Genomic DNA, 72,089 nt, shown 5'->3' on the forward strand with positions numbered 1-72,089 from the left:
CTGCTTGCTCAAAAACAAGCTCATCTCTGGGTTTGCCTCACCAGGACACCCCATCCACATATATACATCCTTGGGGTGAACAGAAAAACCTGAAATTAGCATGCACCCTTAAAATATCTGTCATTAAATGAATTGTGTGGGGTTGTTTTTAGAGTAACAGCTATCTTTTTAATTAACGAAGTTGCAAATGCATCCTGTTCATCAAGTATGAAGCCGCACATTCCGTTCACCCAAAATAGGCCAGGCACTTCCTCCCGCCTGCAGTGAGACACAGACAGCAAGGTGAAGCCACCAGGTATTGGAAAGTGACTGGCTTAACGTTACAGTGTGATGTGCTAATTATAGAGGAACAGCTCCTGTTCCAGCTTCCAATTAGGGGCTGGACAACCTCATCAGTACTTTTCGCAGTTGTTAGCATGTCTAATTATTTATCTCCTAGTGTAATTTCTGTGAAAGCTAGTATTCCGGTGAATGGTGTGGTGGGTGGACTCCCATTGACGTGGGGCCTGGTGGTAATACTCTAGGAAACAAAAATCTAGATGAATGGTCAGCAAAGTTTTCCAAAATGGAAGGGCAAGCCCCGGAAGAGGTCCCATTGGCGGAAGAATAGTCATTTGTTCTTCCCCTCAATAAGCATAAAGCTTCGGCAAACCTCCAAGCCCCATTCTCTAGAGGAGACAGAATCATCCACCACACCTTCAAAAGTACCCGAAAGAATGTTTGCCTTCACTGCAGGGATGGTTTAAGAGAAATGTGCAGATCAGGCATAGGCACAGCAACCAACCCAACCAAAGACAGAATGGGACCTGCTTCTTCTGTCACCTTCCAAAGTCCAACCAGGTACTCATGAAAGTGTAAAGACCTAACCCATAAATTATTGAGAATACAACTGGCAATGATTCACATTATTCAACAGTTCTTACTGCTGTCAAGAAGTATTTGCAGTCAGGTCAGTATAATTCTTACTATGTGTGTTATTTTTATGTTGTGGCTGCTCTCTCTTAACCAAGTCACATTTGTGTGTACTGGGGTGTCAATGACTAGAAGACATATTTGTCATCTGTGATCACATCTTAAAGGCATTGCTACCAAACTCAAAGATAAAATTCAGCCCAATGAGATTGTATGAGGATATTTACAAACACACAAAGGTGTTAAGTAACTGGTTGGAATCAGGTGTGAGGGTGAAGTGGTTTGCAAGTGGTACCCATCTTAGGTTCAACAGAGACATTCTGAATTAAGACCATCCAGCCCACCAGCAATATCACAATCAGAATCCCTTCTCTCTGCAAAGACTTAATCACTCTTCATTTCTTTTGCCATCTGATCCTTATCAGGTGCCTAGGAGAGAAACAGGCAAGTCACTCCCTCTCTGATGTTGGATGAGGGGATATTGGTACAGGAAGGGGTTGAGGTTGAACAAAGCTTGTGGGTGTAGGAATAGTGAGCTGGTTAATGACAAGAAGTAGGTAAAGGAGTGAGGAATGGAGAGGGGCCAGCACTGACTCCCCAAGGCCCTGGGATCAGTTTCCTTGTGAGAATTAAACTACTATCAGCACAGCACAACCAGAGGCTGACAAAACAATATCCCATCCAAAAATTCGTGGTTGTGCCTTCATGTCCAACAAGAATTAACACCCCCACTAAACACATTACTGGGTGGAGAGAGAGAACCTTTGGAATTGTAAGAAGTAGGTCTGAAATAGAAGCACGGGAAAGGGTAGTCACATAAACAAAGTGTCACAAAACTCATCTAAGTACAGATCTTAGGAGCAGGTCCACTGTCACCTGGACAAAGTGCCCACTCTGCCTAACAGGTGTGTCACATTATGAAGCTGGGCATTAGGACAATCATACCTGGTGCTCTTGGTCTGACTGCCCATCCCCCGGGCACGCCTCTGAGTGTCTGACTTCCCAAGAAACTTGCCTTCAGGGAGAGAACGTGTCGGTCAGGATGAAGCGAACATCTGGTCTACCTGACAGTTATATTACTCACTGTAAATTAATGAACTGGCACTCTGGTTTCCTATGTCAGTCTCCAGTGAGATGTGTTAACATGAGTCAGCGTTCTTGAACTCTGGGACCCTGAAAAAATCCGAGCCTGCACAAGAGGGACGAACCTGAGCCAGGCCAGAAGACCATTTTGTAAGGTTTCCAACGGTCTCAGTTAAATTAAAATGTCATCCCCAAAGATTAACACCTAAACAATCATTTTTTCAATCAAAAGTTGGCCTTAGAATTTGGAGACAGTATGATGTAATCCAGAGACACTGGGTCAGCAGTTGGGCTAAGTCAAGACCAGGCAGTAATCAATGTGGGTGCCATGGACAAAATGATGGAGAAGGACCAGGTGACCACTAAGACCTCAGGGGCCTTAAACTGCTACATCAAGGCAGGAAATGGGCTGGAGATATTTTAATATTGGGGAATGACCTTGTAAGTATTAAGGGTCAGGAATCTATGTAAAGGGAAACCTCTTGAAAGAATTTTGAAATATTTACAGAGCTCTTCCCCAAATGACATTTCTTATGTGATCATGATGGCAACATGACAATAACATACTTGTTGTCATAAAAGAACAACACAGACCTTGACTGTTTCTCTCCAATGAAGCCACTGTTTGCTTAATAAAAAGAGAAAGAAGATAAATAGGAAGCAGAATACTGTTACTGTGGCCCTAAATAGAGTCCCTTGCAGGCCGTCTGTGGTGTGTTACAGCCCACAGCCCACAGCGTGGGTGCAGGTACATACACAAGTCTCTACAACACCCAATCACACGAAAAGAGCCGACTGAAAGTGGAGCCGGGCAGGCTCTCCTGGGTCTCTAACACCTCTGTGACGCAGTGGATATGCAGAGGGCTGTCCGGATGTTGTAGTGCCTGGTGAGCTCTCCAGGGAGTGCAATTCCAGGGCATCATGATGAAAGACAGCCCTGGGAACTGTGCGAAGTGGCAGCCCAAGGCCCAAGAATGGTCAGGACAGCACCTTTCCCAGACACATCTGCTGAATTACAGAGTGAGCCACATAGCACGGAAACCAAGGACACCATGCAGCCCTCCATTCCTATGGCTCCGTTTCCCATTTTCACATCCATTACCTTCCCCGCACTGAGGCATTCCGATTCTGACAAATCTCAGAAAAATTGCAGGCGGGGTTCTCTCTGACTGTCGGGGGATGGCTCACTGTGCTATTTAGTTTCCCGCAGTCAGGTCACACACTCCGAATGGCATGCATTGCCTTCATTAGGAGTAAGTCCATGAATAATGACCGCCCTGCTGTTCTGTTCGGGGGAGTGTGGACCGTTAGGGTGCTGGCCGCATCCAGCATCGTTCAGACAGTTGTCTGTTCGGGAGCGGGGAGGTAGATCACATGGCAGATAATAGCACAGTAGGGACAGAGCCCGGGGGAGGAAAATCGAATAATACCTGAGCCATTTCCTGTGCTATTTGCAGGAATAGAATATTTGGAAATTTCAAAGACATTTGATAATTCTAAACAGCTCGTTAAATTGCCCAGCTCACTCGGAAAGAGAGAGCTTCCAAATCTGCATTCAGATGGCTGAGGGGGGCGTCGGGAATGACTCCTGCACAGATTTTTGGCGAGCATCGAGCATCGGGCACGTTTTTTTCCTGAAGACATTCTCTCTATTGCCTGCTGCTCGCTGCTTCATAACACTTGACAAATTCATGGTTCTTAAAAGCCCCCGTAAATGTTTTGTCAATGGCTCCATTTTATCAGGGAGTTCTCAGAGCTGGTCCCGATAGCCAGCAAGTCCTCCTTCCCCATTCCTTCTTTATCTTTATCTGCATGCATTTTCCAACATAAAAAGGCTGTTATTATCACTATGAGAGTCCTCGTTATGGTTATCATGATGGGAACCACAGCAAAGAGTCGCCATCAGCACTCTGGACATTCCCACGGCCTTCAGATTCTCACCACTCCTGAGAAACCAATAAAAATAAATAAATAAAGCCAGGGAAAGCCCAACGCGGAGGCATCTTAAGTTGTCAGGCTGCTTCAGGAAAGACACGCATGCCCGCGTCCACGTCCACGCCTCATAAGAATGTGTAAGCTAAGCAGAGAGCAGGGCGGGACCCCTCCTCAGAAATGGAGGAATTCTTCATAGGATGCATCCGGGCAGGAGGAGGATTGGAGGGCATGTGGCTGGGAGAGAGGCAGCAGAGAGCCCCGAGGCGATGATGGACATGGCAGAGAGGGAGTCGGGAGGAAGGGGGAGAGGATGTGAGTGAGATTGCACTGGGGACGGAAAATTATGGACCTGTTAGGAATATGAATCCCCACAGCTGCGGAGGAGGCCCGCCGATGGAAACTTGTTGGGAATACTTTCCTGGACAAGTTCTATTAAAAATGAGATAGTGAACTGTAAATACAGGGTCATGTGCTCAGTATTTTGTCAGGACTCCAGCCTGCTCCGCTCCCAACAGCACAATCTGCAGGATATTACACCAGGACCGTGAGAAACAGCCACACATGTTGCCATCGCTCAGGACAGCTACCTTTTTAAACACCCGCATGTAAATGAAATACTTCCCGGCTGGGTCACCCCCGGCCTGGTACCCAGTTGACCACAGTGGGGTGGGCAGGATGGGATGCAGCTCCCCTCCAGGCCTGGGGAGGCCCGGGCAGCCCAACAGCAGCCACATTAAAAGAAAAAGAAATCCAACTGGAAACCAATTTTCCTTGAACAGCTGTTCATTGATGTTTAATTTCTGCCTGGAAGTCCACTTTTCAGAGACGGTGTAATCACGCCGCAGAGCTGGGGCTCGGCAGTCATACATAAATAATACTCGCCCTTCTCCTCCAATCCTGAGCCAGAGCTCACAGTGATCACTGAGATATTTCACAACACTTCCGAGAGCGCCCGGGCTGTTAGGGGGTTCGTGAGGAGTGTGCGAAGATATTCTTCCCCAAATGACTCCAAGCGGGGCCCTCTGCTAGCAGCTCTCATCTGGGGCCGCCCGGGAAATCTTGGAGCTGTTCTCCGAATTCCTCATTCATTTCCGGGATGGCCCGTCTGACGATAGTGGCATTAGCATTAAATCACAGCAGGGACACTAAATCACACCCTCAGAGGGGGCGAAGCCCGTGTGACTGGGATGGAATAGTGTCCTGGGCTCCCCGGGCAGGTGCATTGCCAGTGCCTGCAGGGCGGAGCGCAGTTAATACAGGGAACAGGTGACACCAGCCCTGCCCACTCCATCTTTAACTGAAGGACTTGACCTGATGACTCGGACAGATAGCAGGTGGAGCTGACATAACACCCGGGGCTGCTGGGTCGGGCTAGCCTCCCGTCTCCCCTCTCCTGGCAAGCTGAGGGGAGGGGGTGAAGGAGAGGTGATTTCAACAAAGGAGTGAAGTGTTCGCATTGAGGGTGGGAGTGTGGGGGAAGGGGACACTGAGAGCCCGGGCTCCTCAGGTGAGAGGACTCAGGATGGTTCCAGAAAATAGCATGTGGCAAAACAAACTAGAAAGATAACCTGGAAGGTGAGATAAAGGTACTAAATTCCCCCCTTACCTACTTTACAGATTGCCTTAGGATTGGCCTTGGCCCACTGGACACAGAACATACACAGATCCACACGCCAGTGTGTGATCTCCCTGTGGGGAGGCCTTCATCTCCACGCCCACCTCTCCCGGTAGTTGTTCCTCCTCAGAAACCCCGGTGACCCTTGCCCTCTGGCTGTCAGAGTGCTCTCACAGCAGAGGTGGCATTGGGGCAGGACCTAGTGGGGATCACAGGCGTCGGCCGTCACTGGGCCTGGTTCATATCCTGTGTGAGCCCCATGGACATGCCACTGAGTTATTACCAGGCTGTAAATCCAGGACTTTAACATTTATAAAGCCCAGAGAACTGCTAAACCCAAATGCGGTTTCAGAAAGTGACACCAATGAAGCTGTTGGAAAGGGACTTATTTCCTATAAGTTAACAGGTGGGGTGGGGGTGGGGGACCTACAGCCCAAAGTGGTCAGGGCTGTGCAGTTTCCTCTCAGTGACCAGGAACAGACTGAGCATTTTTCAAAATTCAATTACCACCTTCAGGGGATTGAATAGTGATCCCCAAAGAGATACATCCATGTCCCAACCCCCAGATTATACATGTGGAAAACAGCCCTTATTTGGGAAAAGGAGTTATTCCCCAATTCCTCCTCCTTGACCCCTAAAACCACCAATCTGCTTTCTGTATCTATATATTTACCTATTCTGGATATTTCATAGAAATGGAATCATACATTATGTAACTTCTTATGCCAGTTTTCTTTCACTTAGAACAATGTGTTTGAGGTTCATATATTCTGTAGCATGTATCTGAACTCCATTCCTTTTTCTGGCTGAGTGATATTCCATCCTGTGGAGAGAATATCTTTGTTCATCCTTCCTCTTGTTGAAGGATAGTTAGTTCATTGTTTCTACTTTGGGGCTACTGTGCCATTCTGTGGCTATTTGAATAGCACTGCTTTGAACACATATGTTCATTTATCTGTTTGAACCCTTTTTTCAATTTGTCAGAATCTATTCCTGGGAGTAGAATTGCTGGGTCGAATGGCAGGTTCATTTTTAATTTTTTGAGGAAGCTCCATACTGCTTTCCACAGTGACTACACCAGTGTGCATTGCCATCAACAGCGCACAAGGGTTCCCTTTTCTCCACGTCCTTGCCAACAGTTGTCATTTGTGTATTTATTGATGACTAGAGGCCCAATGCACGAAGATTTGTGCAAGAATGGGACTTCCTTCCCCTGGCTGCTGGCACCGCCTTCGCTCCGGACGGAGCTGACTTTCTGTCTTCCCATGCTGTCCAGAGGCCCAGAGCGGCTGGGGCAGTGCGGAACACCTGCATCGTTGCCATGGCTGGTAGGCATCGCGAAGGTACAGTCAATTTGCATCTTACTCTTTTATTAGTGTAGATAGCCATTCTGAAGGGTGTGAGGTGATATCTCATTGTGGTTTTAATTTGCATCTCTCTGATGAGTAATGACATTGAGCATCTTTTCATATGTCTATTGGCCATCTGTATGTCCTCTTTGGAGAAGTGTCTATTCAGATCCTTTGCCCGTTTTTTAATTGGATTGTTTGGGGGGGGGGGGGTTGGTGTTGAGTAGTATAAGTTCTTTATAATTTTTTTATCTTAACCCCTTTTCAATGTGATATTTCCCCCTTTGAGGAGGTGTAAGGGCAAGAATATCTCCTCTGTTGTCTTCAATGAAGACCCCATCAGAGATGCTGAGGTGCTGGCCTCATTTTGCAACCTAAGCAAGCTTGTGGTGGGGTCTGACTGGGTGGCTGCATCAGGGCAAAGACAGCTCACGTCTCCCTGACCTCAGAACAGACACACATCCCTCGACTTTCCCACCCAGGGTTGATATCCTTGGACTGGCCAGGCTAAGTAACAACATGATCATTTAAATTATTCCATTCACATGAAATTCTTGAATTAAGCTATTAGGAAATATTCTATTGAAGGATAGTCCAATCTTCTCATGCCATAAATTGATGCAAAGAATGCTTGATTATCTATTTACTGTGCTCAGATCCCAAAAGTTAGAGAGAAAGAGAATGAAAATGAGGGAGTGTCTTAGAGAAATATATACAGATAAGCCAACAATACTCTAGAGGTGATATGTTTGAAGAGCTATTGTGAATGTATTAAAAGAAAGAAAAATCAATCAATCCGGCAATGATCCCAGAGTTCCAGCTTCAGCTGTTGCCAAGGTGCTGCACCAGAGGGCCCGACGTGCTCCTCAAGCCCTGTGCCCTCAGTGGTGCTGGAGAGACAGGCAGACCTTGGGCCCTGAGGCCCATTGCCCCTTGGTGAGCAAATTCTGCCCATTTTCATGTGGTCACTCCAGGTGTCAGTGAGTCGTGATGATAGCCCCACAAGCAGGTGCTGTTCTTGATGAGTTGTTGGTCTATACCTATGACCAACAACATGAAATACATGTAGACGGCGTCTTAGAGGCCCAGTGACACTGCTCCAGTCACAGTGACTGAGGACCTGCCTACTAAGCTGTTTAAGACTCTGGAATCAGCGACATGTGTGATAGCGCAGGGACAAACACACATTAGCAACTCTGCTTAACCCATGTTTCAAGGGCAGGGACCCAACCAGGTGCCCCAGCAGGTGACCAATGCAGCTAAGAGATAGTTGCTGGACAGAGCATTTGGTGGGAGGTCCATCCCGCCCAATCTGCACACATGCATTGCAGCCGAGGAGCATCAGGCCTGGGTCCCGGAGTGGGCAGGACCAGCTTGACCACAGCCCAACACTCTGGTGAGACCAGCTCTATCAATTCCCTTTCTCCAAAAAACAAAGCAAACCAACTCTTCCCATTTTCATCCCAGCAGTTGAGAGCCCACTCAAGTCACCCAAGGACCATGTCCGCTGATCCACAGTCCTGCTCCCTAGACAACAGCCAGGAGTGTCCATGTGACAGCAGTTCAGAGCTGGTGTGGCCGAGGGCCATGTCCCCCTGGAAAAAGGGGGCCCACAGAGTAATCAGTGGCAGGAAGCTACCTGGCTACTCCATTGTTTTTTAAATAATAAATAACTTTTGTTTAGACACCTTCAAATAGGCTATCTCAGTAAAGCCAGGTCTATCAGTGTTTGTATTGGTAAAAATATCAGCACATTGTACTCCCTTCTTAGATGTTCTGTCCTACTGAACAACAAATGGATCGAAGGGCACTTCCCCATACGCAGTAAGTGACTGAATTCTGGCTCGATGCTGAGTTTCCAGCAGGTTTCCTGAAAGGCTGCCCAGCTTCCTGGGGTGCTACGTGGGGAAGCCCACCCCACTCCACCGGCAGGTGTGCTGCTGACCTACAGGTGGCGTGGGGTCTGGCAGGGAAGCCAGTGGGGACTCTTTGTTGGCTCAGGGCGTTGCCAGCATCCACTATGGTCCAGCTGCCAAGCATGCCCACACCCCTCCCATTCGACCCTCCCAGCCAGCACTGGGGACCCAGAAGCTCTAAGAGCCCAGTGCCCAGCGGTGGGCTGCCCACAGCTGATAATGGTGAGTGATGGTGGCAGCGCAGCACAGCGGCTGCAGCCAAGGCCTTGTGGCAGTGTTGGGCCATCAGGCTGCCATGCAGGAAACCCACATGGACAGGAGACTGACAGCTTCAGACTGCAGCCAGCAGCTGGACCCCACCCTGGCTGAGGACTGCAGGACTGGCCTGCAAGAACCTCCCACCCTGCTCCCCTCTGGGCCTGGCATGCTCCCCCGGCAGCCATGTGCAGCCACAGAAACAGAGAGAACCTGGAGGATCCAAATACATTCCAGAGTACGGGTAGCAGAGGCCTGGACCCGGGAAATGTAGGGCAGGCTTCATAATGCTTCCTTTTCCCCTCTCCCTAGCTCGCTCTCATCCCCGGGAAGATCAGATGAAGATGAAGCTATTGATCTGTGCAGCATAATCCACTTTCAAAAGAAAAACTCTCCAGGTGCCACATTCATTCACGGGCAGCAACAGCAAAATGTGGTCAGCAGCCGCTGGCGTCTTTTCTAGGACTGTAGCCATCTCCCCGACAGTCTCCAAGCCTAGGGATAGATGCCTTGCCTCCCAGAGGACCAGAGAAAGGACCCAGAGGGACACAGAGGGATGCAGGGGCTGGCAACATGGAGTCCTTGTGAAGATCACAGACTAGCAAATGCAGGCCATTCCCTGGAGCAGCCCACCAGCCCTGGTCCTTCTGGTAATGTCTGACATTTCTTTTTAATCTTGCACACATAATGGATTTTCTCTGTCTTGTGGTGATTTGGGACCAATCTTTGGCCCACAGCTGCCCCTCCCCACCGGCCCCGCAATGAAGTTTTTCTTGGGCTTCCTTCGTTCTCCACAAAAACATGCTGTGGGGTGGGGGTGGGGCAGTGCACTGGCGGGTATTTCCCTCCCTGCAGGTAGTTTAAAGTTTTGGCAGGGCTTCGGTGGGAAGAGGAGCATACAAAGAAATAGTTAGGCTGACTTCTGGTAGGGTTGGAAAAGGAAAAATAAACAAAATGGGTAAATTTATGGCCCTGTGAAAAGACCTCCACTGATGAAAATTCTCCTAAAGAAACAAGTGCAATGCAAAAGGGACTACAGTACAGCACTGCAAACAGAGCAGGCACCAGGAATATGAGAGACCCCAATGACTCAGATCTCACCATTTGGCCACCATCACAGTTATGATGCAACCACAAAGGATGCAAAACCTGTGGGTGGCAGTTCCGTGAGTAACAGGATAATTACACGGTCTCCAAGCATCTCCCGGTAACACACATGCTAATTACAAAAAATAAGAACAGTACATTTAAAGTAACATTGCTATAAAAACAGTAACCTCACAGTGGACAAACTGCAGAGCCCACAAAACCATTTGATCAAAGTCAACATCACAGAAATCAGGCAATCGACACCCTGTGCCTCCCGATATATTATTAAAAATACATCAACTTGGTGATATTAAGAAAAAAATACATAATTGGGATCTAGTCAAGAAGAACATCAGACAAATCCAAATGGAGGTTCATTCCATGAATAAATGACTTGTGTCGATTAAGAATACCAAGGTCAGCCCTAACTGGTTTGGCTTAATGGATAGAGCGTCAGCCTGCAGACTGAAGGGTTCCAGGTTTGATTCTGGTCAAGGGCATGTACCTTGGTTGCGGGCACATCCCCAGTAGGGAGTGTGCAGGAGGCAGCTGATCGATGTTTCTCTCTCATCGATGTTTCTAACTCTCTCTCTCTCCCTTCCTCTCTGTAAAAATATCAATAAAATATATTTAAAAAAAAAAAAAAAAGAATACCAAGGTCATTGAAGACAAGGAAAAATGAATGGACCAGTCCAGATCAAAAGAGGCGAAGAGCCATGATAACTAAATACAACTTTTGGTGTTCTTTTTTTTTTCTATAAAGGACATTATTGGAAAAATTGGTGGTTTGAATAAGATCTTCAGATTAGCTAATCCTATCTAATAAAGAGGGAATATGCAAATTGACCATCACACCATCACAAAGATGGTGGCGCCCACAGCAGAAGCCGAGTTCCCAAAGCGAACCTTAACGAGCAATCAGCAGGGATCTGAGGCTTCGTGGTGCTGAGCCAGGGCAGGGGACCTGAGCCTGCACCCCCCCCCCCCCCCGCCCATTGGGGCTTGACAGGGGACCTCAAGCTGTGTCCCCCGCCCACCAGGGCTTAACGGGGGACCTCAGGCCGCACCCCCAGCCCCAATGCCGGGCCAGGGGAACTGAGGCCATACCCCTTACCCCAGCACTGGGCCGGGAGACCTAAGGCCACACACCCCACCCAGCAGGGCTTGACAGGGAACCTCAAGCTACGCCCCCCACCCAGCAGGGCTTGATGGGGGACCTTAAGGTGCGCCCCCCGCCCTGGTCTTGGGCCAGAGGACCTGAGGCTGTGCCCCCCTCCCAGCGCCAGGCCAGGGGACCTGAGGCTGGGCCTCCCCACCCAGTGGGGCTTGACAGGAGACCTCAAGGCACGCCCCCCACCCCGGCCTGGGCTGGGGACCTCAGGCCGCACCACCCATCCTGGTGCCATGCCGGGGGACCTGAGGCCACGCCCCCCGCCTAGTGGGGCTTGACGGGGGTAGGGCCGGCCGGGTCTGGATCTTGCCCAATGGTGGTGGGGGCGGCTGGGTCTGGGTCTTGCACAATTTTGAGGTGCCATGGCTGGGCGGGGACTTGACTCTGGGTCCCGCGGCACACCCCAGACTCTGACAGGAGGAAGATTTTCATATACATTTTACTAATTTTCTTTCATCTCTGACGCTTCTATTATAGAAAAAGGGCAAATAACAATATTAAAATATTTCCTCTAATTAATCCCCTTTTAATGTGCATGAATTTCGGGCACTGGGCCACTAGTAGTATAATAAATACTAATGCTAAAATTTCTTTATTTTTATATCTGGACCATGGTTTTGTTAAAGATAATGTCATTGCTTTTGGTATATGACCACTGAAGTATTTAAGGGTAAAAGGGAATAATATCTGAAAGTTATTCTTAAATGGTTTAGAAAAGAACAAATAGATATATAGAGAGAGATAGAGACAATGATTAAGCAAGTGGTACATAACGTTAACATTTGAGGAGTCTGGGTGAAGGATATATAGGTATTCTTTGAATCATTTATATATCTTTTGTGCAATTCTAAAATTATGTCAAAATACAAAGTAAAAAAATACATATAAATTAGAACTTGTTACCTCCACGAAAAAAGAGTCCAGTTCAGTGAGTTCCCAGTGATGTTCCATTAAAATAAATTTCCATTGAAATAAAATCTGTGAGATTATTTCAAAAGTATGCACATGCGCAAAACACACTCTAAAACATGCCACTTCTGTATAAAATTGCACATATTAAAAGCTCATTTTATTGCCATGGTGTTGAGACCAATACCCAGGTCCCTACTGCTCTGTGTCTGCTCTGCCTCTGTGTCTCCACTTCTAAGTTTTCTTTAGTCAATGTCCCTAACAAACAAGAGTTTGATTTGTTTGTTTGTTTTACTGTTTTCTATAATTATTTCCAACATCTTTAAAGCCAATCGAATGTGTACCAGTCTATATTTAGGTTAGTAATATCTCTTAATTAAGTACCATCTGTAAACGTCATGAATTTATTGTTTTATCTCCTTTATTGGATCATTAATTAAGAGATAAATTAAAGCTAGTCCAATAGCAAATGCAGATATGGGCCAGGATATAAGACCATTTATGGTTGGCCCATGTTTATAGCCTCTCTGACTCTTAGTCTGAGTACGTCTACAAGTCGTAATAATACAAATACTACAATTATTAATAAATAAATTATCATGTAAGAATGAACTCTGTTTTGCAAACTCACACCTGTAAACCTACTATTGCCAACTCCTGTATATACAAGGAAAATAGCAAAGTTGATGTAGCTTTATTAATAATAGGTAAGATAGATCATAAGGCCCCTCAAAAAATTAACTGCACTGGCCCAGCAGGTGTAGCACCAGGAGGTTGCCAATTGGATTCCTGGTCAGGGCACATGCCCAAGTTGTGAGCTCAATCCCCAGTAGGGGGCATGAGGAGGCAGCCAATCATGTATCTCATCAATGTTTCGATTTCTCTCCCTCTCCTCTCTCTGAAATCAATAAAAACATATTTTTAAATATATTTAAAAATTAACTTCACTAGAAATTTCAATTCACTGGATAGATTTTAAAATTTCCTATATTTATATGCCTCTAATAACATTGCTATAAAATTTATAAGGCAAAATTTGACATCACTACAAATAGAGTCTTACAAATCTATCATAACAGTGGTGGTGTTAATATATCTTTCTTAATATATGCATCAAACAAACAATGTCAATACATAGAACATCTGAATGGCAAAGCTAACAAGTTTACTCTAATAATATGTGCCAAATATTATAGCCATAACCAGGAGACCTGACATGACATTAATGTCAATGATTCAGCAAACATTTAGAAAAATTAATTATGTTTTAGTTTATAGAACTTGAAATAGAAGGGACCTTCCTTAACTTGGAAAAGGGGTACATAAAAAGTACCATTTAAAATACTGAAAAGTATTAGAAGGATTTCCTTTAAATCAAGAATAAGACTGAGATACATGCTAATGTATTCTGCTTAACATTGTTTTGGGGATCTTAGCTACACAATAAGTTAACAAAAATAAAAGTATAAGGAAATATAGAGAGAAAGAAGATAGTTATTATTCTTAGACAATATCATTACCCACATAGAATATGACCAAAATCTATAAATTGATTTTTCAAATTGATAAGATGATTTAGTAAAGTTGTTGGACAAATACATACAAATGTAAATTGAATTTCTCTCCATGAGCAAATAGCCAACATGCAGTGTAGAAAGATATGTCATTACAATGTCAATCAAAATGTAAGGACTCTAGAAACACACCAAACAGAAGTATTCAAGATTTGATGGAGAGCGTATTAAAACTTTGTTGAAAGATATTAACAATTACCTAAATAGATAGACATACCATATTTTTGAGTAGGAAATCTGAACACCGGCCCTCTTCACCTTTAATGTTTCTCATACCTACAAACTTTAGTTACCACAGTGTAATTATATGACACTCCTTCCCCCACAACACAGTTCAACTGTGTGTTTCCAGGGTGTGTTTATCCGGAATAACTGAATAAAGTAGGAGCTTTGCTTCTAGCTCTCTGTCCCCAAATCAGGACATAAATAACTGATGGGTGTCATAGTCAGCAACCAACCACGTCACATCTTCTAAAGTTGGTTGGTGATTAGCGATTTGTTATTAAGTTCAGTCTCAGAGAGCAAAGCTTTCAGTTGTATTGCCTCCTTGGTTCCCAGTAATCAACCCACATGTCATTTTACAAAGATGGATAATTGAAAGAGGAACTTGGCAACAAAGATGTAAGTGAGATATATTCATTTCCTATTGCTGCTGTAAAAAGTTACGACAGCTCTGGCTGGTGTTCTGAGTGGTTAGAGAGTCCACCCACTCACCGAAGGATTGGATTCCATTCCTGGTTAAGGGCACCTGGTTAGCAGGTTCACTCTCCACCCTGGCTCAGTTAGGACACATGCGGGAGGCAACCAGTTCATGTGTCTCTCACATTGGTGTTTCTCTCCCTCTTTCTCTCTCTCTCTCTCTCTCTCTCTCTCTCTCTCTCTCTCTCTCTCTCTCCCCCTCTCTCTCTCTCTTTTTCTCTCCTCTCTCCCTCTCTCCCTCCCTCCTTCTTTTCTATTCTCTCTGAAAAGCTATGGAAAAAAATATCCTCAGGTGATGTTTAACAAAAAAAGTTACAACAAATTTAGTGGCTTAAAAATAATTCAAATTTATTATCTTAGAGTTCTGGAGATCAGCAGTCTGAATCTCATTGGCTAAAATCTAGAGGTTAGCATAGCTGGATTTTTCCAGAAGGTCCAGAGGAATTTGTCCCAGGCCTCTTCCAACTTCTAGAGGCAGCTTGGTACTACACGGCTCATAGTGATATCAGCTCCATTTCCACTTGTCTTTACACCACCTTCTCTCTCTGATCTCCTGTCTCCTGAGGTTCCATTGGGGCCATCTGGATAGGAGAGCCATCTTCTCATCTCAAAATTGTTAATTAATCCCATCTGCAGAGACCTTCTGCCATATAAGGTAATAGTCAAAAATTCTGGGGATTAGGACATGGACCTTGAGGGCTATTATTCAGCCTACCATGCAGCAAAGAAGGAAAAAGTATAACACTACAAGTGACATTGGAGGTGATTATGAGATAGCTGACCGTGGGGATGTTGGCAGGATCACTGTTTGCCAGACTCCATACGCGTCCAGCGGAACTTCATGAAGGCGACTTATCACCGAAAATGAGGAGAGCAGTGTGACAAAGGGATGAAGATGTCTCAGAGGAAGTGAAAGAACACTCCCAGATATCTTGCAATGAAAGTGCAGAGAATGAAAGGTTGGAAGCCAATCCAAACTTAGAAAGGAGTATGACAAGTCTTCAAGGTACAGCAAAGATGCTGAAGCCATATCCAAGTTCAATGTCGAGAAGGCAAACACTGTCTGAACAATTCTTAGTGTTTTACAAAGAAATAAAACATTCTAGATCCCAGTGTTTCTTATGTTTTAAATTAGAGTGTTCTAAATAAGCATTGGTTCTTAGTGTTTTACAAAGAAATAAAACACTGTAGATCCCAGTATTTCTTGTGTTTTAAATTACAGTGTTCTAAATAAGCATTGGTTTTCTTCTTTTTTTCACTTCCTATATATGTGTAACTCTACAAGAAATGTTAATGTTTGACAAGAAGTGCTACAGGTCACAGAGCCATCCTAATTATCAGGATAGTGTTGCCTAGTTCTAGCTCACACAGGCAACTTATGTCCCCACAGTCTTGCAGGTAAGGACAGCCTGTCATGTCAAATGTTAGTCTGAAGTAAAGACCAGGAGACTCGCTGTGGCAGCCATCAGACCTAGTGGGAGGTGCCGTAAACAAGACGGTGTGACGTGGGCACGAAAATAACTGGGTCTCTGGAACAGAACACAACACCGATACTTGTACCCACTAGGAAAGGAAGAATTACTCCAGATGGATAAAGTGACTGCACTCAATCACTTTAAACATTCAAATTCAAAAAGCAAAACTTCAACTTCCAGAAAAAAAGTATAAATGAAATCATTATACAAGGTTAGGAAATTTCCTCATAGAGCCCTAAGGGGGAAAATTGATATATTGGACTTAACTAAAATTAAGAATTTCTATTCATCAAGAATCACAGTAAGAAAAATGAATGCTCCAAATTGGAAGAAGCGATGTGCAATAGATATAACTGAGATCTCATTATGCAGAATAAATAAAGAACTTCTATAAAACAGTTAGAAAAAGAATTACCACTCAAAAGAAAATTGAACAAAAGGCACCAGTGGACAGTTCCCAGAAAAAGAAAACTGAATGGATAATAAATATATGAAATTTTTAAACTTATCCGCAATCAAGAAAATATGCATTAATACCACATTATCCAGAGTGGCAAACATCGTAAGTTCTAGCAATAGTTGACAAGGAGTTACAACAATGAAAACTCTCATGTACTGTTGATGATAGCGTACATATATAAAAGAACTTTGGGGAAAACTGACATTACTTAGAAAACTTTATTATCTGCTTATTTTATAACCTAGCATTTACACTTGTGGTCATAGACCCTAGAGCAGTGGTTCTCAACCTTTCTAATGCTGCGACCCTTTAATACAGTTCCTCATGTTGTGGTGACCCCCAACCATAAAATTATTTTCGTTGCTACTTCATAACTGTAATTTTGCTACTGTTATCAATCGTAATGTAAATATCTGTGTTTTCCGATGGTCTTAGGCTCTACAGCAGCGGTTCTCAACCTGTGGGCATTAGAAAGGTTGAGAACCACTGCCCTAGAGAATATCACCCAAATGTACCCCAGAGAATAAACAGAGTACACTGCCAGTGTGTGAAAAGTCAGGATGACCGTACATCTACGCTGAGAGATTAAATAAACAAAATGTTGAGGCATTCACACAACTAGCAAAGTGAAAAGGAATTGTCATAACTACAGGTGCCAAAGCTTAATGTGGGCAGAAGACCAATTAAATGATCAGACTGACATTTTGTAAAGTTCATTCTAGCCCCAGGGCAGACAAGGGATGGGGAGTGAGGCAGATAGAAGGCAGGGAGAAGAATCCTTGGAGTCCAGGCAAGAGGGAGGGAAGTGTGATCTCTGATTAGGTAGGGTCAGGGGGCGGGGGAAGAGAGGATAGGTGGGACCTTCAGAACACAGCAACACAGGACGTGGTAACAAACTGGATGAGGGCAGAGGTGGGGTAGGAGAACAGCAGCCGAATCTGTGGAGTTTCTAACCTGAGCTACAGGTAGAAGCTGTGCAGGAAACACGGGAGGAGAAATAAAGCTTGGAGAGAAAGATTAAGAATAGAATTTGAACATGTTGAGTGACACAGAGACAATCCATTTGTGAGTCGTTCTTTTGCTAATGTTTTCTAACTCAGGGACAGTGTCTTTGGGTTTCCTATGTAAAAAATAACACACACACACACACACACACACACACACACACACACACACTCACCTTCAGTTCCTTGAAAATGATGTTGACAATTAATGGGCAAAACACTGGGTGATGCTGGATGACCAGGAATAATCATTCCTCTGCCATCTCAGGACCAGGGAGGAGTCCCTCACCTGCCTGCCACTTTGCCCCCAGGTCAGAGCCGAGCCCAGCAGCTCTGCCTGGGACTCCTTCCCTTTTGGAGCCGCGGGCTACGCTCTACATAATGTGAAACTCTAAAGGTGCAGTCTGGCTGTGTTTGTAACCCAACCAATGCAGGTATCTCAAGTGACTGCATCCCTGGAGTGTGTTCATATGCTTAGAAAGGGTATACTTGATTTCACAGTGAACTATGTAGCACAGAGACTCCCTGGTTTACAACCACAGGGTTCTTCACTCAGGCCACATGTTGGACCTTAACTAGTGAGACAGTAGATTCTTTCATTCTCATCCTACTCTGAGGCCACTGCAAGGTGGCCCATTTTGATTGGTCCATCATGCAAATTATGGAGACTTACCCCTGAACCACAGTTGTACCAGGAGGTCAGGTTGAGGCCGGATTCTAGCGAAAACCATGCTGGTCCTTTGAGCAAAACACCCACACATTTCCTGGAGCTGCTAAGTATGTTTTCATGCGTAGATCTGTTCAAGGCTTTGCCAAATAAGGTTTTTCACTGAATGCAATGATCTGACTTACATGTGGAAATTTTACTCACTCAGACTACAGATGCTGAGTCTGGGATCCATTTGAGTGAACTCTGCATGAAACCCCTTGAAGATGACACGGGCCTCCTCCCTCCTGTCGTCCAATCATTCCTTTGCTGCCTTTTAGGCTTAGCAGTCACTGTGGGCACAGTCTCCCCACACTCAACTCCTACTGCTTTTGAACGCAAAGTAGACGCCTCACAGCACCATCCTATACACTGCCTTTTACTCTCCCGTAGAGTCCCCAACAGTAATGAAAACCATGGGATGCAATGCTGAACCTAGCTGAAGGGCTGCTGCTCACGGTAGAAGACCTTCCATTAAAATGCCACCTGCTCTTCCCAATGCTCTGCAACATGAGGCACGTGGAAGTCCTGGGATGAATGTACTCACACAGTCCTTCAATGCATGGCTTCCTGCACAGGTTGGGCTCGGTGCTGGATGAGGAACCCTGCCTCTGATCCAACAAACTCTCCTCTGCAGCATGAGCAACACCGAAGACCCGGGGACTTGGAGTCACAGTGACCTCAGCCCCTCAGACTGGCTGCAACATTGCGAGTCACATGGCCTTCTTACGTCATTTTGATTTCCTAGAGCGAGGTTTCCTCATCTATAACATGGAGATGACAGTGTCTCTCTCACAGGAAGGGTTCTATGAGCACCAGGTGAAATGACATATTTTTAGTGTTTATACAGTGTCCAGCACATAGGAATCAGCCCCCAAATACTGACTGTTACTGTTCAAATCAGATCACCTGACAATATGCTGTGCCCGTCCTGCTCTGTCACAGGTATTTATTGTTACAACATGGGTTTGTCCCAAGGTGTGGTACCTCACAGAGATTCTCACTAGATTCTTAACCACAGGTCTTTGGGAAGGCCAACTCCTTAATGGGATGCGTCAACAAATCAGAGCCAAACTTCAGACATTAAGGACATGGGGGTGGACAAACAGCTAAGATCCTGGTTCCATAGAAAACTCTTTAGTTAAGGTCAGGTTAGCAAGAGCTGAGGCCCCGAGTGTGAGGCACTCACTTTCCTCATGTCTAGGGAAGGAAAGGCCTTTCTCAAATAGTATCACCCACCGCAGAGACATGTGGGTGGCGGGGTCTATGCACCCTGAAGGCCCCGGGGAAAATGCAGGAACATCAGGCTGAAACTCACACCCCCCAGTTAGGTAGACAAGGGTAGGGTGTCTGCCTAGAGGGGCATTTCCAAAGACCACAAGTACCCTAGAGGCATGCTGGGAAATGCTGAGTTTACCTGACTCCTGTAGTGCAGAATTCTTTAGGGAGCCTGCACAAGGTGAGATGTGCTATGGGCCGGCAGGAAACTGGCGGGGGATTTGTGTATCTCACATTTGGTGTATCACAGGGTCCTTTTCACAGAGCACCCATTACCCTCATGAGGAAGACTGAGGAAACACTAGTGTGCAGTATTCTGGAAGAAAAACAGATCAAACAAGAGTATATGTGGGTGTATGTGTGTGTTTGTGCATGTGTATATGTGTGCATACCTATGTGTATTGTGTGCATATGTGTGTGCACACATGGCAGCTGTGTGTGAGCATGTGTGTGTACATGTGTGTGCATGTGTGTGCATGCATGTGTGTACGTGTGCCTATCTGTGTTGTTGGGATGCTTGCTGTTGTTTTCAGCCATTACGTACTCTGCTCCTTCAAACTTCATGAAGGTGCTACCTATATTATTTGAACATCCATGTCTTGTACAAAGCATCTGCATAAACATTTTTATTTAACATTTTCTTGACCGTTTCCCTGGAGCCCAGCTCAAGTCGCCTAATAAATGTGTTTGATGGAAAGGCTGTCTTCATGTAAAAATAATATAGAGACACCTAAAGACACACACAGAGACATAGGTTCCATCCTTACAGAGATCTGATGATGGAAAATGTTCCAGAAACTGGAGTGGGACAGTGAAATTCCCCATCGGCAACCTGGACACTGTTGTTGACGTGTGCATTGCCATAGCATTTTCTATTTCAAAAATTATGAACACTGATCAGGAAAAATCATCTGTTCTTACTTCAGAGCATCAGTAGTTTTTCTACTCCTGCTGAAAAGCAGACTTTATGCCTTACCTCTCACTTTCGGAATCTGTCTCATGTTTCAAATATTTATTCCGGCTGGCAAGCACACAGAGCACTCCCTTTTCTTGGTTTCCTACCCCCTCCTAACATTTTTATGCTGCTTTTTAATTAAAAGAAAAGTTTAAGATGTAATCCAACATGTCAGGAGAAAAAGAAAGGAGAAAGGATCCCTGAGAGGGAAAAAGAAAGTCACATATTTGCAGATTTTTAATGAAGAGGTTTTTAAAATATTTTCTTACACACACAAAGTTAATGCTTCAGTAGGTGAGTTGTAAACGCGTCTCTCCGTCCCATAATTATACGTGAAATGTTCTTTAATGTGCAATAATAATGTTCACGCTGTGCTATTTTGCAGCTAATAATTACACACAACAGCGTGGGGCAGGAGAACTAACGGAAAGTTTTCCTCCTTAATGTCTCACCCACATCTCCTCTCTCCTGGTGACCTGCTTATTGGCAGCGACTCTGCTTTTTAATCCAGTCTTTCTTCTAGGAATAGAAGTGCCAGTGAGTTCGTTTCTCAAGGAAAGAATCTGAGGCAAGACTGCTGACTGGCTAAAATCACTTTCCTACAAAGTGAAGTTGCTAATAGGCATGCTTTTTAAAAAATAAATAAATAAACAAATAAATATACACACACTCAAACTACAGCTAAGCTTAAAATGTGCTTGCCCGAATCCTCAGGACTAAAAGGTCTGCTGTGCGGTTGAACACAGTGTTACTGAGACAAGACCGGAAGTTGACCATCAGAGCTGGTCACCAAGCCCTGGACCAGCTCTCAATGTCTTTGCAGATGGAGAAGCACATTTATCATTGAGCAGCCACATTTGTTCGGATGGACAAGCACCATTTCCCAGACATCTTGAGGTTTGCCAGCTGTGTGTCCACAGCAGCTTCTTCATTAGCTTCTCAGCCACAATATTCCCTTGAAATTGCTGAATATATGATGTGATTTTCTTGGGGGGAGAGAGGAAAGAAAAAGGGAAAAAAAAGATGCCTCATGTATTAAGAAAAGCCATACCCGATAAATTAAGATTTGGTTGGAGACATTTGAGGAGACCAACTTCCCTCAAATTGAGTGTTCTAAGTAGTTCGGATGAATTAACTTCTGCATAAATTTCAGGAGTCATAAAAGGAATGTGTTCCGGATGCAGCCACGGATTCCGCAGAAACAAGCATGCCTGGCTCTCAGGACACCTAATGTTCATTTGGACAGCTGCCTGGACTTCTTCAGCTAACATTTAGCTCATTTCCAGCTGCTCTCGACATACCTCCTTCTTAATGGTTCACAGTAAAGTGACCATATGGGTTAATACCAAGTCAATCCTTCGTTTTCCCTTGCTATTATGAACTAAGAAAAAGTATTCCTTGGCATAAACCGGTGGTATATGTTCAGCATACACTAAAAAGATTATTGGTGAAAGCATACATTTAACCTAGGACTATAGGACAGTCAGGCACGCAGGTCAGAAGGCCAGCTCTGCTACACAGTCCAGGACACTACGACACTACAAAATTAGGTCACCTTCTATCCCATATGCCAGAGGCTTAAACATGTACTATGCCACATTACAGAATCCAGAAATCTCTCTTGCTTCCTATTGTAAAATATGGCCAGGATTTTCTAGAAACTTCCATAGGTTTATATCACAACTGAAGTATTTCACAACTTAAAGTTAACAGACTACTATAAAGTTAGAAGCTGATAGGATCTTAGAAATCACATAGTTTTTCCCTTCACTTCACAATGAAGCACACTATGGTTCAGAGGCTATGCTGCCCGAGGTTGATACAAGGTCAACCTCATTGCAACCTCTGTCACCCCATGAATCACCAAAACAGACTCCAATGGCGAGACAAATGTTTCCTTCTCAATTGCTGCTCTACGTGCATGCTCAGTTTGGTGTGTGCTTTATCTAAGAGCTAGACTTGGACTTCCCCATCTGGTGATGGAGACTAGATTATTTCAGTCCAACCTCACACAACAGAACACAAAAAGGCATGAAAGAGCTAACCAAGCCGGGTTCCTTGTTAACTACGAGGGCTAGAAGCCCTCCTCTCCATGAGATCTTCTCTCACATGCTCCTGCTGGGAGGGGCAAGGGTATTATCTCCAGGGGCCTTCACGGGGCACTCATCACCACTGGGTGCTGATAACATCCTGGGACAGGAGCCTTGTTACAGCCTGGCAAGGGTGACAGTCTAGGCTCCCATTTGGCTTTTGCCAAGGGCATGGGTGGGGTGGAGCCAAAGCCTTTTCCATCATGTTTAGATGAAGTAGAACACAATGGTTGGACAGGTTACTTTCTGTTAGGCTGCCCCTTTCCTGATTGGGCTCTGTCTGCGCCCTTGGCATTTCTGGGTTTTCATCGTCTCCAGAACCCAGTCTGGGATCCATGAACCAAAGAGAAACCCAGGGACTCTGCAATTTCTGAGTGGGCCCTAGTCTTTCTCCCTTGATTTTTATAAGTACAGTGTCCAGCGTTTTAGCTGTTTTTAGTGGGAGAAATTGGAAAGAGTGTATCTACTCCACTTTTCTGCACTTAGAGAACTTTCAGTAAGTGGTAAGACATGTCACTGAGTTGACTGGTTGAGGCTCACATTAGAAGAATCTCACCTGTAGGGAGGGAGGGTTGAGAACCATTAATGAGTCTCAAAACCAAAATCAACTGAAAAACTAAGAACATCAGTAACTCCAGTTATGTGGATGCATTTGTTAACTTGAATTTTATCCTGGAGAGTTTTTTCAACCTAGGTTGCTTTAAATCTTTCTAAAATGTAAATGTACTTTTGTAACTTATAAAATAAGTGAGTATAGATGAATCGTGTTGATTACTAAGGATTCGTCACTGGCAAAGTCAACAATTCTTTGAGGAAAAAATTCAGATATAGGAGGCAGTCAAATGTCATTTCAAAATATCTCTGGAAGTTTGGTATTGCCTTAATACAAATACCCACACCTGTTTTCTTTTTTTGAAATATTTTTCCTGCGATTCAGATATAAAATCCAGTTAGTTCAGGACTTTGATTTGTTGGATTCAAATTAATTGAAATGTTAATCTTAGAACAATAATATGGCGATTTTCAGTAATAAAAGATTAGGTAGCATAATTTGTTACAAGTTAGTAGAGTCGGAACAGAGTCTATGGAGAGCATATTTTTCATTCTCAAAGGAGATGGTCAAGGACTTTCTAAATGAGAAGCACTGAGTTGTTGGTGTGTGTGTGGGTGTGTGTGTGTGTGTGTGTGTGTGTTTAGCTAATATTCTCCTTGTGCCTAGAAACAAAGGTAGTAGGTAGAGAACTGCAATAGAGGTTTTAAAATGTTGGAGCTCACCCAGCCAGTGTTGCTCAGTGGTTGAACATGGACCTATGAATCAAGGAGGTCACAGTTTGATTCCCAGTCAGGGCATATGCCCAAATTGTGGGCTCAATCCCTAGTAGGGGGCGTCACATATAAATTAGGCCATCAAGGAAGCCACACAGTGGAGTACCAGGAACATTTTGAAATAGTTATGGAACCCAGACAAGCCTGTTATGAAGAATCAGTTCCCAATTTCCCATCAAAACTTCATGTGAAAATTCATCTGGAGAAAACCAAATTTATGCAATCAGATCACCGAGTGGTTGAGAAGTAGATGAGGTGGAGGAGAGCTAGCCATGCTGCTGCAGGGCTCACATGAAAGAACTCAGGGTTGTATGGCCCAGGGAGAGCTGGCAAATGCGTATTCACCATGACTTTGCATGCTCTGAAACTGACTCCAGACATTTCATAAGCAGAGCGTTGTTTCTTCTGGGTTAACAAAACTGACCATTTTTCACTCGGCATTTATTAAAACCTAAATGCTAGGTTCCACAATGGCCCATAGAGTGGGCTCTATGCCATCTCAGAAGATCTGATGCTCGGTAGTAAGTGTTGAAGTCTCTGATCAATGAAATTCTGCGTTTGGGGGCACATTTCTGTGAAACACACTTCCCACAAACATAAATAAGGAACTTCGATATTTACCATCTGAGCTCTTAGAATTCTGTGAAGGACTCATCAGAATGATGGTGAAAAGATTAAGTTTACATACTGATGCTCAAAATACAATAATTTGTTTACTCTCACACAAGTCCTTGTGCTGAACAGGAAGTCTTCGTTTGGGGTCTCTCCTGGGGGCACAATTAGAGACTGGCTTGGGAGGAGTCACTGGAAGGCTCCACTGGAGAAAATACCCAGGTGGCATGCTCAGTCACACACCTGACATCTCAGTTGGGGTGGCTAGAACAGCAGGTCCTGGACTGGTAGGAAATGTGATTGGTCATCATGGAACAAACTATGGGTTACACAATCAAAATGGATTTGGAAGCAGACCCAAATGAGCATACCCAACGTGACCCGGAGCTTACAGGAGGCACTGAGGTCTAAACTCTAGATGGTGAAGTCACAGGAAGTACCAAGGGATGCAATATAAGAAAACCAGAAGGGAGACCCAGGTAAGTCTGGACCACTTTGGTAGATAGCATTTGTTCATGATCCCTCATCCTTCCTCACTCTTGGCATGTCTCCCTTCCCCTCAATTTTGGGGTTGGTGATATGACATGAATAGGGTGTGAGCAAATATATTTTTCAAGGCTACTCAGAAGTCTTCAATTAGATACATTTTATGACTCTCTTGTTGCTGCACTCTGCCGTGATAAAACAAGATACATTCAGTCTATTCCCTGTAATAGAAGCTCTACCCAGACCCTAGAGCATAGAGGCATGGAGCCACAGAGTCAGCTTCCATCGGACATGGAATGTGGGCAACAAGCATACCTTGTTATTATAAGACACTGAGATTTGGGGGTTGTTTCTTATGCAGCATTGCCACAGCAAAAACCGACTGATACATCTATGTCAGCATTTGTCTAAGGACACACTATTCACAATTTTACTCTTCAAAACTGTTCAAATTATAGCACTCTTGAAAGTTGCATATGTTCCCACATATGTAATAGCAATATTTTTATTATCTTACAGCCATCAAAAATCAAATAGTCCTAAGTCTGAGGAAACAAGAGTGTTCTTCATTTAAGAACAGCTGCGTTAACCATATTGTCCAAATTCTTCTCGAGGAATATTGATGAATGTAGCGTTAATATTTCCAATTGGTCCTGCTGAAAGGTTAGTCATCTAACAGCCTTCCAGCTTGCCAATATCCTGCAGGGAAATTAAAGGAAGCTTAGACTGAATGAAATAGCTTTAAATATTTTTTTTACATGGCAGACAATGTGCAGCTGAGCAGTTAAAACAATAATGCAATCATAGCACAAGAAAGGACTGGGAAACAAAACTCTCACACAAAGGTCTCATGGCAAGAACTTCATGATTAAAGAAGTCATTTGATCCTATCCTCATGGCTTTGAATAACCTCAGTTAAGTTTTTGAAACTAAAAACTCAAGTTCAGCCTCATCTGTACTGTCAAGATGAGTAAACTAAAGAACAGATGTGTCTGAGGGGAAAAGGTGAATGTGAGTGTTCATTGCTGACTTGGATGGTAAAGAGAGTGCTCACATAATAATTTTTTAATTGTGAAATAACTATAAGAGAGTAGAATAGTTAAATTAGTTTTTAGTATTGTTTTTATATAATTTGGAACTTATAGAATAGTTTCAAGAATGATACAGGGAATTCCCATCTATCTTTAAGCCTAATTCATCAACCCTTTATTATATATACCCACACCTTTTCTGTACCAACTGATAGTAAACTGAAGATACTTTGTTTTTCTACCTTTACATACTTCTGTATATATTTCCTAAGAACAAAAACTTTTTACACAGTCCAATTATCAATAATATAAAGTTTATTATTGATAGAATAGTATAATCTAACCCATAGTCCACATTCAAATGTTAATGATCAGCTTGGTTGCATCTTTTAGAACAATTACTTCCCATTTCAGGATCATGTGTTGAATATTGTTGTCATAACTCTTTAGTCTCCTTTAAACTGGAAGGGATGCTCAGTCTTTCTTCGTCTTTCTTGACCTGGACATATTTGAAGATCACAGGCTGGTTACGTTGTACAAAGCCCCTCAGTTTGGGTTTGGGTGATGTTTCCTCCAATGGAATTCAGATTATGCATTATTAGCAGGAAGTGTGCAAAAGGAAGGCTGTGTCCACCAGATCTTACTTGATCTCAACATAAATGATGTCAGTGTGATCCCTTACTGTCTGCCAGGTAGCACCATAATCTTATTATTTTTCCCTTCATAATTTATAAGTAATTTGTAGGGAGCTACATTGTAATTATGTGCATATCCTATTTCTCACTAAACTTTCGCCCACAAATGTTAGTATCCACTGATAACTTTCTGCCTCCTGTATTCCTTCTATATTTATAGATAGCTTTCCACCAAACGAAAGAGATTTCCTTTCTCTCTCATTTACATATGTGTACATGAATGTATGATAGTATGTATGTATCAAATAATGTATGGCATGTATATGTATGTCAGTGTATTCTTACAGAACATTAAAAAATAAATTAGACTGTTTCATAAGTGAAAGTGGCTTAAAAATTATGGGATGGGACTGATGTCGCAGGAGCCTAAGCAGTTGGAAGGATAGATTTAAGAGAGCACTGAGTCATTAAAAATAATTAGAATAGTATCAGTTTTACCCCTCAAGTTCAGGCTGCCCATAAACTACCTAAAATTGCAAACATCCTAACAGAAAACTATTCCTGAAAACCAGAAAGACATATCATGTTTCCATAATCATTTATCATGAGCAAACACTGTCATAAAAAGAGTAACCCAAAGCAATGGCTTCATTCAAAGACTGAGAAATCAGTCTATCTCAAGATACTTTGACTAAACATTCTAGTGGACTTGACAGTTATAAACACTATCTGGTTTCACCAGTCCCTCCCAAATACTGCTTTGGTGCCCTGAAACCCACCACCATATGGAGCGAGCCCTAGTCTTTGTTAGTGGAGAAACTTAGCCTCCATCACTTAGTTGACTTTGCTGTGCAGCATCTCAGGTGGGCAACTAGGGGACCATGCTTCTTAGTCCATTAAACTCACTCTCAGGATGCTGTTCCTTCAAGTTCAAAGATGAAACTTACATGGCTTTCAAGAAGGCTATTGGCTTGCTTTAAATGGCAATGACTATTCAATATGTCCTCTAAATAGTTGGGAAGGGCTGTGTTTTGTACCATTTTTAATGTATCTCTACATAAAAAATAATTTGTTCTATTCCATTCTCAACTCATTGACTAGGAATACATCTGAAAAGAATCAGTCCCCCTATAATTTGATGTCCCAGAGTTCCATCTCTAGAAGTCCAGAGTAAAATTTAACAGATGCTGAAGAGTGAAATCACTGTTGGCATCACATTTTACCTAGCAGTCCAACCTTGTTTATCAGGATAATAAAAGGTGCCAATACCTACCAACATTCTGAAGTAGGCACTAATAATAGATAGGGATATAGGGCATCAGAGGGTCAATGATGAAATATGAGTTTATGGCTCTTGGGGAAAAAATGTGACGGCCTACCTTGCAAAGAGCAGAGATGGCTCTGGATAAAACTGAGGGCTTTTCTTCTTTGATGAGCATCGGATGAAGATCGCATTGATTTCATTGTTGTCATTAAATAATTTTGTAGGACCAGGAAACAGAAACAAATGCCCAGGATATACCTTTGGCTCCCATCCTTCCCAGTTTCATATTTCATGCATCCTCTTGGTGGTTAACCACTAATAATTTTATCTGGAATGGAACCAAGTATTGTACATGCTCATCATTGGCCAGTACATCATCAACAATAATACATTCTTTCCATGATTCTTTAAAGCAAAAGGCCAAGAAAAATATCCAAGTTAGTTCTCCACTGTAGTTTTCAAGTAATACCTGAATTCTCGGCATTTTCAACTAAATATTCACCCTTATCTAAAAAGACTCCAATTTAATAGCTGCTTCTCAGCTGTTAAGGATGGAGCCAAAGGTCCCAATTTTCATTTCCATTTGCAATGGCAACTTAGAGCTCCTATGTAAAATTAAATCAACACCCCACCCACAGCTGACCTGTAGGTAAGCATTTAAGGTTGATAACAAGGTTTTTGCACAGTCTGTGTTGGAATTTGATATGTAAATATGATTGTTACACTTTCCTTTCTTCATAGTGGTCTTTAAGCTTAATGTTGAACTTCTGGAGTACTGTGGCCTCATTCTTTTTCTAAATCACACATACAGTGTGAGCATTGTGCATCTTACAGTCTGTTTTCCTGTAACAGGTGTGTTAACGCACATTGGTCTCCACTCAGCTCGAATTTACTAAGTGTTTAGTTGCTTTTCCTTTTAAATGTCCGTTTGGAATTTATTATTTTTGTATATCCCCTGGTCCTACTATGGTGCAAAAATGCTAGTTCAATTGTCATATCTGTGCCTGGGTGGTTGCAACATCAAAATGTACAAGCATTGGTAAAGAGATAAAATTGTTCTAAAACCACAGTCAACCTTGTTAGAAGTAAGGGCTTCCTGATCTAAGTGTGTTAACCACCGTATCTTTATTCCTCCCAGAACTAAAATGATGCCTTTTACAATGGAAAGTACGAACAGCCAAGGGTAAGGGTATTTTTTATTGGGCACTGAACATGTGTCAGGAACTCTGCTCAGTGTTATATGCATTTTTCCTCTTTAATTCTTTAAACCTAGGGGATGAATCCTTGATAAATTCTTGCTCAATTTGATTGTGCCAGTGACAGTCTGTCGGTCACAAGGACGTTGTTGCCTGCTCACAGGACACGGAGCTCCCACAAAGAAGCTGCAGTGCAGCCTCAAAGACAGAGCCTCAATATTTACGGAGAGAGCACCCCAAAGAGTTTAGTTCAGTTCTCCAGAAAAACCACCTTGGCACACCCACTCCAAAAGAGCGTGTGCTAATGCCCTGTGATGTCTTACTGAGGCTCTCTCAGAGGTTAAATGACCTGAGCATCACGAGGCTCCCCACTCAGGAGGATGTGACTGGCTCTCCTGGAAGGAATGGAGGTGATCTTCTCTCCATAGAACATGCTTCACTTTCAGTAGAAAAGGTGTGAATTCAGACATGGTGTTTAGGAGCTTTAGCAGCAGAACAAATGTCAGACCCCTGCCTGGCCCCGTGCTGTGGCACACAACCTCTCCTGTCCTGGTGGGCCACGTGCACAGGGATGTATGTGGGAAAGCACTCAGTCAAGGCCCTTAAATAAGGCCTTGGCCACCCCCACACTGGGTGTGCTCCTCCCTCCTTCCTGAGAGGAACCGAGCTGGAGTGTCAAGTGCTGCTCTGTGCCCTGGGGGTTTTGACAGGATGGGCCCCAGCCTGGTGTGTCCATAAGCTTAGAAATGACAACATGTAATCTGCTGCAGTAAAGGGACACCCAGGACCTGTCCCCAGGCTGGCCCTCTTCCCTGGAGGTGGCACTATAGGGAGAGAGACATGTCGGTGGAGTTCCGACCCGCCTCTTACCATGAACAAGCCCAACATCAGCCCGGCCTCCTTGGCACTAGGCAGGTCACCACAATTTCAGACAATGATGTTTCGCCCCTTTTATTTTCACAGAGAAGCATTGATTGGCTCAGACACAATATCTGGCTCCTAAAGTGTGCAAAACAGGAGAAGGGTCCCCAGGTCACTGTCTGGGCTCCCCTCTTTCCTTCTGCATTTGCTTAGGTCACACTCCCTCCTCCTGTCATTCTTCCCAAAGGCAAATTGCTAATCTAAGCTTTTGCAATGTAGCATTCCCAACATGTGTTTGATGTCACAGACTTTTAAGAATGATAAGAGATCAATCAAAGGACTTGTATGCATGCATATAAGCATAACCAATGGACGCAAAACTCTGGGGGTTGAGGGCATATATGGGAGTGGGGTGGGGGGGGCATTGGTAAGATATGTATACATATAATACCTTAATAAAAAAAAATTGGAAAAAAAAAGAATATTTTTTATGCCCTGATCAGTTTGGCTCAGTGGATAGAGTGTCAGCCTGCGGACGGAAGGGTCTCAGCTTCAATTCCGGTCAAGGGTATGTGCCTTGGTTGTGGGCACATCCCCAGTGGGGAGTGTGCAGGAGGCAGCTCATCGATGTTTCTCTCTCATCGATGTTTCTGGCTCTCTATCCCTCTCCCTTCCTCTCTGTAAAAAAAAAAAATCAATAAAATATATTTTAAAAAGAATATTTTTTATTTCTCTCACCTCAGGAATTGTGCCCAACCTCGCTGCCAAGGTTTCAAGGTTTCAGGTTGCCTGTCCTCCTCTTCCAAGAACAGTCAGAACTGAAGCCGTGGACACACGAGAGCTGGTGATGACGATGCAGGACCCCAGGGGTCTGGTCCCCAAACACACCTCACTGACTGCCCAGGTGAACCGAGGCAGGCCCTCACCTGGCATTTAAAATTCCCTTCCTTCTGTATGTATATGTATAGTTAGTCTTAATAAATAAATGACTTGGACCATGCGTTATATATCACTCAAATCCACGAGGACACAAATTATGTATAATACATCGGCTGTGTAATTTATTTATTAAGCAAAACGTGAATTTTCCGTGCTTGTGTTTGGAAGCAGTTTGTCACACACGGCTAAATGATGTATTCTTATTAGTCCCACTCAATTACCAAGCCATCCCTCTGCGCGCTGCGTATTTGTTAATGATAGTGCCACAACGCTGTGTCTACAATACCTGTGATTTTAGTGATTCATAACCGCTCACTAAAACTGTGAAAATGATAAATTGACTGCCGTTGATTAAATGCCGCCAACAGTATGCTTCAGTGTGTTAGTTGCGGTTAGGAGTTAAAGAAACCGCACTGCTCCGAATCATTGCAATATCTAATTAAGCCAAGCCCTCACTAGATATAAAGAACTCATCGGGATACAAGCATGAAAATTAAAGGAAGGTCGGTGGAAGGCGAGGGAGGAAATAGCACCCTCGCCGTCACAGCCTCATCGGTTATGAGGAAATTGTCATAATAACCATTAGAAAGGGAAGGGACAATACCCCGCTCCACAGGGGCAGGGAAGGGGGTCCCCTCTGCCACCAGCACAGCCCTCTGATGCCCTGGGCTTTGGGCTCGGCCTTGGACAGCAGCAGGCTTCCACCACTCCTAAGGAAGCTCGGGATGGCCTTTGAAATGGGAGCGAATTCCCAGAGGCTTGGGAGGAGGAGGGTGGGCAGAAGAGCAGGGAGCAGCTATTTCCATGCACTTTCAAACAGCGTCCCTTCAGCTTCCGCTTGACAAATGGCAGCAGAAAGGAAAATATCATTTCAAACAAAGATTAATTATCTGTATGGCTTCAGCTAACTTTTCCTCCTCTTCGATGAATCCATACAGAGGTCCTAGAGCTGATATTCAAAGCAGGGAGAACAGGCCGGCGCAGGGGTGTTCCCCAGCCAGCCCTGGGTCTGGATTCAGGAACGGCTGCCGTGAGCTCCCGGGATCCTAGAAACAGGCGGCTGTGCCCTAAAGTGTGTTTTAACATCGAGGCGGAACATTGATTATTAGCTGCATGATCTATAACCGACCGTGAGAAAAACACCGTGTTTTCATATCCCCTTCGCAAAAGTCAGTTTCACTCCTGAAACTCAACAGGGAGCCCTGTGCTAAAACCATGGACCTGAATGGCTCGCAGGCACAATCCTGGTGTGAACTTTTATAGGTGCGGCAGAGGACGTTTCCAAATTCTAGAACAGAACCCGAGCCCTAACACATGCCCCAACTTAAACAGTCTTGAAAGTTGGGATGGTTTCCTTTATGTCCAAAATCCCTAGTGTGCTTTTAATGACATTTGAATTTTCATCCCCACATCTGAAAGCAATTCCTCACTGTCCTGACAACCAGGACCTCAAGAATCTGTTTGAACCCATGCGAGTCTCTTGATCCTTAAATAAAACGCCTCCCAGAGCAGTCACAGCCATTCACCATTTATAGGGGTTTTGTTCTGTTTCGTTTGCCTTTTGCCTGCACTGCCGCCACAAAGTGAGAGGATGGGTGTGTTACCTGAGAAAAGAAGCTTGTGGATGTGAAGGCCGTGGATGGTAGGAGGGTGTCCAGGTGGGGAAACTTCTCCAAGGGGGTGTTCCTTCCAAGTTTCACTCCAGAGAACAGTGGGAAGAGCTAACATTGCTTCCTGATTAGCCACGGGCCCCTGGGTAAATAAGCCACCCTCTGCACCTTAGATGCGACCCTTCCAAAATGACACAACTGGGCTGACATGTACAGTCTCGGTTTCCATCCGAACCTAACTTTTAGGTTCTAGACCAGGCGTCCTCAAAACTACGGCCCGCGGGCCACATGTGGGTGTTTTTGCCGTGTTATTTTTTTACTTCAAAATAAGATACGTGCAGTGTGCATAGGAATTTGTTCACAGTTTTTTTTTAAACTATAGTCCGGCCCTCCAACGGTCTGAGGGACAGTGAACTGGCCCCCTGTTTAAAAAGTTTGAGGACCCCTGTTCTAGACCCTTCCCACCTGCTGCAGCAGCGCAGGGACCCTGGTGAGCACATCAGCATCCCTGGCACAGCTGCCTCGTGTCCTGCCGGCCATCAGCACCAGGCTGGTCATCTGGGGCACACTAGGTAGCATCCCAACTAAGAATCACTGCCATGTGGCCACTTCTCCACCGGCTGGACCACACGCGTGATTCATACCGCTCCGGAGCCTGGCCTCCACTCACTTCTGTGTGGTTCTTCTCACGCACCTTGCAGGTTACAAAGCCACTCATCCTTACATCCCCGTAGCAGGCGCCCTTTGAATAGGTAGTCCTCCTCAGTGGTGCCTCTTAATCAGCCCCCCTAATATTGACAGGGATGTGATTCTGACCAAGGAGAAAACAGACGTGGGTACTGAAGTCCTCACAAATCTCTAAACCCCATCGGACCAAGATGTAGCCACGTACGTTTTTTCTAGAAACCTCTCCTCAGCACTTCCTCTGCAATGTCATAGACCAATCCTTCTCAAGCCTTCTGCCTCCCTTACCGCACACTTGTAGAAAAACTTGAAACTATAAAGCCAATTAAGGAAAAAATAGAACCTGGATTCCATTAAGTGAAAACCCCAAAAGCAGGAAGTAATGACATACAAGAAAGCTGTCGTTTTCCACAGATCAAGTTGTTAAGCAGACCTCCTGTGAGACAATTTATACAGCGAAATGTAAATAGCAAATTTCTTAAAAGACTGTTCGGCTGTAGAGTGAACCCGTGAAAAAAGTCGCTTTTTCCACCAGCGACAGCGAGACAATTAGAAGGTGTCTGTCTTATCTGCAGCTGTGCTGATGAGCAAATAAAAAGGTAGCAAGCTCTGAGAACTGCAGGTTGAATGTATAATAACAATAATGATAATAATAATCGTTTTAAAGGTTCTTTTGGAACATTTTGTTAGTCCTGCAGAATAGTCTTCAGGAGAAATTTATAATGCTTGAGATAAGCCTTCTGTGGAGCAACACCGTGACACCCACAAGTGGAGAAAGCACCCCACCCCACCCCCACCCCTGAAAATGCCCTTTCTTCATCTCCACAGTTGCAAATAAACCAATTTGGGTTTGTTTTCTCTAATGCCTATTTGAAATTACAAAGATCTCTGGGATCTTTACTCTGGATTGGCAGTCATTTATACCTCAGAGTGATTTCGCTTAAAACAATGCTTTGACAGTCTGTTCGATGTTTCTATGTCTCTGGGTCTATTTTTGTTCATCCATTTGGGGGTGGGAGAAGGCAATGGGGGGAAAGAGGACAAATGTAATACTTTCAACAATAAAGATTTATAAAAATGAAACAAAACAATGCTTTGTCCCAAACAACCAGCTAAGATCTTTGCTCTTGGCGGGGAAGCACTGCCTAGAAAGGATGGGGCTGGAAGGTTAGCAGAAGGCCAGCCACTGGGGAGGTGGGCTAATCCCACGGGGCAGGGAGACACAGGGCATGCTTACTCAATTCAGAATATACTATCGACAACTTTCCACTTCTTACAGTTTAAAAATCAGAAAAACATTGAGATAGAGAGTAATTTCTCCACCAAAGACAGAGGTAACACCAGATCTGGTCTTCTGATGGAAGGCCAGGGTTTTTTATGATAAGTAGAGACCCTACAGCCATCCTTGTATTCGATGATCGGCACACCATGTACCTTTCCATCTTGTTCTCAACACTGCTTATGATCACGTTCATGGCACACAGTACTTCACATTAAAAAAAATGTTATATTAAAATCAAAACTTAAATAGAAAAGACCCAGTGAGGCAAACCCTTGGAAACATCTTTTTATGACATCATTTGAGATAGGTGAAGGATGGAGGTGGGGAGGAGGTACCCCAGAAATACTATCACTTTTATTTCTATTTTATTGCTGGATAAAGCAATACAGTAGTGTGCATCATAAAAGTAAGGCTGGAAAGAAGATAACAGGTTAAAACCCTTCTGAGTAAGTGTCAGCCAACAGAATAAATGGGTTTTCCCTTCTTAGGGAGTTAGTGTTAGAAGCTATGGTGTTTCCACGGCCCACGGAAGTCAGCCGCAGTGAGCATGTTCAAGGGCTCAAGATATTGAAAACCCAAAGAGGGATCCTGTAGGGAAACGAGTTACCGATTACAGCAAATATAACTTGAGTTTCTTCCTAGGAGGACGGATAATACCACAGATAACGGGCTGAGTGAGGAATAGCAAAAATATTAAAATTACGATGAAAAGTAACAAGATTAAAAAAAAATCAAAGAGAAAGGAGAGAAAAGGGGGAAGGTGAATAGACAAAGAAAGAAGAAAAGTAAAAAGCTTCAGAAGTTGGTCTTGCTTCCCGGGAGGATTGGGTATTGTCTGGGTGAGAAGAGGGGTGGACACTGAGAGAAAGTCCTAAAATTCTGACCACAGGATGGGAGGGCCACCAGAGGTTGGGAACACTACAGCCAGGGAGTTCTGAAGTCGGACCAAGGGCCGGGACGTCCTCGGCAAAGAGGCATCTCCAACAAGTGCACGGCCTGGTCTGGTTCCAGGGCCTGGCCACACCCATTCGGTGTGGAGTCAAACCTGCTGGTGGAGAGTGATTTCTCTAGTGAATGGGAGGGAGGACCATTTTTAAAGTGCACGTAGACAGCTCGGCATCCTTAGACAGAGTGAAAGAGCAGAGCCCAGATCTCGCATCCTGGACCCTCCGGGAGGTGTCCCAGCTCCAAGACTGGGGAGCGGAGTTGGAAGAAAGTGAGAGATTCGTCCCAGAACAGTCTTGTCCAGGGCGCTGGGTGCCATGCTGAGATCAGAGGATAAAAACTCAATTAGTGGATCAAAGGGTAGGAAGTGAGGATGTGGAGAGAAGGCGATACATTTGGACCACCCCCGAAAGATGCGAATGGAAAGGTGATTATGGCATGCAGCTGGAGGGAAGACTGCAAATAATTGAAGGAAAAAGGAGTGGCAGGGGCAACCCTTTTGTTGGGAGGGAGGAGGAAAGTTGTGAGCTAATAAAGAGCTGGACCCCGATGAAAGGAGACTCATGGGGTGGGAGGCGCTGGTGTCCCATCCTTTCTCCTTCAGCTTCCAGGAGCCTCTTCCATGGAAACTGAAGGTCCGGGGATGGGATGGTTGGAAAGTTGTGCGGCATCAAGTAGGAATGAAGATGAAGGAGGGGCTGGAAGTGACACATGGTGAGGCAGCTTCTTCTCACAAGTCCCTGAGCTCGACCAGCAACTTGAGTGAGGATCCCTGTTCCTATTCCTCGTTTTCTCTGCGAGGTTGACTCCGCTGCACTGGACAGCCACTGAGTCAGGTCCATCCCTGCTACAGAGTGACACTGATCCTTACACAGTCACTTATAAAGGGACAGTGCCAGAGCTGGGAGGTTCTTCCCTCTGCTCCTAAGCGGCTCCATCAAGCTTCTCCTCTGCAGAAGGGAGGGAGGGCTACAGGGAATGAGACACACAAAAGGCCAGCAGCTCTGGTTCCTCTTATTTTGGCAGCTCTAGTGCCTGTTATCTGGAACCTTCTTGACAGCCAGGAAAAAGGTGGGTGCCGCCCAAGGCAAGAGCAGAGCACGGAGTCGTGGCGGGCATCTGGGTCCTCACCTCCTGTCTCGAGTCATGAGTTGACCAACAAAATAAGACCCGGAGCAGGGAGGCATGGAACAGACTGACATACCTCGATGATGTGGGGTTGGAAGGACAGGAAGAGATAAACCAAAGAACTTATGTACTTATATGTATAGCCCATGGACAAGGGCAATAGGGTAGTGAAGACCTGGGGAGAAGGAAGAGTTGGGTGGAAGAGGGAGATATGGGAGAGATCTGTAATACTATAAACAAACAAACAAAAACAAAAACAAAAATTTAAAATGTGATTGAAAGCAAAACAAACAAACAAACAAACAAATAATGGTTGTGTTGAAATGAAGTCTATGCCAAGTGCCGTGTGAAAAGCCTGGTCTTATCCAGAATGGCCTACTTGACTCCCTGGCATGTCTCCTCACATCCCCGGTCTGTGTGATGACAGGTCTTAAAGAGGCAGGACCAGGTAAGGTGCAGACAGAAGACCAGCCGGGCATCAGCCTCTGAGCCGGGCAGGGACAGCCCTGGGGTCCCAGCCAACGCCTCAGGCAGTGGCCTCTTCCTGGGACACTGGGGAAGGAATCACTGGCGTTTCTCCCGGTCAACACCGACCATCAGAGATTGAAGTATGGCGCTGCATGTGGACGAGGTCAAGGGTTCAAGGACGAAAGGGCGTAATACTTCAGGAAGCGTTGTAACCACTGGACACACGTGGCACAGTCATGCGTCACAGCTTTTTACGCATTTAAACATTTTTAATGGTCTTTTCTTCTTCCCATTTCAGAACTGGCCTCTTCGACACATGACCTTGGGTCCTTGGGTGATAAGAGCCAGGACGCAGCCGTGCAATAAATTAATAAATCGCTCAGAATCATGCTCTGACCAAGAGGGAGCCTCCTACAGTGCCCAGAGTTCTGCTGCCACTGCGGTGAGGGGATGGTCTGTTTCTCCTGCAGCCACCCCGTGGCCCTTCCTGGGTAGCACCACCTACTATGTGTTTGTAAAATGGCTCAACATAAACCGAGTACCGTGCACCAGGCAGAGGGCTAAGAGAGGCCCTACCTGTGTGTGGACCCTGGAAGATGGGACGGAAGAAGGGGCAGCCACTCAGGGGTCCTTCCTCCTCGGTTTCCCCCACCCTTTGAGCAGGACGTGGGATCTGGGTCACCTTGGCCGCCCCGCGAGGAGGGCCGTCCTGCTGTGGAAGGAGCTGAGGGTGTCGCCCTCCTCGCTTCTCCTTCTCACTCTGTTCCCTGCCTCCTGAAGGAGACTGAAAGGGAAGGAAGGAAGGAAGCAGCGCGGAGGCGCTCTCCCTGCGTGCGCCCGGCTGTCCGCGTGGCCTGTCCTCCCGGTGTCCTTCCCGGCCCCGAGTCACGCATCACTCATCCAGTCACATTGAACTCCAGATGCTCCCACCCCAGAGAACGCTCCGACTCCGGCCATTTTTCTTCATTCTCACTAACAATTTGGTAATGAAATATTGATTTTTAGTTAGATTCATATTGATGCTATTAGGTTTGCATTGATAAATCATGCTGGCCTCCTGTCTGGGCGGCTGGAGAGTGCTACAAGGAGCCCTGGAGATTACAATCAACTCATTGATGTGTTAATTTGATGGATTTTTTCCTTCTCTGAGAAGGAGTGGGAGGGCAGAGGCAGATTTTTCAGCGCTGCCATTGTAAAGTTTTCACAGTGAAATCAGAGACAGTAATTGCAGGCTTCATGGTCTCCCTTTGCCTCTAATGCATCCGCAGCCTGGCTGCTCTGGCCAGGACGGTAAAAGCAGGAAAGGGGGCGGGGCCGTGGGGGCTGCAAGGGCTTCCAGGGAGGGGATCCAGAGGATATGACACACCTTGTAAACACTGTCCCAGACTCCTGTCGGGGAGGGGAAATCATTCCGGTTAAATCCAATTAAGCAGGTCAGAGGCGGCCATGTAAAAGTGCTGCGAGACTCCAGCGTGGCCTGGGTAGAGCCGGCCCTCAGGAACCTGGAGCAGGGCTGGGGCCCATGTGACCTGGAGAAGGGCTCCCTCCTTGGTGGTCTCAGGCATTTCCCTCCGTTTGTTCGGAGCAAAGTGCCACTTAGCCAGCAGTGTCCCTGCATCTGCAGCCTGTTCAAGCAGCCTGCAGTTTGATGGATGGGCCTGTGCAAAGCAACGCCCGTCATTAAGGGACAAGACCTGGCTGCAGGGAGGATCATAGTGAGATTTCCTTCAAAGCCCGGGTGGGGGATGGGAGCCAGGAGCTCTGGGGAAAAGGGGGCTTGGAAAATGCTGAGGGAGCAATTCATTTTGTTTTGTTTTCTTTCTAAAGCAAAACTCTTTCACATTCAGGCCTGATGTGCTCCAGCCCCTCCCAGCCCCCTTCCTTCTTTCCTTCTGAGCAGGAAAGAGCAACTTCCCATCAACACAGTCATTCCATTAATTCCGTGCCTGCATGTGTGCGAAACATTTAAGTAAGGCTGCTTTCTGAAATAGACACATACGCACATGCCTGCACACACAGGCACATGCCTGCACACACAGGCACAAGCCTGCACACACGGGCACACGCACCCAGAAAGGAAGAAGACGAGAAGACATGCCAGAGCCCTGAGCACCGTGTTTGGTGAGGAGGTCGTGGGCCGGCCGGGCTCCTGGGCAAGAGGAAGGCCTGCCTGTCAGCTTCTGTGGTCTCAGCATTTGAAAGAGCTCCAAGGAGCAGCCAGTGTGGTTGACGCGCCATCTCAATGCTCAAGCTGCTTGGGCCCTTCTCAAGGTTAAAACATTCCATACACGTGCATGTGTGTGTGTCTGTCTGTCTGCAGAGGAAGGAGGGGGAGAGTGGAGGCTGCCCAGGATGTTTTTGTGGCTGTCAGGAAGGCTTGGGAGACAGAACTTTATGCACCACAAATCCTCTCAAGATCACCTCAATAAATAAGCACTTTCACTTTTCCAACTACTGTCATCCACTCCTAAGCGCTCAGGGACCCACATTTCCAATCCTCTGCTTCCTGTGGCCGTCCATCGCGTGTCGCTCTGGAAAAAGCCACCTCCAGGCTCTGGGACAAGCCTGGGCCCACACCTCTAACCCCAGGGTCAAGGCTTTGACACCAGCCTCGGGTATGAGGCCAGAGGAAGGACATAAAGTCCTATGAGAGCATTTGGTCAATTACAAACTACTGGAAAAGTCAGAAGCCGGCCTGTTGTCTGAGAAATGCAGGATGGGAAGATGGAGCACTTCTGAAACACCTCCCCCAGGAGGGCCCAGGTCCTGAGACTAGGCAACCAGGCATCACACAGGGACCTGCCCCAGGGAGGAAGCAGAGCGTGTGGCAGGTGGATGGGTAGTCAGGAGGAATGGGGCTCAGGTACCCCAAGAGGGCCCCTGAGTGACCACCCAGGACTGCCCTGGGCCATCAGCCTCAGCGATTCCCACAGAGGTTACAACCTTTCCCAATGTCCACGTGTCTCCCTCGATCTTGTGAGTGACTATGGTTACACCTGGTCCTCACCTTGACAGATACCACCCATGACCCAATGCCACCCCCCCTCCCCCAATCAGGGCAGCCCAGAAGAGCACAGGGCTCACCCCTGGAGGAGCTGTCACTCGGGTCTGCTCACTTCAGGGTGCCCGAGTTCCGCTGGAATGAAACTAAGGGAGAGCGCTTACCCTCCGGGCATCGCTTGCTGGAAGAGGGCTCTCCAGTCAACACTGTAAAAGCCATGGTCATCCTATGTCTTCTGCTGAACTTAACCATTAAGCTAAACCACAACTCACTCATGTACAGTCTGCTGGGGAGGTGCCCTGTTGACATCAACAACACTAATTCAGGGGAGAACCAACTGCCGCCTCGGTTTGGCAAGAGTCCCCCAAGAGGAAGCACACGTCACACCCGCATTCCTCTCCTGTTGCCTTCAGCCTCGGGCCTCCTTGTGAGAGCCGAGCTCACCTACCAATCCCGACTGAGAGTCTATCCCTCCCAGGACGAGCTCCTCTCCGTTCCACAGGCAAAAAAATCTCAATGTCCACGTCACTGTAATTCTTCCTCGCTGTATCCCCAAACCGTCTCCCCTCCCTTGCCGCATCATGTTATAGTTGCAAATCACTCTTAAACATCAGTCTCCTGTCTGTCTCCTCAAAAACACACCAGGCTCCCCTTTGCCTGTAATGTCCCATCTAAACTCCCCACCTCACTTTACCATTCTCCTGGAGTTGATTCCGATCCCCACCAGCCTTTTCCTGCTCCCCCCATCAGAGTCCCTCACCCATTGACAGACACCTTCCTGTGGAGCTTGAACACACCTGAGTGTCTTCCATCACTCTCGTCCTGCTGCGTGGATCTTGACGTCCTATTTATTCTGCCATGTGCCTTGTGTAAAATCATTAAGGAAACGGGGATTCAAGGAATATACCTGCAAAATGTGAGCTCCTTGCCATGTTGCTGAAGCCCGCACACCAGACTGTATGTCAAAGGTCACAGAGGCCCAGGTTCTAGGCACCCAGGAAGCCCTAGCTCCCATCTGAACTCAGTCACCCAGCACTGCCCCTCTGAGAGCCTTCTCCTGCCATCGCACTCAGCTCATGGGCCTCGGGCTTCTCCAGGCCCTTGTCCTGAGGAAAGGCCGGGAGCTTCAGGGGCACAGTGGGTACATTAGTGAGCACAGGTCACCCCTGCACCCCACGTGTGAAGCATACGCGGCAGTGGCCATGAGTCTCATGTGGACTGACGCTGAAGGGTGAGGCCCAAGGGGGCACCCGGGGCTCAAGGACTTAACATAGTCCATTGGGCTTGGTCTCCTCTTTTAATTTGAATTTTTAGGCAATTTTCAAAATCTGGTAAGTTTCTCATTAATATTCATATCTGCTTTCTCTTAAAAAGTTTGGAGGAAGGTAAAATGTAGAAGCACATGTTCTGAAGTCAGACTGGCTTGGTTCATATCCCAGTACTACCCAGTCTGTGCTGTGCAATTTCAGGTAAGTTCCTTAGCTTCTCTGTGCTTTCTTTATGAACAACGTGAAGATCAGACTAATGTGTCCTTATGGTCTTGCTATGAGAACCAAGTGAGAAAATATATTATAACGTCCACACAACTGTGCCTGGAACATAAATATCTCTATCTAAATGTTAAGTATCTTTTTTTTATTTTTTTCTGGAAAGTTGGACCCTGATTCTGACTTAGGGGACATTTTTTGAGCCGCAGATTCTGCCTCCATTGGACTGCTGGTGCCCATTCCCATTACCTCGCCAGGTCACTTGTTGGCACTGCTTGCCTGGCCATCGCAGGTCACAGGGGGTGTGGCCCTAGATGCCATTAGTGAGGCTCCAGGGAATGCTGTGAGGGGTCGGTCTGCAATCCAGCACCTAAGGAAGGAAGGGCGCTTGCTGGGGTTTCAGATCTTTGGGAGAATAAGACAGCAGTGTTGGGATGTCAGCCTGTGCGAGAGGGGCTGGTGAGGGGCAAAGTCTCCAGGAAGAGTCAGCAGGTGGCAAAGGCCAGGGAGGAAGAGTGGCTCACTTTGGAATATCCCCCAGGCAGAGAGGAGGAGCTGGCAGGTGGGAGAAACGCAAGCAGGCAAATCACCTTAGAGATCCGAGAAGCCAGACTGAAGACCAGGAAGCCAGAGAAAAAAGGGCTGGCTCACAGCCAACCTGGGCACCAAGGAACCCTCTAAGGAGGCCACAACTCAGCCCCAAACACCTTAGTAAATCTCGGGGAGGAGCCAGCCTGGTGTTCTCACCACGGACCACAGAGCAGGAAGTCCTGCCACCCCCAGGTCAATGATCCCTGCTCCTGGGATAAACTGGCGGAGATCACAGGCCAGTGGAGGCCACCACCGGATGTGGGCTGTGTGTCAAGCTGCAGCATCAGAATGAGGGCTTACAGAGAAGTATAACACCTTGCATCGTGGGAAACATCACACAGATTAATGCAGGCATCTAAGCGATGTCTTAGTCTGCCACAAGCAGTTGCCCAGGTGTGGAATCCTGGCCCCTCTGTAACACAGAAACAATCCAGTCCGTGTGTTTCTTAAAATCTAACTGTGAGCACCAAAGAAAACACAAATCGCTATTCAAGTCTTAGGACCAAATAAGAATTAGCAAAAGAATTGACTACACTGAGCAGAACATGAATTCTAAAGGGCAGAAAGTTATATAAACTGCAGCTCACTTTCTCCCCAGTGGGGAGATAGTTTTCACCGGCTTACTTACTTTTGGTTTTACCCAGACCACGTAAAGTTTTTAACTAGGAGAAGAAGGGTAAAGTGTACCCAATAAAACTTTTTAAATTGAAAATCATTACCAAGGGCTTTCTTTTAAGACAAGTGGGCTTCCGCGCTTGGATCTCACGCCCTTCTCCAATTGTCTCTTTTCGCAGCATTTACCGGCGGGGGCAGGTCAAGGCGAGCGACAATGGTGGGTTTGACTTCAAGGACCAGCATACAATTCCCTATCTGATAAAAATAACTTCTTTCATGGGGAATTTGAGAATCTGAAAATCGGCCAGGCTTCTCAGTGGGAGGTGAGCACAAAGCAAGGGCAGGGACGTGGGCACCTTCTTAGGAGGGCCATAACACTTAAGAAACCCCTTTGGATGTTTCCATCCCCACCTTGGTGCCATTCTTCAGGCAATCACAATAAAAGGGCTTTGTCACCGAGAACAAGGTATCTCCCTGGCAGCCCCTTTCCTGTATTTAGCTGGGCGCACACCTGTCAGGATGTTGACACCGTTTCTAGTGAGGCTTTTTTCCTAATGCATTCCCTCCCCTGGAGGGGACCCTCTCCTTGACATCTGTGACAGCCCCTTGGGGAAATCATTTTGTGAAACCGGGCCTTCAATGTGAAGTTTCCTCTCTGATCCTGACCTCCCTTAATTGTCCATGTCTTCAAACGTCTCGGTTGCGTTGGGGCCACAATGGCACGTGAAGGCCCCCCGTGAGCATCCGAGGGCGCAGGTTATTCGACAAGCTGTAAGCTTTCACCAAGTCTCTCTGCCTCTTAGGAACGACGTTCACGATGATGGTGAGCCTTTCCGAACCCCACACCTGTGGGTCTTGGCAGTCTCGGCCGTGTGCTCTTTGCCTCATCGATTTCATAGCAAATGGTGCCTTCAGTCTTCTAGCAGAGCTCCCAGAGTGCAAATTTGGAAGTCAGTGTCAGAGCACTGTAATGTAGCAAATCCAAGAGAGAAAAGAAACCAAAGCCCCAAGGTCGGAGTGCTCTGCTGAGAGTGAGCGTGGCCCCACCTGAGCCCAGCTGCTCCCGCCTGCGCTGCAGCATCCAGATAAGGCTTCCATGGGCAGCTCTGGCCCCGCCGCGCCCTTTCATGGACCCAGGTCTCCACATGTGCTCGGGGAAAGTAAATAATCTGTGCATCACCTTTTGACTCCTCTTTCTCAGGCCGCCTTCAGTCGATAAGCAGATCAGATTAACTTCACATTCCCAGAATATCCGGTAACGTCTTACAAACACCACTGTCAGCTCCCTGGATTCACCCACCATCACTGCACTCTGCTTCCATGCAACTGCCTCCTCCTGGATCCTCTGCTTGCACCCTTGCCCCCACCTATTCTACACTCAGCACAGTAGGTAATGGGGTTTTTTAATATACTTAAGTCACCCCGTGTCTCTACTCTGCTCAGAACCTACCAGTGGCTCTGATCTTACTCTGCAAAAACACCAAAATCTTTCTAATGGCCAACAAGACCCTACTTGATGCAGACCCACACCACTTCCTCGCCCCCTCGCCCATTGCTGTGTCCTTACACACCGAGCTCCGTCCACACCAGGCTCCTTAGGGCTTTGCGCTCATCCAGTACAGTCCCAGTGAGGACTTGATACTGGCTGTCCTTGCCTCCTGGAATGCTATCTCTGTCCCCAGCCAGATGCTCACAGAGACACCTTCCTTCCATCACATCTCAGAGACCTGCGTGCCCACCTGTTAACAATGGCAAGTCCCCATCTGGCACTCCTGAACCCCTTACCCTATTGTTTCTATTCTCTGAAGGCTTAACACTTTTTAACACACCCTATCACACACCTATTTCTTGAACTTATTATCCACACACTATCTCTCTCCACTAGAATTGAGTTCCCCCATGCCACAAGGGTCTCTGTTCTTTCTATTCAAGGATACATACCAGGAACCCAGAAGAAGCTTGACTCACAGGAGATGGTGAACAGACACCTGTTTGATGAGTTCATACCTTCCATTCTTTACAAGTTGACCTCTCCTTCCATCTCAATCCATTGGCCCTGTGAGGACAAAAAAATGAGTTTTCTAGTGCATGTGTAACTGCCTTCAGGATGGTGCCTGGTTCAGGGCAGGCGGGCAGGCAGTGTTTGAGAAATGAAGAAATGAATGAGCAAGAAGCCAGTGTGCACATACTTTCTCCATTCCTAATGTCATTCTCTTCTCCTCTGACACCAAGAGACTGTCCCACCTCCCATTCTCACACTGCCAAGGAAAACAAAAGTATTACATTTGTCCTATTAGATGAAATATGTTTGATGCATTTTGGGCACAAACATTGTGGGGTTTTTTTAATACTGTGGAAGGAATAGCAGGAAATGAAACTGTCCAGCACAGTGAAGCTCAACTGTAGGCCTTACTTTTGGATGGTTTACAATATGTTATGGGCTGAACTCTGTCACCCCAAAGTTCACATGTTGAAATCCTCAGACTATGACCTTGTTTGGAAATAATCTTCAAAGATGTGATTTAGTTAAAAGGAGGTTATTAGGGTGGGCCCTAATTCAATAAGACCGGTGACATTATATAAAGGAGATATTAGGACTCAGACACACACAGAGGAACGACCATGTGAGGACACAGGGAGAAGGTGGCCATCTACAAGCCAAAGAGATAGGCCTCAGGAAAAACCAGCCCTGTGGACACCTTGATCTTGGACTTCCAGCCTCCAGAATGGTGAGAAAATAGATGTCTAGATGTCTGTTGCTTGAACCCCCAGCCAGTTGTACTTTGTTATGGCAGTGAAACGCGCCCTTCCCTCCCCTCCGCAGAACATGAGATTTCCAAATTAAACCACCAATACTTGATAGCCCATGACTTTTCAGGTGAAATTGTCATGAAGAAGACAAATTCATGCTAATGAAGGATACCTGTTCGTTCTAAAGCCAAATCAAAACACCAACCACAGCTGCTATTTTCATCCTATAGCAGATCATTTGCTTCAGTCATCAGTTCTACCATAAAATGTTTTTATCATAATTGTCAACTTCTCACCATAATTAATTAATCATTCGACAACATTTTGCACTGTACTGACTTCTGGAATTTATTTATTCTTTCCTTCATTATTTATTTACTCATAGAGAAGACTGGAACATTTCTTGAGTTAACTTCCTGACCTTTACATGACCCTTGCCAACTATTCACACACAAAAAGACATAAAAAAATTATTATGGATCAATTTAACAAAAATCCAAAATTCTCTCTCGTTTTTTCTTAGCTACAGAAGAAATATCAGAAATGACATATATAAATTAGAAATCATTTCCCGCTTGCCAGCATATCTTAAATTGATGTGGCCAAGAATATTCCTTGTAATTGTTAAATTAATTTAGATATTCTTGATGTATTGTTCTTCGTGTGAGAATCGCTCATCATTCTTCCTCAGCTGTTTGCCTTTTTTCCTAAGAACAGGGAAAGTTCCACGGGGCACACTCAACAGTGTCTGCTGCAGGTAGGGCCTTGGGGAGAGGACCACTCTCAGCAAGTCTCACCACTCAGGTGGCTGTTACTGCAAAGGTCACGTCACCCAAAGCACAACATTAAGATTGCTTGGAATCGTGAAGTACAGGAGAGAGATGGAATCTTCCTTAAAGGAAATGAAAGATAAATAAGTATGTCCTTGGGGAGCACAGAGATTTCTCTGACAGAGCTCATAAGAATAAGGCAGGTCAAGTTGGATTAACCACGTTTAAACACACCTATTCGGTGTAACAAACACCAGATCTGGGCTTCATAGTCTCTTCTCTGTGTAACAGTCAACCTCGCTGATTATTTAAAAATCTGACTCCCTGAAAAGATTACCAAAGACCCTAATGGATCTGTAGGAAGCCTCATGTGAGATGAACACAGAGTCTGTTTCCTTCCTCCTCCACTTACTAGTACAGCTTCTCCTCCTAAAACCAGTCACACACACCACATATGAGCAGGCCAGCCCCGTTGTGGGGTTCAAGATCAAAGTTATAAATGTCAAACCATAGTTTCTCCAATAACCTCACTTGGCCAATAAGCATCACGTGAAATTGATTCCTAATAAGGAAATGAATAAATACACTTCATAGATTTGGTGAGTGTATAGATGTGGAGGAATTATGGTCTTATCAAATAACTTGCCTCTTCCCAGCATGTTCCCACGATTTCCAGTTTAGAATCAAAGAGCTTGCATCTCACAGAGGTCCCAGGCCAGCCCTCTCTGCTCCTCTCCCACAGCTTGGTCCCTTCAGACTCATGGATAGCGTTTCCATGTACCAGCTCTGTAAGTTTGCTCAGGGCATTTAAACTTGGGTGCAATTTCCTGTCTGCAAAATGGGACTAAGCTAAGAGCACTGAATGAGATTATACTCATCAAATCCTGATACTTGGCATTAAAGCAGAGGCTGAACTTTCCTCCTTACTATGTTGTCTGTGCATTTATGTTGCACCAACACATTTCTTGAAACACTTTTTTCACTTTTTTCTTCTTTTTTGGCATCCTCCCTGCATTGACCAAGGGGGTGACAATGAACCACTGAACTGGCAGTGAATTTTTAAGGAACTGTAGAGATAACTGTTTTAAGTAATGTATATCATCTTTTCCCCCAAGAGACTCAAACACTATCCTTCAAATAGCTTAGTCAGGCACCCCAGTAATTTTGTACTTGTTTCAAAAATTTTTATTGAATTTGTTGAGGTGACATTGCTAATGAAATTATACAGGTTTCAGGTGTACAATTCTACAAAACATCATCTGTATATTGTATTGTGTGTTCACCACCCCAAGTCAAGTCTCCTGCCATCACCATTTACCGCCCCCCCCCCCTTTACCCTCTTCTACCTCCTCCAACTCTGGTCTTTCCCTCTGGTCTCCACCATACTGCTGCCTGTGTCTACAAGGTGGGTTTTTTCTTTGCTTAATCCCTTCACCTTTTTCACCCAGCCCCCCAACCTCCCTCCCCTCTGACAGATGTCAGTCTGTTCTCCGTATCCATGAGTCTGTCTCCACTTTGTTTTTTAATTTATTTTGTTCATTAAATTCCACATATAAGTGAAATCATATGGTACTTGTCTGCTTTGACTGACTTATTTTACTTAGTATAATACTCTCCAGGTCCATCCATGCTGTGACAAAGAGTGAGATTTCTTTCTTTCTTACAGATGGCCAATTGACATATAAAAAATGCTCAATGTCACTAATCATCAAAGAGATGCAAATTAAAATCACAATGAGCTATCACCTCATACCTGTCAGAATGGATACATCAATAAATCAACAAGCAACAGCATTGGCAGGATGTGAAAAGAAAGGGAACCTTGGGGCTCTGTTGGTGGGAATGCAGATGGGTGCAGCCAGTGTGGAAAGCAGTATGGAGTTACCTCAAAAAATAAAAAATGGAACTACCTTATGACCCAGTGATTCCACTTCTGGGACTATATGCGAAGAAACCTGAAACACTAATTCAAAAGAATATATGCATTCCTATGTTCATTGCAGCGTTATTTACAATAGCCAAGATCTGGAAACACCCAAATGCCCATCAGTAGATGAGTGGATAAAAAAGCTGTGGTACATTTACACAGTGGGATAACTTTTGTACACTTTAATGTAAATATATTATTAATGGCACAGTATGGAAAGTATTAACTCACATGGTCCCTGTGGCTTATTATTGGGTTAGAATATTTGGGTTTAATAAACAGTGGTAATAACAGGGGAAGCCACAGCATTACGGAGACTTCTCCCTAGTGACAGTCTTGATTACATACTCATAGCTTCTTAGCATTCAGATATAAAAGAAATTAGATAAATCCTTGACATCAAGATGTTAAAACATAGTACATTGGGAAGAGGAATGAGAAAGGAGAGAGAGCTTCCACTGCTTATGGAAACAAAGAATGCCTAAAAAATAAACTAAAGCTGTTGTCAAGGGCTTCTCTCCCAGAGGTGGATGGGTGTGTAATAAAGATCTCTGGAAGCGTCCACCCCTATGGCTGGGAGCATGTTCTCAATAGGCGACTTGAATTTCTACCCGGAATAAACCAAAGTGGCTTAAACTTTCCAATTCCGTTGTAAATGGGCATTTCATTTTCTGTGTAAGGTCAGATGATTCTTCTAGATTTATAGCCGCGTCCAGAGACAACAGTTCAAATTTATGAGTCAGATTTCTGGGGTGAAGTTTAAAACGTGAAGAATGTTAAAAAGTGTCAGGCTGATGCCTTTGAATATAGGCATTATTCTTGAAACATAAGTTTTCATCATGCAAATTGGATATAATTGACCTAATGATTAGAGAATACAACGTGAATTACTGCAGACCTTTATTGATTATGAAGGAGCCCTACCTAATGCCCAGCAAAGGAAGAGGTTGCCGTCCCCCACGGAACTTTGTCGGAAGGCTAGTGCTTTGTTTGAAATGTGAAGAGACACAGTGATGAGCAGTACGTTAATAAGGGGTTAATAAGAGTTGTGAAACGCATTGGGTCTTGAGTTAAGAATGAGAATTGGGGAAAGAACTACAAAAATAATTTGTTACTAAGATTAGGAAAAATAAGTGCATTTGTTTTGTGCAATGATTTTACTTAGAATCTACTTATTTGGTGATATTTATGTTTTACACTTTTACTCTTATTACTATGTTTAAAAACATTGTTCTTGAAATTCCAGCAAATAAAACATTTTTTGTGCATTTGAAGCTCCAACTCCTTTTCTAATAGACATAAACTTCGTTATGTAGGGATTTTTATAGGGTTTTCTTTAAAAAATCAACGAATCAAATACAAAGGTAAAAATGAAAATGTAACAGATTTTACTACTTCTTATTGAAGTAGATGTCCTCATCCAATTTGATGGTGCAAACACTTCCTACGAAAATCTATGTCTGCTCTTTCAGAGTTCTCAGTCACAGTATCTATTCCCTTTACTTGGCCTTGTGTCCACTGAAAATTTTAATCTATAGAATTGCGGGCATACCCCCCAAAATAGCTAGCCATTTGGTCTAAGTATTGGTAACCCAAAATCATGCCTTATATGAATTTAAGTATAAAATAAATGAGGCTAGGAATGTCCCTTCTGCACAGGGGGCATGACATTCAGAAGAACTGATCCCTGGTGTCCAATCTGCCTGTCAGAAAGGATGAGGAACGATGGGAAGACCTTGGCAGAAGATAGGATACAGTATCCAAAGGCAGGAGATGGAGTCTCTTCCTCTCATGCTTGTCACAACTGGGAGATGCCATGATCCTCTTCTCCTGGCACCACTGGCTTAGCATTCAGTGGCCCCTCACTCCCACTAACAGGGGTTCCAGCAGCCCCTTTCCAAGACTCCAGCCACCCTCCACTCTGACTGAAATGCTTGTCACAGAAAAGCCCCCCAGGACTGTCTGGTCATGTGAAGCTCATCCTCCTTTTCAGTTAGGTAGGGAATGAATTGTAGAGAGAAATTTTAACCAAGAAGGAAACAAACATATCTACAGTGGCCCAATGACCATAAACTATCTAAATATATTTGCTGACCTTCTACCAAAATGACACAACTACATTCTTTTGGCAAATAGGAGAACCAAGTGCAATCCAGAAAATCTCAATAACTTTTGTCCCTGTTGCCTGAATTTGAGTACTCTCTCTAATTGTAAGGGGTAAGTGTAAGCTATTTGAAGTACAATAATTATTTTGGAATTCACTGTGTATTTACCCAGATTTTGCTTGTGGAAACATATTGGCCATCATTTCTTCTAAGTACCTGTGTATATAACAAAGCAAAATGGGTGATTAAGATGATTAAATGGTTTAAAGTCACCAGACTCAGGAGTTTTGTTTATTGTATTGTTGAATGGTGATGGGATATGCCCGCTATCCCCAGTCTGGCACTTCTTGGCTCTTTGATTTGGGGAAAGTCATCTCACTCTTGTGAACCCTCTAGATCGTAAACTGAGAAGTAATGCAATCTCCCCCAACTGTGGTAAGAATGCAGTGAGATCATGAACGTAAGTACTTGGCATAGAGCAGCACTCAATAAACCGTAACTATTGTTTTAGCTGTTACTAATGAACAATTCATAAAGAAAATACTGTCCCTCCCACACCGGCCTACGTGTGGCTTCCTGGTAAATGTTACCAGAACTTCATCAGCCATCCTCCTCTTCAAGCCCTGAATTCACACAGCTGGAAGTAAATCACTCATACATCCAGATTGAGTTGACAGATAGCCCTTAAACCCAAGCCAAAGAATTAAGTACATAATATTATGAAACTATTCCTCTGTGGTCCTGGGCTTGGCTTTAGTAATATTTGCAAATATATGTCCTTGGAAACGAATGGACAACTTCAGGGATCGTGGCTTCAATGGTGGCTTAAGTCATTCATTATGCAGAGTTCTGGGTGCCAATGAGCAGGGACAATGGGAAACCCAGACACAGAGAATGAGACTTGATCCCACCCATCAACTTATCAGATTTACTGGGGTTGGGGGAAAGAAGCAAAAACAGGATGGGAGAAATAATTTAATACGTTCCTTCTTATGCTGTCATACACATAGAAAGATGCAAAACAAGCTAAATCAATTGGCTAAAGTGTTTCTGAAAGTGCTGACATAAAACTGGAAGTTTCTGAAGGCCAAAGATTGCATTTCTTTCCTTTGGGCTATGTTAATCCACCCAGAGCACACTTGCTGGAATAAACTCACTGATGAGCAGAATGGGATCAACTGTTTCAAAGATGTAGAGATGTAGTGTTGGAAAGGACATGCATGCCATCCATCCAGTGCACACCCTGTCTTCTCACCTCGTTACTCTGTGAGACCTGCTTCACAGCACGGTAACAGTCATTGCTGCTGCTGACGTCTAACCAACACGACTGGACGCCAGTGTTGTTAGGGCAGGGTTTACCCAGCTTTAAGTGCTCCTTAATTCACATCCCTGCAAATGTAGAAATGTTCAAGAAGTGCTATTAAATGCTTATTCTGCTCAGGGTTTGAAAGAAGAAAGAAAAAGGTGAAAGAAAGGAGTGGATGAAGAGAAGGAGAGAAAAGGAAAGGAGGTGGGAAGGAGACGCTGATGGAGATACTCCCCAAATTAAGGGCGGTGAGCTTCCCAGCACAACCCCCATCACAAGTGCCTGCTCTGCCTACCATGCACGTTGATGACTTGCTCGATGTTCTCCTCTATTCAATAAGATCATGAGAGAGACTCAGATGTAAACATGGGTGCAGCCTCTACTGAATTCAAGATCCTTTCCACAAAACCTATGAACAGTATCTTCAATTTATCAGATAAATTACCAGTAATTTTTTTCTAGGTAATCTCTGAATCTTGTCTTACCATAAACTCTTAGGAGTATTAGTATGAGATTAAAGTGAATGAGGATTTTTAAAGCTGTTATTTTGTATTGGTATATTTCCCTCCAGAAACATACCTATCTACAGTCCTACCATTGTGTTTCACCTTAGCCAATACTGATATTAACAGTATTTTAACTTTCAGGCTTTAGGTCATTATATTTAGAGGCTATATGTGTATATTATTTAAGAAAGTCATTATTCTTTTTTCAGTTCTAAATTTTATGTGATTTAATTTAATCCAAAGGAACGCCCAAGAGAATTAATTCCCAATGTTATGATGGGTATCCATGTGAAAATATTATTCATGAAAATTAAATATGCTCTAGAAAGGGTCTGAAAATTAAATTGTCCTTGAAAGTACAGCCTACAAGAGAAAGCTAGAACCTACATGCAAAGCCTAAATAGGGTGACTCCCTTCTAAAGTACAATATTTAAAAGGATGCAAAGACTCCTAAAATAATAATCAAAATGTCCAAGAAACAATTTTTAAAAATCACCCATCATAACAAAAATCACAATTGAATGAGAAAAGTCAATCAACTGATGCTAACACTAAGATGAATAAATTACTAGAGTTTATCTGACAGGGATTTTAAAGCTCTCATCATAGAAATGCTTCAATAAGCAATTACAATATATCTTGAAACAAATGAAAAAGCAGAGAAATAAATAAATCCACAATTATAATTGTTTAGTAGTTCAACACCACATTCTCCTAAATGGAAAATCAGCATGGGTATACAGTAGACCTAAGCAACACAACCAACCTACAGAACATATGGAGAATAATCCACGCAACAACTATAGAATATTAATGTTGGGGGGGGGGGGGGTTTCCAAGGACCCATGTAACAGTTTAAAAAAAAAAACAACAACAACAACAAATTCGACCATCTCTTGATATGCTGGGCTGTAAAAGAAACCTTAAAAAATTGAAAGAAAACAAAGTATGCTCTCTGATCATACGGGATTCATTCATGATTTTTTAAACTCTCAGGAAACTAGGAATACAAGGATATTTCCTCAACTTGATAAAGAACATCTCCAAAGATCCTACATCTAACATTATACTTAGAGGCCCAGTGCACGAAATTCATGCACAGGGGGGTCCCCTCAGGCCAGCCTGCACCCTCTCCAATCCAGGATCGGGCCTAAACCGGCAGTCGGACATCCCTCTCACAATCCAGGACCGCTGGCTCCCAACTGCTCACCTTGCCTGCCTGCCTGATTGCCCCTAACTGCCCCCCTGTTGGCCTGGTCGCCCCCAACTGGCCCCCCCACCAGTCTGGTCGCCCCTTCCACCCCCCCACCGACCTGGTCACCCCCAACTCCCCCCCTGCTGGCCTGGTCGCCCCCCCTTGCCAGCCTGGTCGCCCCCAACTGCTCCCTTGCCAGCCTGGTCACCCCACGCAGCCTGCTGTTCAGTGTTTTGGGCATCCCTCACTAACCCCCCTGCCAGCCTTGCTGCCCCACACAGCCTATGTTAGGTCATCCGTCCAGTTGTTTCGGTCATGATGGCCCCTGGCTTTTAATATATTAGGATGATGGAAGACTTAGTGATATTGTCTTAAAATCTGGGACAAGGCAAGAATATCCACTCTCATCATTCTTAAAATTTCTTGTCAGAATTCAGCTGCTAAGCCATAAATGGCTTGAGGGGAGGGACTGAGTTTTTCACTATTGTTTTTCCAAGACCTAGCCCAGCACCTGGCAAATAAAGGCTGTTCAGTAAACATCTGTGGGATCGGTAAGTCCAACAAGGAAGCTGGTCCCAGTGGGAACATCCTATAGGCAACATGGGTACATAATTCTGGGTGTCAGAAGAGTATTCAGAGTTGGAGATTCAGATTTAGGAGTCACCTGAGTCTGGCACTTAATAGGACTCTGACTGCAAAGGAACTTCTGGGGAACCTAGAAAGAAAGAGAGGGTGGAGAGTGGGGGAGGGAGGAGGGGAGGGAGGAGAGGGAATACCCTGTAGAACAGAATATATGAGTGGCAGAGATGGTCAAAGGCCTAATGATTGAGGAGAAATGGACAGCGGGTAGGAGGAAAGCCGGGTACATGCTTGCAGGAAAGCCTGAGGCTGTCAATGGCAGCGAAGCCTTCGGACAGGTCTTATTGGTAAAGAATCCTGGGTTTGTGTCATCAGAAAGTCGCTGTCCTTGGCACTTTTGTTTGGTTAGGGATGGGGCCAGGACTGAGAGGCTGTGAGCTGAGGAATGAGGGCTGTAATGGGGAGAGAAACAGGAAAATAGGGCAAAGACGTGGTGTTGAGGGAGAGTTTGATAGGAGGAGGGGAAGGAGCCAAGGGAAGTGAGACATTTAAAACAAGAAGTAGAGTTGGGGAGGACGACAAATGGAATGATAACCCCAAGGAGATGGGAGACATGGACCAGAGTGCCAACCAGGGAGACATGTCACGAGAAAATAGGTGGGAGGTAAAGTGACAGGCTCAGCATTGGGGGCTGCTGAGTCCGTTCACATGTCAGGCGTCAATATTTCCTCCGAGTCATCAGTCATTTGTTGAAACAGCTGGTCAAGGGAAGGTGGAATTGTCAATAGAGTAACAATGTTTGAAAGTGGGCAGGTGAGTAATGAAAGATGTTATCTGGGAGGGGAAAAGAAGTTCCTAGGAGTCACTGACAGTTGAGCTGAAATGACAGGCTGCACCTATCCCCAGTTGCAGGCTATGCCATCCCTGGGCAGAGGGCAGTGGCCCAGGCACAGAGGGACAAAGTGGCCGAGTGAACTTTGGAGTCTGCAGGGCGGGCCGGCGGAATCTGCCTCCCCAGACTCTCTCCTGTGTCTGTGCCATCTTCTGGGCTCTTGGTTGTCAGCCAAAGTCTCGCCAGACCCCACTCTGCTGTGTTTCTGATTCGACACAATCACTGTTTCCTACAATGTTTCTATAGTCGACTAACAAAGCGCATTCATTGTCCTCGCGGCAGAAAGGATTCCAAAACTCATCTTCTCCATAATTCAGACCCCAGTCAGCAGCGTGGCAGGCGCGGGGAACTTGGCCGACGCACTGGCCACCACGCCTCACGTGCTCATCCATCACCATTAGGAGCGGCATTCACAACATTTCTTTCTTTGGCATCAAGTCTGAAATGCAAAGGATTGTTAGGACAGAGAGAGATGAACCAGGGAGATACTGAGACACAAATATGTGCTTTGTTAGAAATGAAAATGGAAATATGATTCCAGGGGAAAAGGGACGTGGTCGCACATGGTCACATACTCCTTTCAAAATATGAAAAATAAATTCACCCTCAAGAAAAAGAAGAAAAATGGATGTGACAGATCCATTCTCTCCTATCTTGAGTTTCTCCGTGAGCCTGTGCACTGAGGATCGGTGGGAACACAAGGCCCCACCATCAGGAATGAGGCCCACATTCGCTGTTGCTGAGCCGGCCCTCTCCTCACTGCCCTGCGCTTTTTAACCACACTGTGATTAAGTGGCTTGTCCCAGAAATGAAAAAAGTCAGCTTCCAGCCCAAAAGCAAACAGATTACATACTCCATGAGTACTGCTATCGTTCCCAACATTCACTACACATTTGAACGTTTGCACCATTGATTGTATTTCTAATGCGGAAAGGAAAAAATAACCTTTAGTCACGCATTAGTTATAAAATCTTTTTGTCACCTTTGAATGTAGGGCAGAATGGTGCAACTTGGACAGCAGTAGAATTATAAAGTGTGGCCCGAAAGGAAGGGGTCCACCCAGGCCCCCGCACTGGGCGTTTCCTGGTTGGGGCGGTTCCCAGCAGGTCTCCCCGCCCATCAGCTGTGACACACAGAAACACGTGCGCCTTGATTTAGCTGGCATGTCCCTGTCTTTGCTTACATCAGGTAGATTTTTCCAGATACCTAAACCTAGGTGTGGATAAACTGTGCCTGGGACACAGTATGTACTCAATATTTGCTTCTCATTTGCTTCCTAAAATTATGCAAATGAGAAGCCCCTTTGAGCTCATTGGAAGTGCCCATCCTAAATGATTCTGACATAACTGAAACCCTCACAACTCCCCCGCTGAGATAATACCGTTTGTCAATTTGTTATAGAATTATTGTGACCATTTCTGAACAAAATTTTGGAATACTAATTCTAATACAGACTTTTCTCTGATTTATAAATTGATTTATATAAATATTCATTATTACATTATACTGTTAGTGAATGTCTTTACTGGAAAATCTTTAAATTACCTGAATTCAGAAATGTCTCAGAAAAGTCCAAAATAACTATCAGACAAGATCTACAGATCAATCACAGATCAGAGTTAAACAACTGGAGCCTAGTGATGATCGATGTGAGTGATTCTCATCTCCAAAGAGACATAATTTGATAAACTGTACAGCCCCCAAATGTACCCTGTGCAGTTTAGAGAGAGGCCAGTGATACAATATGAATATAGAAAGACTACTATAATCTGCCACTATACCATCTTTCTCTTTTTTTTTTTACTTTATTGTTACTGTTGACACTATTACTTATGTCCCCATTTCCCCTCCCCCTCTTTGCCCATCTCCACCCAGCCCTTGCCCCCCTTTCCTCTGACCATCACCACACTTGTCTGTGTCCATGAGCCATGCAGACATGTTCTTTGACTAATCCCTTCACCTTCATTCATCCAGTCCCCACCCCCTCCCCTCTGGCAGCTATCAGTCTGTTCCTATCATCTTTCTTTTACAGGGAGAGGGGGGCAGTAAGTTCCTCATCACGTGGCAACAGTGCTTCAGGCCTCCCTGTCCACAGTTTGCAGTCTGTGGATCCATGCCTGAGTGTTTGTCCTATAATCCGCCCGCCTGCACAAAGACGGTGATGTTTGCTCAGGGACAGCTCTGCCACTTGCCACCTCCCAAAACCAAGGGTCACAATCAGCGCTTGACACTGAGATGGGACACATAATAGCCAGGTAGCACTTAGCAATTCTAGATAGATTCCCACAGCAAGATGATCTAAAAGGTTTCAAGATGTCTAAAGAAATAATAAAATCCCGATATTCTTTTAACTTCTGAAATACACAGATCAGCCAATTAAAAAGTGATGAACTCCCTACCTGGAAAGGTGTATATCATAGAAAATAAACTAAAAATCACTTGCCATTGTGTGAAAGTTAGAGAAAGAGCATGACTAATTGCGGAGGGGAGGGGACCATTTCAGGTCTATTTCCCCAAAAAAACACACAGGATGAAACCTTTGAAGAATTTGGTTTCACCCAGTTTTTCGACTTAACTTGTTATTAACTAGCTGCATGAGCCAGACAACCTGACAGAGTTCCTCATAGTGAAAGATGATAAACCCAGAAGCAAAATGAAATTATTTGGACTTTCCAGCCCCAATACCTATGATTTGCTGCATTCTAATCTAACATGCAATGTGTATCAAAAACACTTGATTTTGATAAAGGCAGAATAATGACTCACAAAAGACAGGCTCTCCCCAAATATTGTTGACTGAGGGGTGTGTGTCACTCAGAGGGGGACCCACAGATGAAAACACAATGCTGTTCCCAAGCAGCTGTGTCGTCGTCTCCTTCTGGACTCAGAGAAGACACTACGTGTCTCTCGCTAAGGGCTAACCTGAGGTGACATAAGTGAGCATTAGCATATGCTCTCAATCTTTATTAGAAAGGGACCCGCCTCAAACATCTCAGGACTTTCTGCAGGATCCGTGGTGGTGCTGTTGAGCTGCACACTTTCTCCGTCTCGAATTTTCTCTTCCTCCCTACTCCTGCCCCAGTCCCCCTTTTTCTAATTTAACTAGAGAAAATGACATGTTAATTTCAGCTCCACCTCTGCTGGGTCATTCTCAGGTCAGCAGATGAGAGACATCAGGGAAGAAGGAAGACAGTGCGCTCCAACGGCAGGGCAGTGTGACCCAGCCATCAATCACACTGACACGCGCTTGAACAATGACAGTCATCTGTCAGAACGCGGGAGGTGGCGCCTCATTAACACACCGCTCACCTGCCCTGAGCTACACCTCGCTTATAATAATATCCATCATTCACCTCCAAGGTGTTGCTTTCTTCTGCTGATGAAATAGCAGGCGCTCTGTTCCTCCCGCCCTCCGAGTTCACGGCTAAGTGGCTTGTGGAGGGGACGAAGGAGTGGTTGGATGGGGCTGGGCAGGATGCAGCAGCTGTGGGGGAAAGTAGGGTGCCATCAGGAGTGAAAAGCAGCAGCTCAATTTGCTTATAGTTAGAGGTCAATCGATGGGTCCCCTGGGAGTGGAGCTGTCCACACGCAAAGCAAGGGCACTAGAGTGATCAGCATCCAAGGCGTGTCTCTCTTGGTCCTCAGTGGAGGGCTCTTCTGGACAGAAATATTCTAGAATCTCGTGTTAGTTTTCACCTAGTTTCTTATAAATACAGACAACGAAGATAAAGTAACCAGTTTGTAAGGTCTGGAATCTACATCTACTCTCCGTTAAGTGCCCGGTGTCTGCCTCTAGCGCACAGCCTTTAATTCCACCTAAAAAAAAAAAAATCCCTGAAGCCCTGCCCACAAAAAGAATTCTCCCAGAGACAATTTCATTGTGGAACTATATTTAGTTACATTTTAAGAGACTGCCAGGCAGTGTCGCCATGCAACCTGCACAGCCTGTGGAACCCCAGGTGCTGGGACCAGCGTGTCTTCCATGGGCCATAAACAGACTCTTTTACAAAGTTTCAATGGTAAGTCCAGAATCTGACCTGGGCCGCCATCTAGCACTGCTCATAAATTACAAGAATTTAGTTTTTCACTGTTGGCACTGTAAGATAACTACACACACAGGCTCACACACACGTACACACACAGTAGGCCCTTTTCAATCCTAAAAAACAGCAAATAATAACATACCTTTTTTTCAGGTGGGAAGAGTAGCCAAAGACCACTAAAGCTGAAAGGACCTCGTGGACGACAAGCCGAGAGTGGTGAGGTGACCCCTCTGAGGCCATCCCACGCAGACCTCCGCAGAGCCAAGGTTCAGGGTGGTCACTCACATGCACGGCATGGACAGGCCATGGGGACCAGGGAGAGAAGAACAGGTGCTGTGAGGCCGAAAGGCCAGCCCACAGGACAGTGCGGGGTTCTCTCGAGGGGAATCGGGAGGCCAAGGACAAATTAAAGTATCCAGAGAAACAAGCCTTCCCTAGTCAGCAACCACAGAAAAGATGCCTTGAAGGGTCTCACCAACTTGACATGGAGCCACACGTCTTTCTCCATGTCGTCCTCGGATGAAGCAGGTGTGATTGCACACATGCTATTGGTGATCATGTCCTGGTGCAGAAGCAACACACTGAGGGGAGCCCACGGCGTCCCTTGGGTGTCGAGGTTGTGGGTGAGGCCACGTGACTGCAGCAATATCAGAGCTATCTTGTCTAGTAAGCGTCCAGATGTGCAACCCCTTACCTGTGGTTAATAAAGCCACGAAGATCTGAAAACTGACAATGTTTTCGTAGCTCCTTTCTTGACAAAATCAGACCTAACTACAGTGACGTGAGACTGTTTATAGTTTCCCTGTATCCATTTAAGAGTAAACATTCCTATATTCAGCTGCAACTGTATTTATGTACCTGATTCTGGAGCGCTGCATCCGACTCCTCCATGTTATTTAATATACGACATACGCACCCTATTGCCTCTCAAAATTCAAAAAGAGTCTGAATTCTAAAGCACCATCAGGCGTTCTGGAACTTTCCTGTCTCAAACACGAAGGGCTCCGCAAATTTCCGTCTAGACATCAGACGACATGCTGTCACTCCTGGAAAAGACAGAACAACTGCAACAAAAATAACACGTCGTTTATCGTGTTGTTTCTGGAAACCCCGTGTTGAAACTGCCCGTCAATTATCGTTTTCCCTTCGTTCCTGGGTAACAAGAGAAGGTCCTGGTGAACGCAGGCAGCCAGGAGCTCGGGCTGATACACTTTCTCAGGAGAAGAAGGACTTGCTCTGCAAATGATACGCCCCCGACAGCAGCCACGCACCAATCCACGGAGCACGGGTGGTACCCCAGAGGACAGGTGAGGAATCGGATGGACACATGGACACTTGTTTCGCCAAATCGTCATGCTTCTCTCTGACTTGAAAAGCCATTATCACAGTTGTTCCAAGGAGGGAATAAAACATGAGCTTGCCCAATTCTAACTCCCAAGAACTTAATCTATGCACACAGGATTAAAATATTGATTTTGCAATAGGCGACTGGAAGGTAAGAGGTGGAGTTTGATGCCAGAATCTTCCATGTAAAAGAAACCAAGTCTCACATCTGGGGACTGCCGTCCTGTTTACCACGGCAGACCTTTCCCCGACACCTGCCGGTCTCCTTCTATTCACAGACAGTGTTTTCAAAACTTGGTACTTTAAATCAGCCACCTGGAGGTCAGAGTAAGATGTTCCCCAATCTCAGGGAAATGAGCCTTCCTAAAACACAAGCCAAAGTCAACATAGAAAATGTACACATAACACACGTGTTATTTTTTAATAAATTATCTCTTTCTCTGTATTTGTGTCTCTCTGTCTTTACTTCTCCCTTCCCCTCTTCCTTACTCTCTCTCTCTCTCTCTCTCTGGGTGTCTCTCTCTTCATCCCCCCCTCCCTTTATATAGTGTTCTCTTTCTCTGTCTGTCTCTCATTTTCTCTCCCTCTCTCTCCCTCTCCCTCTCTCTCTCTCTCCCTCTCTTTCTCTCTCTCTCCCTCTCTCTCTCTCTCTCTCTCTCTCTCTCTCTCTCTGTCTATCTCACTGTCTCTCTCCCTTTATATGTTATATCTCTCTTTCTATCCCTTTATCTCTCTCTCTCCCTGCCCCCCACCTCTTTCCCACTTCCCTCTCTCCTTAATTGCCCGGCCTTTACAAACCCATGCCTGTGACAGAAACGCCCGTCTATTGCTCTGTCAATGTGCCTGGCTGGGAAAGCTATTGGGTTTATAGAAGAGACAAACATTTCAGGCTTGCCATTCTGGGGTAATGAAGCATGGCAACAAAATATACCTGTGCAACATTTGATAAAGATGAGCTGACACGCCAGTCCAAATAGGTTCTTTTGTGTGTCTGCACGTGTCTACCATCATCGCTTTCATCTCCAACAGGAAGGGAGCAATAACAGCAGCAGCTGGCAGGGACCATCAGGGAAGAGCCGCTCACACAATTAAACGTCATTTACCTCTGGCCTTGATTTCACTCCCACTACCCTTAATTTATTATAGGTTTTCTCCCTTTCTATGCAAAAAAAAAAAAAAAAAAGAAGTGGCTCAATTTTTCTTTCTTTCTCTTGCTATCTAATTCCTGGAAAAGACAATGGGCAGAGTCCCTGGGTGCTTAGCATTGGGTCTTAAGGTAAAATGCTGCTCGGTGGGGTTTTTATGGCTTTTATTGTTGTTTGATTAATGTAGAGCGGAATTGAACCCTACAGTTACACATGGGTACATCAGCCAGAGAGCGGCCTACTGTACTTCCTGCTTTGCTTTACAGAAATCATCTTTTGTTGCTTAATCTTCAGACAGAGAGAGAAGGGAAAAGAGAGAAAGGAGAGAGAGAGAGACAGAGAGAGAGAGAATTGAGGAGTGAGACTAGGCATGCAGACAGTCCAGTGGCCGAATGTGACCTATAGAATCATTTCTGATTCCTTCTGATTCCTCATCTCATCTGAGTTGGATTTTTCCAGTTCCTCTTCGGATTTCTGGGTCCAGTCACCCTCCACGTACTTCCCTTCTTTAGGACAGCCACAGTGGCCGTCCCAGGTATCTGGGCTAGGAGACCCCGAGGCACCGTGAGGGGTCAGCCCGCCCCCATGCTGCTCTCTGTAACCCTGACTTCACAAAGGCCTACACAGGATGTGCCTTTATAGTCTTTACAGAGAAGCACATCCTATTTATAACAGCAACGCAGAGAAACTAAAAGGGCATAATAGCCACTCTGTATTATAAAGCCATTCTGTCGAAAGGGCTGGACAAAGTGCCGTGGGTTATTTGATTTCTCTCTTCTTCTGATGACAGTCACAGTTTTTGGTGCTGCGCATAATGGCAACAATGAACACTTTGTGAGCAGGTGACCTCCCAGAGAACCAGACACACACAGGTCTTGCTTTTGTTCCCTCGTCTAATCACCAGCCTCTCATTAGACCTCTATGCAGGCATATAAACTCTAGTTAACCTCTACATTCAAATAGGACAGGTCCTCAATTTGCCCACATCGCAGGAAGACTCCTCTAAGTGGAAATTTCCAAGCAACCTTATTTGGGTAAGGATGAGTTTTTTCACTCCCTCAGACCTTGTGGAACGATTGTGTGAACACAATAGAAAACTTGCCTAGAGGGAGCAGGGGCAAGCACCTAGAATTTGGTCTAAAGCAGGGGTGGGGAACCTTTATTCTGCCAAGAGCCATTTGGATCTTTATAACATCATTTGTGGGCCATAGAAACTTATCAACTCAAAAATTAGCCTGCTGTATTTGATTAAACATTTAATTAACTCACCCCTAATGCCTTGGTAGCACCAGACCGAATGATTTCTCTGGCCTTATACAGTTCGAAGGCCAGACATTCCCCACCCCTCAAAAGGACCCAGATTCAGGTATCTTCCCTGCCACTTGTTAACTGAGAAAAGTCTTAATATCATTGAGCTCCTGCTTCCTCTGTATAACATTAGAAGAGAAAGGTTCTAGAAGTTCTGGAGGAGGAGGTGGAGAAAACCCAATGGGCAATGTGCATAAAAGCACACTGCAGACTGCAGAAGGCTATTCACTTTTATTCCCTTTTGAAAGTTTAAAGTAGTTTATAAAGATCAAAGCAAATTCCTAAGGAATAAGAGAATGAAGTTGTGTTCAATCTCAAAAAAATGCTTCTTACAGAGTCTAAGTTTTATAAAATTCTCAGGCTTCTATCTTGTCAAAGTCATTACATTTACTTCATTCTTTTAATCTGCAAAGTCATGGTGAAAACGTCCCTTGAGAGTTAGCACAATGAGAATCATTAGTGGAAGTCGTTCAGTGAGTTAACTATTATATCATTGGTAATAGCAAACACACTCCTATTAGGAGGACATGTATTTTAGCAGAAATTGCATAAACTCGTCACAAAATCAGCCCATTTGTTAACCACACAAAAATTGTGGCACTGACAATATTCCTAAGGTAAATTTAAAAGTCCTCTTATTTCCCTATTGTTTCAAGAGTTAAGTCAAATTTATTGAGGTATCACTTGGCAATCATCAATTTGGAGCAATGCATGTGGTCATGTGACTACCACCAGCATCAAGATATACAGCCTTTCCATCACCCTGGGGCTGGGATGAGGTGAGGTCAGGGTCACAGCGAACAGAGTGATATGGCTGGCTCCCCAGGACTCTCTAGACGAGGCCTCTCACTAACTGTTCTCACTAAGGACAGGCCATCTGCAAGGTGTCAAGTTCACAGCCCTTTGGTCAAGTCTTCTTGGTCCAATTGGCTCTGTTACTGCACATGGCCAAACTGGGCCTGGCTGTGTCTCTGATAACTCTATCTCATCACTCAGAACCTCAGCTTCTCTCTGCAGTCCACAGGATGCCACAGAAACTGAAACTCTGGGAAGCAACTGGTGTTTCCAGTCTGCTCCCTAGGCCCCCACGTCCCGTCACCCGCTCGCTGAAAACTGCTCAGCAGAGGACCCACGACTGTTCCTCAGACAGATCTGCACTTCTCCCATGGACACCCTTGGTCCCAGAGGAAAGCCCGCCTGGCTTCCCGCTCCACTGGGTGTGGCATGAAATTAAGTACTCAGGAAGTCAAGGGAAAAAGAATTGCTTAAAGGAGAGGGGATCAGGACCGCACTACTGCTAGGTGGGAATGTGTCAGGAGGGTGCTCGGCCAGCCCGATGGGGTGCTGCAGGATTCATCAGATTGGCTTAGTCCTCTCATGCTTGGCAATTCCCAGCCCCAGCTACTCCAGTTGGATGGAGTGGGGACAACTGGAAATGTTCAGAATGATTGACCAAAATGCTTTAGCAGCCTCTACACCAAGAGCCATTCATCTGAAAATGGCTCTGAGTCTACTTGATTTCAATAGAAAGGAACAACTCCTTTTGAAATGGATAGTGACAGCCAAGTTCAGGGATAACAGACTGGCAAAGACAAGGCTGTGCTTCTTAAAACAAACAACAGAAAACCTTTCTAGCTGTGTTTGCATAGTTTCGCACGGGTGGTTTTAAGGCCATAGAGCTGTTCATAGTTTCATTCTTGACCTGTCCTCCCAACGTTTGAAGGCACAGGGACTCCTAGGGTGGTTTCTGAAAAGAGCAGGTCCAGACCGACTGGATGGAACATAAGGTCATGGGGCAAGAGGAGAGGGTCCCCACCCTGCTACACTTCCTTCTGCCCCTTCATGTGCAAAGGAAAGAAAACTTCACATGAACAAAGGCGAAGAAGGACAAAGTGAGGAAGGACAGCAGGAGAGAATGATACATTGACCCTAATAGGAAAAGAACCTGTGTGTGTGTGTGTGTGTGTGTGTGTGTGTGTGTGTGCGCGCGCGCTAGGCGCACACTTACGCATACACACACGTCTGTCTCTGCACCGATGCTTGGACTATCATCAGAAGGACAACGGGACAAGGTCAAGGGAAAACACTCCGGTGAATCACTCTTAAGCAGGCAGCGGAATTAGGACTGATTTATGAATGTATTTCCACAATTTACTTGAAAATTTGTAACGTCTCTACAGCCTGGCAAGAAAAAAAAGGCGAGGGTGCTGTGAAGGAGTGCCTCTGGTCCACGTTATTGTGAAATTATCCCATGCTACCTGCTCTAATCCCCCGAAAACAAATTAAATCCTCACTAAGCTGACTTTAAATCAATAGTTTCATTTAAGAATAGTGTGACTTAATAAAAATAAAAAACTAACTGGTCCAGCCAATTTAAGAGGGAAATAAATCATTGCCCAAGGAAAAATAGCAGATTTGACTTGTATATGGGTCCAGCTCTGTTGAAGGGGGGAGAGTCTACATCTAAATTAACTCTGGCCACGAAGGAAGCTCATCAACCCCATTCAGGAACCTGCTTTACTACATGTGTCCCAAGAGCAAGGGTGCCAGTCACCCCCAAAATGAGAAGTTGCATTGCAATCCAAATTTTGGGGGGGGGAAATAATCACTAGAAAACACAAGATGACACCCCGTGGAATCTGTCTTCAGCAACCCTGCACAACAGTCCAGGGAGCACATGTGTGGACTAAGAAACGCCTTTAGATTATAGAGAAGCGGAGAGGTTCCTAGTGAAGTTGTCAGTGAAGGACGTGGTTTTCAGAACAAGCCAGGACAAAGTAGAATAGGTGTGGGTGATGAGCATCAGTAATTCTAACAGACGCACATGTATTTGTGAATCTTCAAAAAAAAAAAAAAAAACAAGATTTGAGTAGACATTTTTTTTTTGCATTATACAAGAGATATTGTTGCCATTTTATGAAAAATAAGAAAGCCCACTAGAAATAAAAACTAAAAGTTTACTCATGAAGTCTTTGCAGTGGTTATAGGGAAAACTCTGCAATCCCGTAATTCTAAACTAATGCTTTATCCCATTTAATGAAGTACTTGTTTATTAATCATATAAATTAGAAAATTGCTTAGGACCCGACGCTTGCCTACTTAATTTATTGTTATGTATTTCGGGTACATAAACATTAAACTGAGTGCCTTCAGACCATGACACATCAATATTATCAGTGTCACCATTACCACCAGAACATTTTTAAGTTTTCATAATTATAAATGTCAATTCCAGTTACTTACTGATGTTGGCTATCAATAGGGTGCTTTATTTAACATGTTGACACTAACAAATAAGAAAGTTTATCCTTTTGTAAAGTAAGATTTAAACAAAAAAAGCCAAGCAACATCACTTGTTCCTTTCCATAGTCCCTCTCTTGAGGACTAAATTTAATTAAATTTGTTGACCAGAAAAACACTTGGCCCAATAAATTGAGAAACCAGTTTCTTAAGGCCGTGTAATTTGGTGGAGACACTTCAGCTCAGCTACAGGCTCCAGGGGTTCAACCCCTGCTTCCATATCTATAATCCTTTTTCATCTACCTAGTGATTTGACATTCTGGCCTCAGTTTTATCTTCCACAAAATGGAGGTAATGGTGCCTGGTCACTTTAGTCATGAGGAGGCCCTGATTAGGCAATGATACTGCAAGGGGACTAATGATTGGGCCTCCAGAGACAAGTGTTGTAATCAATTCCAAGACAGAAAACATTGGCTGACATTTAAGTACATTTGTCCAGGGTGATGGAATAATCATATGACCATCTTACGAATGAGGGCTCTAGGAAGGACTATTGCAAAACATGGCAACTACAGAGCTTGTCATCCTAGGACTAACTAATGGGGAACTCACAGCTTTGCCCATCTCAGTCTATGGTTCAGAACTTAGGCTGATGGGCTCAAGGGATCTGGAAGGATTTCTGAAAACTTGTTTGAACTTGAACGGTGGGCGAGGTAAATTAGTGGGTATTTCCTGGTGTCCGTCTTGGCCCTGCTGCAAGCCAACGACTGACAGCCACACACTCACAATGGATTTGTTTCTATTTGTAGTAAATTAAGAGGGTTTTCCTTTTCTGGAAGGTCAATCTTTTGTGTTCAACGCCCACTCAAGTGAAAACTTTCACGATGATGAAGCAATTGCATAGCAGTCTCTCCTTGAAAAGTGCTTTAAAACCGTTTTTGTGAAATACCCTTCTCACTTGCCCTGGGAGTAGGTCTGTGTTTTATAAATGAAAAATGAGCAAGAGGCCTGGATAACGTGGTCGACGGAAGAGTGGTGTCGTCCCAGCTCTCAAAGGCCTTTGGCCTTGTTGCCTAAGGACAGCTGGATGCATTCTGGGCCCTGCAGCCAGGACACACAGAGGCTTTAGAGCAGCACCCTGGGGTTGCCTCTGTCATGAGTCCCAGGATCCACACAAGCTTGTCCCCATTTCCCAAACTTCCTGGGTGCCTTCCCTGGTCTGTCCTGTAGGGCAGGCTCAGGCCTCTGAAGTTTGCACCCAAGGAATTCTTCTCACCAGACGAGTTTGGGAAATAATAGCCTACAAACCTGACTCAAGGCCAGTGCTGTAACCTTGGCAGGAAGCTAGTGAGACATCCGTGCCTCTTACACAACACAGCACGAGTTCTGTCCAGCCTAGTGCACAGGCCAAGTGGTGGATCACGGATGGACATGGGGTTCCAGGACTGGCATGCAAATCATTAAACAGGACACAGAAGTTCTCACAGAGGCCAGGATTCCCAGATCCGAGTGTCCTTTCAGCATGGGCAGGAGCTCCTGGGGCTCAAGCATTGAAAGAGGAGCATCGATTAATTAAAGAACCGAATATTCCCTTCCAAATGCCCAAGCAGGAGGCTCAACAATGAAACAACTTATGTAAGAAAACATCTAGCCATTCACCCGAACTCTGACGCTCCCAGAAAAGGGGACAGAATCGGGTGGAAGAATTCAGCCAACCTCTGAAATGCTTTAAATGAGACTTTCCTGACCAAATCAGTGAAAACTTTGATTCACTCCCCCTGGGTGATCACCAACCGCAGAGCCTTGGGTATTCATTTCCAAAGTGCATGGATAAGATTGGGGGCCACTACCTACATTGTATCTTTAACTTCACCTACTAACGAAACTGCTCTGCGATCATTAAAAAAATCCAGAGAGAACTGGCCAGACACCTGGGGAGCCTGGGGAGATGCATTCTGTCCCCACTTGCTTCTTCCTGCATCAGGGCACTGGGGAGGAGCCTGGTGGTCAGCCCAGCAGCTAGACGGGGCTCACAGTTCTCACCTTTGCCCACGTGGTCAGCCACATTTCCTACATTTGTTTCACATGTGGAGTTACACACTCGCTTTGCAAATAATAGTAAAGACTCAGAATACATCACATAAAAATCAAACAATTAAAATATTTTTATGATACACAAACAACAGCCGCAGAAACCCATAAAAATAGCATATGGGTGTTCACATCCCCTCAGGGCCCTGAAATAGCCAGACTTGGTCTGGAACCCTAGAACTTCACTGTCCATTTCAGCCCAGACCATCACTTTCTCCTGAGAGTCACATCCCCACGGCACAGAGCCCCCAGTACTGTGGACCTGGACCCTACCCAACCGGGCAGGATGACCCTCATTTTACAATGCAGGAACTTCAAGAGATGTTTGTAGAGGAAAGCACGCAGAAATGCATTCTCTCTACAAATCCCCTATACTGACAGAGCTCCCAGGATGACAGAGGAGGCTGCAAAAACTCAAGTGGGATGACTCTAAAAACAAGTATCAGCCATTTCTGAAGAGTGGCTGTTCGGTCCTGGCATTGGCGAGGCACCATCAAAATGCTGAGCTGCCCCGCATTCGATGGGTTGACTTGACAGAATCTGGGTCTCAGATGGTGATGTCCTGCTCTCTCCTGTGAGCCCTGAAAATGCTGCTGGGACACCAACCTACACAGATTTCTTGGGACCCAGCCCCATGGAGGAGCTGTGTTCCAACCTGAGGTTCCCAGAGCCATCATGGGTGGCAGCCAACTTCCCCTCATCTTTATTTCCATGGAAACGTCATCAGAAAGGACATCTTCAGACAACAGCTAATAGCAGGACCAGGAAGTGAAGAAATGTGGTGCAAGTGGCATTGACCCAATCGACGAGTGGATGATAGTGAGATGCCGCCTTTTCCTTGGCAGTCCTTCAGAATACGGCATGTACCCCGCCTCCCAGGACTCAGTGTGTCTTCCCATTGTACTGCACTCCTAGAGGGTAGGAAGTGTGGTTTAGAGCATCTAGCACCTAGCAGGTGTTCTCTAACCATCTGTCTCATGAATGAATGATTATGTTCTGTTGTAACACCTGTATGAAGACAGTCACCTTCCTGCATGGATTACCATTTCTGTGTTTTAATTCTTGGCATCTAATAGACACCCATGAAAGTGTTGATTTTTTTTAATACATGAAGAGTTAAGTGTCCTGTCTGCTCATGAATCTTTATAAAACTACTAGTGACCCTACACATGAATCCGTGTGCGAGTAGCTCACTACCCTGCCCTCCTGTAGCTCTCCCCCACTTGTAGCTCGTTGCCCCACCCTCCTGGTGATCGGTCATTAAGCGTCAGGGCGTAACGACCATTTGCATATTACTTCTTTATTATATAGGATCACCAGTGTAGTTATACCTATGTGCTGAGCACCTACCTTGCCCCAGGCGCTGGACCACACGCATATGCTCTCAAAACATTTACATACAACTCAGTGTCACAGGAAGCACCTTGGGGCCATCAAAGACTCTTATGGAGAAATATCTCAAGTCAAAACAATGGAAACACAGAAGGTAAGAGATTTTCCCAGAAGGAAATATGACCTAGAGTTACTACAGTACTTGGCAACTCTATGTCAGCCACCTAGCATGAGCATGAAATGCCTGGTCCAAATGCCTGCTTAAGCACCCCACTGAGATGAGAGGAATGGCAGGAGGGGATGATGGGGAACTGCATTTGCTTCTTAAACAAAAACTACATCACACCCTAGAATCTGATACCTAGTTTCTGGAACTTGCTGAGCTTCTGAATGATATTTGCCACGAAAACTATGCAAGTATCTATTTTGATGAGTGACAATTAGCACAGGGACACAAGCTTACATATGACAATAGCATAGAGGATAAAATTCTGAGAATTCATAGATAATTCTGAAATAATACTAAATGTGCCATTAATATGAAAAGTTTGTCTAATTCCCAAAATATTTCCAGAGGAAAGAATTCAGCAACAGAGCAAGAAAAAAATCTGTGAACATCTTCTGGCTTACCTAGCATGAGCATGAAATGCCTGTTCCAAAGATGTAGTCCCTCAGAAGAACCAATAAGCAAGCCAAGTCGTCCATCCAACATGCTCTTGGACTAGATAAGAGTTTACGGACCACAGAGAAAAAGGAGAAAGATTGACATGATAAGGTGGGAATACAGTTGTAGTAGATTCTAGGGAGGCTGCAAAACCTTAAAGAATTTGATAAGACCCAGAATTCCCCCCGGTCCAAGACAGCACTCCAGAGGATAGTCCAGAGAGAAGTGCGGCAAAGTGTTGGTCAGCCAGCCCGTGGCAAGTCTACCTGGTACGTGGCAAAGGCAAGAAAGAAAGATTCCTGTGTCCTACCCAAGTCTCCCTCCAGGGTCAGTGTGCGCCCCAGGGTCTCCCTCCAGGGTCAGTGTGGGACAATGGCCAGGACTGCTGCTCCCAAATGGGCAGGTGGCCCCACCCAGAGGCCCGAGAAGGCAGTCCTCAGCATCTCACCCATGCTGGAGAGCAGCAGTGGGTCGCTGCAGGGCCTAATTGCCTCTGTTCCTGTCAGTGTCTGAGAAAGGGAAGCTTGACTTGGACATTAAATCAACTTACTAACAACCAAAGAATTTCTATTTCTTGCACAAGAGTTTGGGCACCAAGAGTTTTATCTCGTATAAGTCAGTCCGTGGCATTAAAACTGATGGAGTCAACTTAGCGTCACAAGTGAGTGTTACCTTTCATGTTGGGCAGAACAGTCGGCGAGTTCAAGTGTGCCTTGGCCACAGAGCCAGTGCTCACAGACTAGAATGTCCTGTTCCCACACATTGACCTTCAAGCTGACATCCACTTATTTGTTGTTTGCATATGTTGTGGTCAAGGGACCGAAGCAGGAAGTGCGGACGAGGAGGGCAGGGGTCACACCTGCATCAGAACACCGGCTTCCCCCAGCGTCCTGTTTTAATGTGCATTTTTCCTTCATAAACGCTTTTATTAATAGTTACCTCTAGGACTTAACTGGAGAATTAAACAATGTCACCGAGAGATCTCTGGGGAAGGATAGCTTCCCAAAGATCTCCTTTCTAAGCCAAGAATTCTTGGAGCCAGAAAGGGCAGTTCTTGCTTCCAAACACACCACTGCATTCCAGCTGGGAAGCATAGCTGCCATAGGATGGGCTCGCAGGTGATGGACGGCCAGGCCACTTCTGAGGTAGGGGCAGAGAGTTCCAAGCAAACGTGATCTCTTAATCTAGCCTGCCTCTCTTTGGACAGGGCCCCTGACATACCCCCAGAGCATTAGGGAGAAGGTGAAGAGCATGGGACTCTGGGAGAATCACTCCGAAGACCCAGCTCACAGCAGCTGGTCCTCGCCAGCTTGTTCTTCCGAAAATTATTCAGATAAATCACGAGCCAGACATCTGGATTGATTTTGTTGGTTGTTGTTTTTTTCTTTTCACATTCATTTTTATCCTTCAAGTAATCACTGCCTGTTCATTTCCTCTTACAATAATTATCTGCATTGAATTGATAGGAAGTGAAGATTCATTTCCTTCTGGTTAGTCATCAGAGTGCTGGTCTTCAGACCCCTCTATGCATTGGGTCCCCTTCTTCCCACTGTCTCTGCCATCCAACTAATCAAAGTGGCTATCACCTCAGACTGCAGCCCCACCTGGACTCATTCTGCTTTTTTTTTTTTTTTTCAATTCCCAGGTCACTCTCCTCAAACCACATCCTTTATCTCATCATGGATTGCCTGCCATAGGCAAATCAACAGACCTCTTACTTCCATTCATAAACCCTCTGCTCCAAGCAGACTGATCACATGCCCTCTCCCACAGTATCACCAAGCAAGCATAGAGGAGGCTGAAAAAACTCCTAATCGGCTTGAGACAAGCATCCGCTCTCTATTCTATGGGCCTCAGTGTCATCAAGACTGGAAATTCTCTCAGCTCCCTTTCCACTCCAAAGCTGTAACTCTCACTCCATGCCTCTGCTCATGCACATTCCCCCTTTAAATGTTCCCTGCCAGTTCCTCTGCCTCAGTTTACTCATCTATAAAATGGGCAATCATCAGAGCACCCACCTTGAGAATTGATGAGGCTTAAACAAAACTATTCATAGTAAGCGTTTAGAACAGTGCCTGGCTCCTAGTAGGAATCAGTAAATGATAGCTTGATTATTGCTACCATTTTTATCATCTCATTCTTACTTCCTTCAAACACCAGCCCACATCCATCACCTCCAGGAATCCTTCCATGACAACCATCAGCGATGGTCATCTCTCCTTTTTAAGAATAGACAGCATTAATGGCATCTTCCT

At 45.1% G+C, this 72,089-nt stretch overlaps 1 long non-coding RNA gene across 1 annotated transcript; it reads right to left on the reverse strand.

Annotated features, from left to right (window-relative positions):
- Positions 1–46,894: 46,894 nt before the first annotated feature.
- On the reverse strand, positions 46,895–51,473 carry LOC129150859 (uncharacterized). Its single transcript, XR_008557620.1, has 3 exons — positions 51,445–51,473; positions 50,358–50,405; positions 46,895–46,988 (listed from the first exon to the last, which is right to left on the reverse strand). It is a non-coding gene; the product is annotated as an uncharacterized LOC129150859 (long non-coding RNA).
- Positions 51,474–72,089: the final 20,616 nt, after the last annotated feature.

Source organism: Eptesicus fuscus, chromosome 12 (genome assembly GCF_027574615.1).
Source record: "Eptesicus fuscus isolate TK198812 chromosome 12, DD_ASM_mEF_20220401, whole genome shotgun sequence".
Classification (NCBI taxonomy): Eukaryota; Metazoa; Chordata; class Mammalia; order Chiroptera; family Vespertilionidae; genus Eptesicus; species Eptesicus fuscus.